This window comes from Coffea arabica, chromosome 4e, assembly GCF_036785885.1.
Source record: "Coffea arabica cultivar ET-39 chromosome 4e, Coffea Arabica ET-39 HiFi, whole genome shotgun sequence".
Classification (NCBI taxonomy): Eukaryota; Viridiplantae; Streptophyta; class Magnoliopsida; order Gentianales; family Rubiaceae; genus Coffea; species Coffea arabica.
Window position 1 is genome coordinate 5,281,143 of NC_092317.1, and position 64,510 is coordinate 5,345,652.

Sequence of the window (64,510 nt, forward strand, 5' to 3'; positions counted from 1 at the left end):
ATGAGAGAAAATAGCCTCACTTAGAACGAGAGAGTCAAAGTGTGTTGTTCAATTATTATGTAGCTTAACATTTTCGATTATTGTGACAGAAGACCCCATATCAAAGTGTTGAAATTAGTCATGCGTTACGTACAAATTCGTGAGCATATATGTATGCGTCAAAATGTCATTATTATGAATGACAATTGAGATTAATACTAGTGTATGTTGAAAGAAACTCACATGTGGTAACTGGAATCTGAAGCTCATTTTATGTGTCTATTTCAAAGAACTAACTTGTTATACATTCTCTCTGGTAAATGTCTATTGCTTGGAGGTAAGTGATTTTTTTAAAAATATTAAAGATGTTAAGTGAAATTGTTAGAAACCTTAAGGGAGGTTTTTGAAATTACCAAAAAAAAAAAAAAAAGGCGACAAGGGTCCTTGCACACCATATCCTCGACTCTTGCAGAAAAATCTCACACTTAACTCTCTGGTTGGATATTATTGTTATTCATCAATTAGGTACGTAAACATTGCTGTTGTATAAAGTAACTTGTAAAAATCCTTGGTGCACTCAAATTCAATAATGAAAGGTGAATGGAATTCAGCAGCATGTAATTAACAAGAACAAATCCAATAGACTCCAAAATTCTAGGAGTCTCCAAAATCAATATACAGGAAAAGAACATAATTCCCTAATCTAATTGCACAAAGGAATTGTTATCTTTCACAGATGAAGAAGATCTGAGATTTGGTTCCAACCGACAATCCATGGCCTCTTATCAGATGGAAGCACGAAATTGAGCTCAAACATCTCTTTTGACATATTTCCACTTTCGCATAACCCTACAAGCTTGGCAACTATGTCGGCACTCTCTTTAACGTGCTTTTCATCATGTGGATTCCTCCAGAGCTTATTGATGAACTGGATCCTCCTTTGCTGTCCTTCCAGTGGAACATCCCATTTTATGTACAGTGCATCTCTTTCTTCCTCTGGCAAACGCTTCAACCTCTTCGCAAGAAACTCCCTTTCCCGCTTCAATGCTCGGATGCTGAACAAAGAACAATGTTTGCAATAAACAACAAAGCAACGTGTGATCTATGTTGCAATCGTCAAAGGTAAAAACACCACATTCCATGTCTAGAAATGAGAAAGAACCTGGATGACAAAGAGATTGTGGGCTCATTTCCCGTGTGAGCCGGGCTTGCATTTCCAAGCTCTGCTAGATGCTGTTGCAGCCAAGTCAAACGCCTCAGTTCTACTTCCAAGTATATCTGGTCAGCAGGGTCACCTTTAAACAATAAGTAAAACTGTGTCCTATGAATTATGGAAACATTACAAACATCCCATAATTCAATAATCTGCTGTCTTTGCTCTCTAAAAATTGCTTGCCAAGATGCTGGAGATTCCTCTTGGATTGGAGGGATGCCTTCATCATTCTCCAAATCATATCCAGCTGCTTCATTTGCTTCAAGCTCAAGTACCTGAATACATATGTAGATCAAAATCAAACTAATCTTTGTATTTGTGGATAGATGACAAGGAAAAGAACTCTCCTCAGTTAACCAGTCATGCATTTCTTCACTTAGAAACAGATTTCAAGAAGAATGTATCTTGAAAATGGAAATACCTGGCATACAAGAAGTTGCTTTTGGTACTGGAGCTTGGCAACACGCTCTTTAAGTTCAGTAACATATGCTTTGATGCTTCTAACATTCTCTTCTGCTGCATGTTGAAACATCTTCTGCATTTTCCTCATGTTAACAGAACTTGAACGTCTGTATGGAGTCCCTTCCTTTGAAGAAGTATCTTCACTCTTTGAGGGAGTCTCTTTCTCAGCCACTGGTTGAGCTTCATCATATTGTGGAGCATGATTTTCTATATCATTATCCAATACATCTTGAGTAGCCGACAGTGGAGAGCATGGTGATCTTATGAAGTTCTGCCTGTTTATACTGTTGCTTGAAGCAAGTGGAAGCAACTTTTTCCTTTTCAATTGATTCTTGGACTTCAGAGGCGAGTTCTCAGAGTTTGGTTCCTGTTCTGTGTTGGCAGGAAGAGACATAACCAATTTGTCAATTGATCTCTGAACATTTTCCAGCTGCTCTTCGAGATCAGCAATGGTGCTTCCTTGCGAGTGAAGTCTAGTTATCTCTTCCTTGAGGTTTGCTCCGACACTCTTATTGACAGCAACAACATTATTGACTTCAACTTCCTTGGGAGCTGGCTTGACAGAACGCATCTCCCTTATCTCTGCTTGCAGTTTAGCAATAGTCTCTGCAGCATCTTGGTTACCTAGCCTGTGGCATGCTACCTCCTTCTGCAGTATTTCCAGTGCTCGATTTGCTTCTTCTCCAAGTTGCTCTTGGAGATGCTCAAGTTTCCTAATTTCATGCATAAGTGTGAAAGGAGCAGTTGATGATTGTCTCATTGTCTGCCTTCCCATGGTATTTCTAGTTCTATCAAGACGACCTGGCTCCTGTCCGTCAAGGTTCGAAGACAGTACTGCAGAAAATGAAAGACACTTCTTTGCAACTGGGCTTGATGACTCAGAGGGCTTCAGCTGCTGAAAAAGTAAAGACCAGATACACAAATGAAAAACATATTCTGATTTAAGAATGATAAGTAAAGGAACTAATAGAAATTGTAAAAACACAGACAGTTAACACCAACAGACCAATATACACTTAACACAGACCTGTTCATCCTGCAGTTTTCGACGCAGGTCATCTACTTCTGATTGTGCAAGATCCCTTTGGCGCTTCAGTTCCTCCATCTCCATCTCCATCTAAATGCAACATGCATAAGCCATGTTCAAGTATGACAGGATAAACATTTAAGATCAAAATAAATGCACACATACTAAGCTAGATGTAGTCAATGATGAACCTGACGAATTTTAAAATCTTTCTCATTAGATGGATCAGGTGTGCGTAGTTCTGCTTCTAATCTGGCTACTTCCTTTTGCAAATGCTTAACCAGCTGTTTTTCTGAAACCACCTGATAGAAAGTTCGAAGAAACTTAAGATCGTATTTCCAGAAAAGAAAAGAACAAAGCAAAAACAGTTAATTTTCTGAATTTATCTGAATAGGTAAACAGATTCTCGAGTTACCATGTTAACTTGTGCACTATTTGTCACTTCCTTTGCACGTGTAGCAAACAGGAGAGTGTTGCGGGTTTGCTCTACGTGACTAGATGCTGGACTGAGAGTACATATGATGGCAGTACGGGCATTTCCACCAAGTGAGTGTTGCAATATGCGAGTCAACTTTGAATCTCTATAGGGTATGTGACCACTTCTTTTTCCCACACTGCAAATAAGATCATGGAAAGACCAGAAGTTTTTCACTTCACATTTAGTGAGAACTCAAAAACATGCATGATAACCAATTTAAAACAGCAAAAGATACAAAAAGAGGAGTGAAGGCCCTTTACAACGTAGAAACTCCATCAGACCCTTTACACTTAAGGAACTGTATAAGAAACTCCCAATTGGCCCTTTATTGGTCAAGGTCTGAAGAAGGTAAGCCAAGTGAATTTTATATCATAAATGCAATTGCAAACTGGAGCAATCACAAGAGTAGTAGTGATTTCAATTGTCCCACATGAAAAGTAAAAAGCAAAACTGTATTGCTTCTATTTACACTGTGACTTAGATATAATAATAATTATTCACATTATCTTTTAGCATTATTTATTGTTTGTGCAATTATCCTACAAATTTCACAGGGATGGAAAATATAATCTTATGTGAGTTTGTGTAGGTCCAGTCCTGCTAACAGATTGTATTGGGTTTGTGTAGGCCCAGTCATGCTTAGAGATTGTATCAAACTGAATATGAAACTTACAATACTTTATTACTTCTGCCAGAGATTTGGCATAAGAAAGAACGTGGCTTTAGGAATACTAGACACACAATCATATCATCTATCTTCTAGGATAGTGTATGGAGATCTTTACCTCAACTTCCTGATCACGGTGGTAAGAGTCATCAAACTAAGGTTTATATGGCAGCCTTCCCTAAGTCTAGCACCATCTGCATTTGTCTGCGAGGCTCTTTCACTTCCAGCCAAGTCAACAAAGTTCTGCAGAGACAAATAAAAGATTCGTATGAAGGCTTTGCAATAAATCATATTTTATATATAAAAGCCAAAGCAAGGATTTTTACCAAACTAGCAACATAGGATCGGACACAATCTGCACTTTCACGAAGTGTACTTTCTATTGTCTGCATACCATCAAAAGGAATTTTAGTGAGTGACAGAAAAGGAGTTTGTCTAACTATATTGATGCCCAAAAACTGGAAAAGACTTTAAGCCACTACATACCAGCCTGATTATCTGGTGTGATCTTGAACTGGTATCGTTTAAGGCAGTCTCACCAACTTGTCTTTGCGCTGCAAATTGTTTACAAATATGAACTCCACACCTTTAATTTGATAGGTAGAAGGACTCCAACTAATTTGTGCCAAAAGCCTTAGATGCACTTACCTTCACAAATACTGATTAAGCTTCTTAGATGTTGATCATCATTCACTGTTTCTTCTACCAATTTCTCAACCATGGTTCCTTTCTGTAGGAGGATAAAATGGAATGCATCAGGGAAGATTCCGAAAGCAACCAAGTACAAGAAAAGAAAAGTTAGCCAATGTTTCTCATCAAATTACCTCAGGATCATCTAAAAGTTTGAGATTACGGCCAGATTCTGAATTCAAAAGGTCTCTTACGTTCTCATTGTAAATTTCTAATCCGGATATCTTTATCCTGAACTCTCTTTCTGGAGTCTGTGAAAAAGTCAAAATTTACAATTACATCAGCATAAGGTATGTGGCTGAGAAAAGTATAAATAATATCAATCTACTTGTCCAGACAAAAAATGCAATCTCAAAGGATAAATACGCCAAAGCGACAGACTTTTGGCACAGCTTACATTCAAAATATGCATATAGATATCATTGACTGCTTTTTCCGTGATCCCTCTCATTGTATAAGTCTTCCCACTGCTCGTTTGTCCATAGGCAAATATTGTTGCTGCAGTACACATGATAGGTAATCGCTCAACATTGAGTGACGAAATATGGATGGAGGAAAGAATATGAAGATGAGAATTACCATTGATACCCATTAAAGCAGACAAAGCCACATCCTTTACTCCGTCATATGCCGTTTCAGTTGAACACTCAGGACTGAATACTTTATCTGAAAGTTTATCAAAAGGCATTAGTCCGTACTTAATGTTACATAATATACAACAGAAGGAGTAAAAAAAAGATATACAGCAGAAGAGTCCGACTCAACTTACAAAACGCCATGAATAGGTGCTGAACAAAATGACAGGCTATGACTTACCAAATGTAAATGAGGCTGGTTGAGCTGCACGCTCCTGGGGTGCTGGTTTATAGACAATGGTGAGATCATCAACACAGTGCCATGCTACATGGTCTTTTGCTGATTGTTCCCTTTTATTCAGTGGTCTCAACCTCACTGTCACAACAATTTTCTCCTCCTTTCCTTTGTGACCACCAGGGGTGGTTGCTGGGGTCCTGTCTATCTTTGAAGCAGGTGTGCCAGGAGTTTTAACTGTCATCTTGAATAGAAATTATAGTAGTCCTTGAAGAGGTCAAGGCCTCACCTCAAGAGGTAAAGGTCTCTTCCCAAGGAGCTTAAGCAGTAAAACTGGCTTCTGAGTGAAGTGGACCAATGGACAACTGGTACAGTGCACAATCCAATGACCTTAATCATAGTGAATATAAGATTAAAAATTGAACAGCCCATTAATGAAGACATTATGCATTAATCAATTTTTCAAATCTTTAATCTTTAGGGACAGTGTCATTAGCTTTGATTTCTGAAGCATAGGAGCTCTGTTAATCCATGTAGACTAAGCAATTTCAACCAATTTGAACCAGCAAATTCAGATACCTCGTGAACACCCAAATTGAGGACCTCATTATCTTATAACATACCCTAGAAAAGCATCCACCAAATCTTGAAAAAGATTTCATCTCCACTTCTCCAAGTCCTTCACCCCCTCCCCCCCCCCCCCCAAACCAAAAAAAAAATCCCCCCTCCTCCAGAATTTTTAGCAGAATTTCCCAATTTATTAATCTCTACCCGATTATCTGAATATGTAACGTTCTAGTTTGAATATGATCCAATCTGAAATTAATTTAGTATAAAGAAGTAGATAAAGTCCTGATTTTAATCTCCTTAAAATAAATTTAAAAATTTCTTTACAAATATGCAATTTTTACGAAATATTCCTAATTTTGAGATCATTTTATCTCCATACTTAGTTCTAATTGTTTCTAACTGCTACCAAGTGATTAAAATTGCACACATTTCTCAAAGTATTTATTTGCAGCGCCAAAACCCTAAATTCTAACCCCCGATCGGTAAACCAGAAGAAAAATTGGAAACTATTACACTTTCCAATTATACAACCGGATTTGGGAGGAAATTATCAAACATGTTCCAAAGCAAATTTTAGCCTGATAAATTAAGGAATCTGAGGAAATGCAATACTAAAAAGAATCCCGAAACTTACCTGAAAATTAGAGCTGATTGCTTTGGTAATCTGGATCCAATTAAGCAGAGCAAATCTCGGAGGAAGCGAGAAACTGAGAATGGAGAGAAAGGAAGAGAAAGGAAAGCTAAATCTGATTTGTGAGACTGAGAGTGAGAGTGACTGATTATTAGATTTTTGAATTTTGAGACTGCTAACGGCTAGTTCAATTTCTCGAAGTATTTAATTACGTGTCGTCAAAATATCGTCGGCTCCAGCGGCGCTTTCTTAACGGGTTTTGTGGGTAATCGCTATTAATTTCGTTCCCGGACAAAAGGAGTAAAGTAGCATGAGATTTGCCACCTTAATCCCCAAATTCTATAGGAATTACGGTTCAGTTCACTTATTTTCTATTTCTTTTCCATATGGTGTGAGATGTTATGGTGAAATAGCAAGTAAGAGGAGAAAATTTTCTTGTTTGAATTTTATATTTTGTGAGTGATTTACTTAATGCAAGTGACTGAAGACAATAAGGATAGGTATGTAAACTTATTATTTTGTTTGTTTACTGCACAGAGTTTTAATTTAGAGATAATTATATTGTAAAATTTAGCACTATCAATTAAGAAGTGAGATTACTTCTTGTTGCAATATTCTTGAACAACATTGGCCATCAAAAAACCATGAATGCTAAAGGGCATAAAACATAACTTTTTTGGCTATTGAAATGTGCAAAATTGCTATTAAAAAGTTCTTGTCACTTTATCTAAAAACATCAATTAATTCCTTTTTTCTTTCTATCCTTGTATGAGAAATTTTGTAAACCAAAAGATCATTTATTAATTAAGACATTTACATGTGTTTAACCTAATGGTAACAAGCTGGGGATTTCACAAGAAAATCTCAAGCTCCATTGTTTGAGCATTTCTCTGAATTATTAGTATAGTCTTTTCTTTTTTTTAAAATAAAAAAAATACTTATCATAATGTTGGCACCTACATGCTAACTACCTTCGTGGTTCTTTTATAGAGAAGTGTTTTTTTTTTTAATGGATTAATATGCCAGAATAAACACTATTATAGAGGGTAAAAAGATAATAGAGAATAGCTAATTTTGCAGTTTAGGTTCTTTTTCCCTTTGGAAATTTCAATGGCGGATACAAGGAGATCCATCAATTGCTGTTACAGCTAGCCATGCTAAAGTTGTCATGATGCTTTGCATGCATAATTTCACCACTCATTGTCAACATCCAGAAGTATGATTGTCAAATGTAAATGTGCATCATGACACTATTGTTGTTCTAAAATTTCTCCACTAAAGCTGTCATTCATACGTTATTGATCCATTTTAACAGCCAAATTATCAATCACTGACCAACTCGAAAATGAATGTCTACTAAACTTTATTTAGTAGCACCAAATAAAAGTACTTTTATCAAAATGTGAACGCCTTTTTTTTCGTTGTCTTTTCGAAATACTTTATCTGTTCACGAGATAAAAATCTCTAGCCGTTCACTTTGAAATGAGATATAACAATTTTCATTGTTTCTTATTCTTTTTTTGGAAACCCAAATTTCATCTTAACCCTAACTCACAAAATTTATTACAAAAATGTTAGAATAGGACTGCTAGAATTTACTTTTTGATTTTCATAAGTCCTCATCTAAATAAATATTGGATTTATTTTGATATGATTTTATTTGCATAAAATTATTTGATTGCATCAAAAGCACATTTTTTAATTATCTTTTCAATTACTTTTTTGTTTTACATACGTCACGTCATAAAAAGTGCTGCATTATTTTTTCAAAATATTATTTCCTATAATATCCTATCCAAACACACTCATTTATTAATAACTTTCAATCTTTAAGACAAATTCTTAAATGTCAAAAAGTTTAATTTTGATAGCGTTCGGAAGTCAAAAAATAAGTGCCAAAAACTAAACATGAGTGTTTAAGAGGATAAAATCAATACTCTTTAATAGTAAATTACTAATTAACAAGACTATAATAGGACTCCTTTATACATAACATACATTTTGACAAATTTGATGTTCGAAAACTTTGACACTATCAAGAATTAAAAAATGCTCATCAAACAAATGACAACTGCATAGGTTTCTAGTATGGGTTACAAAAGTTAAAAAAATTTCCTTAACTAAAGATGAGCCTAGTTGGTCATGGTGAATGTGAATTGGCAAAGATTTGTTCATTTTCCCCCTGTCTAAAACAAGGCCAAAAATGAAAACAACCAAGGAAAAAGAACAACCCCCACCCCCCCCCCCCCCCCCCCCCCCAAAAAAAAAAAAAAGAAGAAGATGAATAAGCCGGCATTCTTGCGAGTTACCCCATTAGAATAATCTGTTGAATATTTCCTTCCAATTCCAATTGTGATGGGGAAGGTACGTGAGCGTTAGAGGGTGGGCCGTTGTACTAAAAAAGTAGCACTTTCATCTCTCTTTGTTTGTGTATTGTGTTTGTTGAAATTCGTGTCATAAGTCAAAATCTCAAAAAACAAGACCAGAAAAGATCGATCATTAAACAAGAAAATTAAAAAAAAAAGAAATAGAACAGTACCCTTTTCTGATTTCATTCTTCTGAATCTCTGATGCTGAATCCAGAATTCTTCCTTCCATCCCTTTCTCCTCCTCTAATGTAATCCTCTTTTTCCTCATTCTTTCCGTATATTTGCCAATAGACAACAAGAAGGACATTGCTTGGCTGCTGCTCCAAAATCAGAGGTAAAAAGCACGGCGAAAAAAGATCTCTCTCTCTCTCTCTCTCTCTCTCTCTCTCTCTCTCTCTCTCTCTCTCTTTTCGCATTTGAACGTTCTAATGTTTGTCAATTTTCTCGTTTTCTGCAACCTGGAATATTTTTGCTTGATAATAATGATATTATTATCTCCAATCCAGTGTCCAGGTTAGCGTTTTTCAAATCTCTATTGTTAGAGAGATTTTTTCTACCACCATTTTGTCTGTAGATTCATAAACACAAATTTAATTGTGCTATATCAAGTTCTAATGTTTCATTGTAACGAACTAATGCTTTTGTTTTTGCAGGAAACAAAAAAAAAAAGCTCTCTTTTTTGGATAAATTAGTCCAAAATGAAAAGGGTTCTATTAAATTGATGTCCCACAACTATGACACCCCCATAATCTTTTGGAATCTATAGGAATACACGTGCAATTGTGTATTTTTGAGTTATATGAGTATACATGTACCAAGCAAGCAGCTTCTTTATTTGTTTATTTATTTTTTGTTATCCTCGTAAAAACTTGATGCGTAATTGGAGTTATAATTGATGAGGGTTTTTATATGTGATCATGGGGTGGTTGTTTGAAGGGACTAAAAGATGATGGGACGCTGCTGTTTTTGTTTGTTATAGTGAGCATAGGGAGAAGTCAGAAATGTCTGAAGGGGAATCCGAAGAATTTGGTCAGCTTGAGATTGATCCATCTGTCCGCCAAGTATGTGCAAATGGGATTTGTATGCAGACAACTGTAGTAGAAGCCAAGCTCGATGAGGGCAATATTCAGGAGGCTGAATCTGCCTTACGTGAAGGCTTATCACTCAATTTTGAGGTTGGAATCCTAACTTTGAAGTCGTCTGTTCAGTTGAATGTTCATGGTGTGGCTTGTGATATGTTGTCTGGTTTATGTGTATATGATGCGACGAATGAAACTTGAGGTGGTTGTTGTGTAGATCAAACAATTTAAGTCATATACATGAAGAATTATTTATGCATTTGTTTGGCCTTACAATCGGTTGGTTGTGTAACCAATGTGGTCCTTGCAAATCAAGAAGTTACTAATGATGCAGTAGTTGTTGGTACTAGCAATCTAGTGTTTGCAGTATATAGCTTATGCCTTCTAAAGTGGCTTTTACAGTACAGATGCTTTTTACTAAACCTAGTATGCATCTAAATACTCTGCATTTTTAGCCAATGGTTTAATGTGGAGCTGTGATGAGCAGTTCACAGAAAGCCTTTTATTCTCCTAACACCCTTTAAGCATGTGTGGAAGGTCTGCATATTAGCTGAATAGTAATGGTATGGAACCTTTTGTGGTTTCTGTAGTTTGACATTTATGCAGTAAAAGAAACAGATCCCATAGCATTTTGGTTTGTCCATGCATTTCCAAAATATATGTCATCATTGCATTAATATTAGTATGTCTTGGATTGTCATTACTCATGTCACTGTGCAGCTTTTTCTAGATTAATTTATCTACAATGCATCAGGATAATGGATCGGTCATTTTGTTATAGGAAGCAAGAGCTCTTCTTGGAAGGTTAGAATATCAAAGAGGAAATGTTGAAGGTGCGCTACGGGTTTTTGATGGTATTGATCTTCAGGCTGCTATACAGAGGATGCAACCTCAGGCTGAGAAGCCGCCTTCGAAGAAGGGCCGATCTCGCTCTGATTCTGTTCATGCTGGCTCACAGCATGCTGCAAGCCTTGTCCTTGAGGCTGTGTACTTAAAAGCAAAATCTCTTCAAAAGCTTGGCAGAGTAAATGGTACATAAATTAAACCAAAATTTATTTCAGACTTCTGTGGAAATGTACCTGCCATTTTCATCTCTCCACTTGCTAATCATATAGTGATTCCCAGTTGTATAAAGAATTAGATGTAGAGTTCTGTTCATTTATAATTCCTTGATTTGTTATTTACAGAACTTCGTTTTGCTGGGATTTTGTAGAAGCTGCTCAGGAGTGTAAAAGTGTACTTGATGCAGTAGAGAAGATATTCTGTGATGGCATACCTGATGTATTAGTTGACAGTAAGTTGCAAGAAACAGTTAGCCATGCAGTTGAGCTCCTTCCAGAGCTTTGGAAGCAAGCTGGATGCAACTCTGAAGCAATGTCTGCTTATAGACGTGCTCTTCTCAGCCAGTGGAATCTCGACAATGACTGCTGTGCAAGGATTCAGAAAGCATTTGCTGTGTTTTTGCTATATAGCGGTGTAGAGTTTGGCCCACCCAGTTTAGCTGTACAAATTGATGGTTCCTACGTCCCGAGAAACAATCTTGAAGAAGCAATTTTGCTTTTCATGATTCTTATGAGAAAGTTTTACATTGGCAAGATCAAATGGGATCCATCAATTATAGAGCACCTTACTTTTGCACTATCTTTATGTGGCCAAACTTCTGTTTTAGCAAAGCAACTAGAAGAGGTCATGCCAGGAGTAATTCATCGTACTGACCGCTGGAAAACATTGGCACTCTGCCATAGTGGAGCAGGACAAAATGATACTGCCTTAAATCTCCTGAGAAAGTCTCTACACAAACATGAAGATCCAGATGATATTTTTTCCTTGTTGTTGGCTGCAAAAATTTGTAGTGAAGACACCTTTCTTGCAGCTGAGGGCGTGGAATATGCACAGAGGGCAATTGCCAACTCTTCTGGACTGAATGAACATTTGAAAGGTGTAGGTTTCCGCGTGTTAGGTCTTTGTTTAGGAAAGCAAGCAAAAGTTTCTTCTTCAGATTTTGAAAGATCCCGTCTTCAATCAGAAGCACTAAGATCATTAGCTAGCGCAACAGCTTTAGAGAAAGAAAACACTGATCTGATTCTTGAACTAGGAGTTCAATATGCAGAGCATCGAAATCTCAATGCAGCTTTGCGATATGCGAGGCGTTATATTGATGCAACAGGAGGATCTGTACTAAGAGGCTGGAGGCTGCTTGCTTTAGTTTTGTCTGCTCAACAGCGTTATTCAGAGGCCGTGGTTGTTATTGATGCTGCTTTAGATGAGACAGCAAAATGGGATCAAGGACCGCTGCTCAGGATGAAAGCAAAGCTGCAAATTTCCCAGTCCCTACATACGGATGCCATTGAAACTTATCGTTACCTGCTTGCATTAGTCCAAGCTCAGAGGAAATCTTATGGACCTCTTAGAGTTTTTCCTCAGGTGCCGTTGAAAACTTCCCCTTTTGATGTTTTACTTTCCTGTTTGCTTCTTACAGATTTAAATGTTTTCTTGTGTACCCTGGAGACTGCTACCTCTCTTGGTTTCACAAATTCTATTTCATGCTGCATAGTGCATCCCTCTCTTTTGGTATTAAGCTTCATTTTGTCCAGAAGTTTGAAGCAATGCATGGCATCTAAGCTATGCTAATTGTTAAATATTGGGGGAGTTAATCATTTTGGGATTATTCAGGTTTTCTCTTTTGTTAATTGTAGGTTGAGGATGATAAAGTAAACGAATATGATGTTTGGCATGGCCTGGCAAACTTATACTCTAGTCTTTCACATTGGAAGGATGCAGAGATTTGCTTGGGGAAAGCTAGAGCTCTTGTAGAGTTTTCAGCAGATACGTTGCACGCTGAAGGCAAGACACAAAACTTTGAGAATTTTTACATATAGTCTTCTATTCATTATCAGTTATTCAAGGCCATTTCCTGGTACTTTTTGTGAGTAAAATCCATATGATTCTGATTATCCAAGACCAGGATTGGCTAGTTATCACAAGGCTGGTATCTGCTCAAAATTGATTCTTGAGCAGAAGGCCACTATAATTTTGCTAGCACATTAGACAATAGATTGAGAGATAGTATTGCTAAGGTGCAGTTTTAGAAGCATGACTAATACTGAAATTTCTACTTCATCTGTATTTTAAATTGCCAAATATGTTAATATTGGTTGATCACACATTTATCTGACAAATTTGTTGAAAATGATTGGACGTGACCCTCAGCTATGATAGCATATGCATATACTACAGGATGTGAGTTTTCATTGCTTCTTACCTATTGCTAAAGAAGTGGAATTTTCATTTCGCATTCTTTTGGAAGACATATGAGTGGAGAAGCTAGATGGATGTATTGAGAATCGAACAACCTTTCCAAGAGGTGGAAGCAAGGCCATTGAGCGCTAGTATTTTCAAAGATTTAGAATATCAGTTGGCTTTTAGTTTGATGAAGGCCTGTGTAATAAGTAGTCATTCAGTTGTTTTGTTATTCGTACTTCTTTTCTTAGATGACTAACATCTCTGTCTGTTCAAGGTAGAAATGTGAAAATCTTGGTGTCAAAAATCATCAGTGGCTAGGGTTGAAATAGGAACCAAACTACTTGAAACTCAACTTGCTACAGGCAGTGTTAGATTGATTTGTTTAACTTAGCAAAAGCTACTTCACGATAAGCAAATCCCAGAGACCACATACAAAAGAATGAAGTTAGGTACAAGCTTGAATAGTTAACACGCAAAGCTTGACATAGTTTTCAAGCTATCTGCAACTTGCAATACCAAAAAAGGCTTGCATAATAGTGTTGGCTTGGTTGGTTTCTATTAATGGTGTTGGCTCAGTCCATTTATGGCCTTAAGAGTAATTTCTCTTTCCTTTCTTTTGTAACTGTGTCAGGTCTGATGCTCGAAAGACGTGGAGAACTTCATGAAGCTTTGAGTGCTTACACTAATGCCCTTTTATTGGAACCGAGTTATGTACCTTGCAAGATTCTGCTTGGATCTTTGTTATGTAAGATGGGTCTTAAGATGTTGCCATTGGCTAGAACTCTACTCTCTGATGCACTACGGATTGAACCTACCAATCGCACAGCCTGGTACCACTTGGGTTTGGTTCATAGGGATGATGGTCGGATGGCTGATGCTGTAGACTGCTTCCAGGCAGCTTCCATGCTTGAAGAATCTGATCCAGTTGAGAGCTTCACTTCCATTCTATGATGAACCTTTCATCAACAAAAGGTTCAGATGTTCATTCTTTCATTCTTTTCCCCTAGCCCTGTGTATAAGTTGTTGCACTACTGAGCATTACTACTATATAGACCAATGCTTAGGGAGATTTTTTTGGGAATATTTTTTATTCCACCTTTATTATTCCAGATCTTGCTATCTGTGTTGTCTAAAGAAGGATAATAAGAGGAGATGTTTCCATTTAAGTAAAAAAGAGAAACTTTTGTATCAAATATGGAGGTTCAGAATATGCGCAATATGTCCTCAGCCAAAGGCTGAAACCTTAGAAGGCTTCAAGGGCATCTTATCCGAGCATACCTTCTTCATTGCTAATGAAAGTGGGTGGAGAAGAATGCATTAACGAAGTGCAAGAATAAGTAGAATTTCATGTTAGTTAACATTTATTTGCCACTCTTTTACTTAGTATTTTGCCTCCAAGGTCGGATAGAAGAGCTCTTGTTTGTATTGAATTCGGAAAAGTCTGATGTCTGTAGCCATGGTGGCATGATTGAAATGATGGAAGAAGAAAAAAAGATGTCAATCAATCTTATCTTGGAGTAAGCCGTACAAGTGAGGTATTTGTTGTTCCAGGTGGGGTTTCTTGATCAAGAAGACCTGGAACTACAAAGCAAGCGAATGAAGTTTGGAGGGGCCGAAGACGAAGACGACGACTTCTTATTTTTGTACGAGGACATTTTGCCCCTTTTTACCGATTCAACTAATAATAGAGAGGATTCCTCGTTCTCTCATGAACAAATATCGGCTTCAAGGAAATAACGAAGAAGTTGGGCACTTTTGTTTGTTCTTGGACGCTAAGATGGAATTGATCAATGAAATTTGCCAAATTGGTAATGAAATTTCATTCTTCACTCATCGGATCAAGTCTCAATTCATTCACCGGAGAAAAGTAAAATGGTTCAATCACATAGACCGGACTTTTATTTAATATATGGCAGAAGATGCAAAACAGATTTTCATATGAACACTATAATAATGTTCCAAGGAGTACTTCGAATGGAGTTGCGTTGTAAAATGAATCTTAATGATTCGCCGGTCGGGATGGCGGAACAAACCGGAAACCAATTCATCTATTCTGAGAAGTAACGAGATAATCCTAAAATTGAAATGAAAGAGTAAATATTCGCCGGCGAAAACTTTCTTTTTTAAATTCCTAAATTTGAACGATAAAAAAAATAATTTATAAAAAAATAATAATATGATTTCTGAAATAAAAAATCTACTAAAAAAAGATACACAAATTACTTATATATTATATGAAATCTCAAAGAATCCCACGATTCAATATATTAAATTTAAAATTACATGTCTATTTTATTAATTAATGAAAATTGTGTATTTTTGGATTCAAGTGGCCGCGTGGATTGTTGACATGCATTCCTTTCATCTCCGGAGTTGACTCCATTCACGCCATCATTTATGATATATTTGAAGGCACCACCTTTTTATTTTTTATTTTTTATTTTTTTGACTTTTATTGATCTTTAAACCTTGAAACCCCAATTCATTGATCCCCTGTAGGGGCAAAAATCGGAAAAGGAAAATGAAAAATTGAAAATTTCCAACTGGCCTCAACAAACAGTAGTATTAGTTATTTTGTCTCCCCCCTTTTTGGGTTATTGAAGATTTTTCGTGTAAAAACTTTTGCATTCTAGAGGTCGATTTTTTCATATACGGACTTTGTAGCATATATTGGATAGAGTATTATTTGAAATATTATTTAGAATAAATACTGTCGCACTTTTTGTGATGCGATGTATGTAAACTTAAAAGGCGATCGATAATATAAAAGATGAATTGAAAAATATGTTTATAATACAAGTAAAATATTATTTAAAAAAAATTTGATATCCAAACAAACCATTAGTCTGGCAACATTTCAAATGAAAGTTCCAAACACTTTCTCTCGATTCTTGGCTATGCTAGGCAGCATCTTGGGTGCCAAAATGGACAGAAATTAATTTTAGTAGCATGCATTTCCTATATTTGACTACTTGATAAACATCTACTCTTTTTCTTTTTCCTTCCCTTTCTTTTGCCAAAGGTTCACCAATTAGTGGTAGACAATTTATAAATTAGTACTGTAACTTTCACCATCCAAGTTGCACTAAAATCCCAAACACCTATTCAGCCATCTACCATTTCTACCCCTATTTGGACAAAGTTACAATTTGTCAAACTTCAAAGGCAGCAAGTCAAAGAGAATTTGCTGTCAATATGATACACGAACCCCACCCCTACTCCCCCACGGATCCCACCAAATTTATATTTTATAAGCAGCCATAGACAAAATAACATCCCAATCCTTGTCCAAAATCTTCATTCAAACATTTCAACATGCCTCATCAACCTCTCCTCTTCCTCCATCTTCTCCCTTTCTTCATCTCCTTCGTTTTCATGAAATCATGCGCCGGCAATAATAACTCCTCCATTTGGCCACACTGTCCGGCGTCCAAATGCGGTAACATTGAAGTCAAGTATCCATTTTGGATTAAATCCAACGATACGGCCATCCAATACTGTGGCTATGAAGGCTTCGGCCTAAACTGCACGCCATCTTCAGTTCCCGGCAATTATAACCTCACTCTTCACCTTCCCCCCGTTGATTTCCACGTACAAAATATAAACTACACAGATTACAAGCTAACCCTTGTCGATGCCGACGTCACAACAAATTTATCGTGCCCAAGACCACGCCACAACCTTACTCTTGAGGACTTGCCATTAAACTATTCCACACAAGATTTGAACCTCACTTTTTACTTCAACTGTACTGTTCCTCGCCTTCCTTTTTCTGCTTATCCTGTGGATTGTCTGAAGTCTGGTGGGAACATGTCCTTTGTTTCATTAGAAACTGGTACTACTTCTGATCCTGATTGGTTTAAGTTCTGTGAGGAAAAAGTAGTAGTAACAGTGATTGAAGGGGTGATTAATCGGAATGATAATGGTATTCCGGAAAGTATGTTCGCTGGATTTGTGCTTGATTGGTATCGGGGATTTGAGTGTGCCGGGTGCGAGAATTCTGGCGGGCGCTGCGGCCACAACAACACCACCACCGAGGAGTTCTTGTGTTTTTGCAATGACGGCACAATTACGCATGATCACTGCAAAGGTACGCTGCACTTTCTCGAGTCTATTGAAAGGTTCTTTACAGTGACAATATTGTAAGAAATATCAATCCTTTGCCATAGTGTTATACGCTTTTCCTTTACCATCGCGTTATTACCTTTGCTTAGAATTACAAGACTTCATTAATTTTAATGTATGGTCCCCCTGCGAGTGACCGAAAAAGTACAAAAGAGAAGGTTGACAAGAAATTTGCAGGTGGGAGTTTTGCAGAATTAGATAGTTCCAGCTGTGAGATTAAAAATCAGCCTCACACGCAAATATCCAAAGTGCATAATCATTTGGATAAAAGCATTGAAAATATGCAAAGTGCTATCACTTTGGATATGCATCCGGTTGAGGCTGTGCTAAGCCTAGTACTTACCTATATGACCAAGCCCACAAAAGGGGTAGTACATGGACAAATTCAGAGTCAATGGCGTTTTTTGGCTTGTCATCAAAATGGTTGGCAGAGAAAATTGAATCTTCCAATACAGTAATTTTGATCTCCACCTGATTTTCACCTCCTTAGTACTAGTAGCATGAACTGTGAAGTCAAAACACAGCCTTGCATTGACTTTTCTTTTTTTCCCCCTTGTTTTGAACTTTGACAACTTTTAGTTCAGTTGATTTGGTTCTTTGAAAGTTTCAAGTACCCTGTATCCTATAGGCGGCTGACAAGGTATATATAGAAGGGCAGAAACAAATTTGTTGGTAACGGGAAAGCATAGCTAGGTAAGGAGGTGATGGTGTTTCCGGGGAGAAACCGAAGTTAAGGTGGGCAAATTCTTTGACCAGTTGTTTAAAAGCGGACAATGCATGCCGCCAAGTTGATTAGTCTGAGCTGTCAGCATCGGAAGTCGTAGAATTTCAGAAGTCTTTGCTTTCGATTTATGTTTTATAGTTAATCTTCTTTTTTTATTCGGCTGATTTTGCTATGTTCGGATTGAATATTAATTAATTAATTAATCAAAGAGAAAACCCTTCAACTTACAGCTGTTTTTTCTACTCTTATTTATGCATTTATACCCTTCAACTTTTCCAAATTGTTAAATTTTCTCGGTCAAAGTCCAAAAACCTTGTGTGGAATGGAATTGGTCCTATCCCCAAGAAACACCTGCTAAAAGTATTAAAATAAAACAAAATAAATTCTCAATCTCGAAAAGGTTATACTTTTTTTTTTTTCTTTTTGCTGATTTTAAAGAGAATCCAATTAGCATGAAGCAGTCCGCCTTCTGGTTTCCTTATTCTCATGTACATCCTGACTCCTTTCTTTGTCAAATTCAATTGCCTAGTCAACCTTTGTACATTTGAAAAATAGGAGTTGTTACTTAGTACAGGCAACCTTACCATTCCCTCTCTTCCTTTGAATGGTGTTCGACTTTCTCCAACTGTTGTTTTCTGGCCACATCAAAATCAACATCCTTCTTCATACATGATCGTACCAAGTCCGATTTCATATTTTCCGTCAAATCCAACAAATTTATCAAATGCATAATCAAAACCGTCCTTCCCTACTGCTCCACTCAATCTCAACCATCATATTCATCTTGATCATTTCCTCAACATCCTTTGGCGATGAAGATGAACTATTCTTGAATTGTAATGCCCTCTTCAGCTGTGGCGAGAATTTACCCAACATCACCTATCCTTTCTGGGGAGGCAATAAGTCTCAAGAATGCTGCCTACCAGGAATTGAGGTCGAGTGAAACCAAGACGATCATCATCTTAGTACAGCTATCAGTAGTCAAACTTTTCAGGTTCTTAGCATTTAATGAACCAAATCAAAGCCTCAGGATTGCCCGCGATGATCTTTGGGATGATGTTTGTCCTGAAAACTACCAGAGAACGTCCATTAATCCATCCCTTTTTCGCTCTGGACCTGATGTCCAAGATATTACCTTGTACTATGCTTGTGATGGCAATGTTGAAACTTTCTTGCACCGGTAATGGTCATACGAAGAATGGGTTAGCTCTATTTATTGAGGCTTCAATTGAGAGATTCGAACCGGACGTTAGTGTCCCTGTTATGGTAAGGGGATTAGAGCAATTGATAAGCAATGCATCACTGAGCTTACAGGAGCTACTGAGTCAGGGGTTCAAATATCAATTTGAAGTACACTATAAATAGCACAGCTTGTTAGTTTGTGAGAGATCAAGCGGGTAGTGTTGGTCTCGGACAAATACCTACCTGCCTTTGCCCCGATGGAACTCCTCAATTCATATGCTCTAGTGATGGAGTTGTGTGTGTCTTTAATTCTTTCTATCTGCCATCATGTTCCAATACTTGCTGGTTTCTAGTTAATAGAACTGTCCCCTCAGGAACAAGGTTTTCTCAGTTTGAAGGAACCTCAAACGAGATAGCTGGTTTTGTGACTTCTAGGCCTTGGATAAAATGATTAATGGCAAATCTAGATAGCTGGTTTTGTGTCTTCTGGTTAATTAATTACTCCGCTTTCTTTACAATCATAAGCTAACTAAATCTCCAGGGGCCAAAGTCCAAATCAGCCAATCTGGACTGCGGAGGAGCTGAACAAACCGTATATACGAGATACTGACTGATACACTTCTGCCGTTGCACATTCATAAGATTGGCACAACACTAATAGGATAGGATGCAAAACTTTTTGCACTCGTGGCTTTAGTACTTTAGTGTTTGTTGGCTCTGTACCAGGTTGATATAGGTGGACTGAAAATTGCAGTTAATAATTTTCAAAAGAATTAAAACATATGGAAGCTCTAACTCATCAGTGAAAGTTTATGATTTAAATAAGGTAAGAAGCGATATGTTGTTGTGTTTTGTGAAATTTAGGCTCAATTGGCTTAGTTCCATTCAATGTGGTATGTTTCAAATAGTCAAGTGCATGCTTGGGGGTTCTTGGGGACGGTATCAATACAATCTTTATAAGCTTCCTCCTCCGAATGAAATTAAAGGGGATCCAGAGAGGCCATGTCTTCGTCCATAGGATCCAAAGTATCAAAATCGATCGAAAGTTCGATTCTTTCTGAACTATTCATTTTCAAATGATATCCACATTTATATTTATATGATTTTCTTGAATCTCTTATTGAATCTTTCTTGTTCTATTGCTTCTAAACCTTAGTTGGCTCTGAAGTCTGAAAATGTCCACCGTCCGTGGATGAGATCTTCTGGGATTTCCTTAATTCCTTTATCTTCCTTTCTCCAAGAATTTTGGGGTGATAGTTGTATGGGCCTAATTGTATAGCTGTGGAGCTAAGGTGGGCTTGATCTCCAATTTAAGTAGTGGGTTTTCAGCAGCCCAACAAGGGTAATGGGTAACACCAGGCTCAAAGGCTTTGCCAATAGGCTAGCATTCGTTAATCTTCTTATGCAAATTCCCTTAGACTTGAGATGATGGACGAAAAGTTTTAGGCCCAGATCAAACTGGGAATGGATCTTTTTGATGGCCTTGTCCCTGGAACCAAGTAGACGAGCTTGACATATCATTGACCCCAAAAAAAAAAAGTTGTAATTTTCTGTCCATATTTCATCATTATCACTTCTCCATGTTGACTTACAACTCTTTTATATTTCTCCACTTTCTAACAATCTTTAAAATTACACATACCAGCGGCTATCTTTTTCTCTTTCCTTTATTTATGTTTTCTTGTTTTCAAAAATTACTTCAACCCATAGAAATTTTCTCTTTTTAATACTCTAATTTTGAAGAAAAATAAAATTTGCAAATATTTTTTAATTTTATTCGTTGCAATGTGCCTTAAGATATTGCCTCAATAAAACTAGGGCAGTAGACTTTGCATTTTAAATCTACTTATCATAATGCGTCATAAAATGATTCTCATGGAAAGATACTTAGGACAATAATATCATTCTTGAGTTCACATACTATGCATCATATTTATATCACAATCTTTGTCATCATAATGTGATCATTAATGTGTTTGGATTGGCATTTTTTCTTAAATAATTTTTACAGTCACATCTTTTAATCATCTTTTTTATTTTAAATATATTAAATTTCTATAATTTTTTTTTTTTACAAAAATTTCTAAAAATAACAATTTGAATGGGCTCTTAATTGTTGAAGATGTCCATGGTAGACACTAGACACGCTTTAGAAGTTCACAAGTCACCTGTAGCGAGCACGTAGGCACAGCCGAATAGCTATCAAATCATTATGATACCCTCCGTGGGAAGAAAACAAATACTGCTATTACATCTTTCCCGGGATCGGAACTTACCGGAAAAGCAAGAAAAAGCCAGGACAGAGAAGAGTTGCGTAAGCGCGTGGTCGTCTTTGTCCAAGTAAACGGTCATTTTCCAGTTCCATGATTAAGCCCCATGTGAAAAGGTTGACCAGGGGAGCTTCCTCCATCCTCATTTCGTCCCTTTCGGTTCACCAACCCAATCCCTGAAGCGAACTTCATGCAAAGTCGTGCATATGAAAGAAACTTTTTGACGTTTTATATTTATTAGTTTGTTCGTATCTCCATTTGCAATTGGTTTCCCATCATTAGTTTGGACTTTTTATAGGATATAGTAGTGTTTGTAAACGTCATTGGCCTGAATTGTTCTCCACTTGGTCACGCTTCAACCTTTGCTCATGGACCATATCTGCATTGGCTTTTTAATTTTTGTTATTATTAGGGAAAAGCAATGAGCATTTGTCACTGTAAAAAAATCCGAGGTTTCATCATGCTACTCAATGCATAAAAGATTTTTTACTGCTTAAACTTAGGCCTTGTTGTTTTGGGGGGGGGGGGGGGGGGGGGGGTGATAATAGAGAGTAATAAAGAGTGAGATCAAGGTTAGGAATAGAGCCTTTCCAAAAAAAAAAAAAAGTTAGGAATAGGGGTGCAAGGATTAAGTATTCCTTATTTATGCTGGGATAATATTCCAAAATTTTTAACCAACAAGAAGAAGTCTTGTACTAGGGTATTCATGAAGTCAAACATCGTGTCATCTTGGTGGTCTATCATTCACCTACACCCCGGTTGAATGATAGACCATTTGCTTTTGAATAATTATTCTCTTGGTGACTAATTATTCAAAAACAAGAGGTGGTCTATCATTCACCTACACCTCATTCACCAAGAGTGAGATAATTATTCTTTTGTTTTTGCTTAAAGTCTTGAAGAAAAATTTGTCCTTCTTCTGAAGAATGTCAAACCTCAGTTCGTAAGGTACAACAAACCAAAGGTGAAGCTAACACTTCCTTTTGAAATTTGATCAAGGCAGCTACTTTTTGAATTTTGATGCCAATGCTTCCTTGCACTCCAGTGCCTAACTTCATACATCCCTTGGCTCTCTTCTGCTATTTTCTTTCTTTTCCATACTAATGGATCATAGAACTTCCCACAAATGTCATTGTATTCAAATTATAGCCATTCTCTTCATTATTTTGATGGATAGAATTGCATGCTTTTACACAAATTCAAGTGCTTGCGAGCCTCAAAACTGTGGGAATGGATTGAACATAGAATATCCCTTCTGGATCCCAGGCAGGCAAGAGTCATATTGTGGCTCACCAATGTTCAATGTCACCTGCAGGGACAGAAACCCCATCCTGAAAATCTCTGATGATGATTATATCATCAGGGACATATTTTACACGAATGATTCAATTTTGCTATCTCAAGCTGAGTTGTATAATGTTAGTGACCAGTGTCCAGCCCCACAACATAATTTTAGCACCGGAGGAACTCCATTCAGCTATGGCCCTGAAACTGTGGATCTTTTCTTCTTCTACAATTGCACTGAGCCGTATCAGGAAGAGAAATACCCCTTGGATTGTGCATGTAATGCTAGTCATCATGCTTTTGCTGTTTTCCATACTGAACTCCTTGATCAACGAAACTATTCGGAACAGTCATGTCAGCCTCCAGTGAATGCGCCAGTAACTACTGACAGCCTGAAAAGATTGTTAGCAATGAATTATACTGATGTTTTGAAGAAAGGATTTGTTCTGCAGTGGGATGGAGATAGCTGCAGCAAATGCAGGAGGAGTGGAGGGGAATGCGGTTCTTATTACGATGATTTTGTGTGTTACTGTGATGACCATATCCATCCAAAAACCTGTGATGATGGTAACAACAGTAGAGCTTACTAGGATAAACAAAACTTTTTGGAAATTCAATACAAGTATTATTGGTTGAATGCTGTCTATTTCAATACTTTGATCTATTTAGTGTGTTGCTTGAAAAACAATCCTTTTCTTGCTGTACCTAAAGTTATGGAATTGATTGTGCCCATCAACCGCTATTCAGCATGATTTACCATGTTACCAACAATTGTAATCTTTCCAAATGGTACTTACATATTGTTCCGTTTGATTGAATACTGCAGGTGGAGGGTTAAATTTGGGACTGAAGATTGGAATTGGTAAATCCCCTTCCTCCTTGGACTGAGTTTTTGTCCCTTTCTTTAACTATTTTGTTTATTTAAGAGTCAATAACTATAGATAATTCCTTTTAAATCCTACAATTTCTTTGCAGGCTTTGGTGCTGCTGCAGGGAGTGCCCTTATTCTTTGCGTTATATTCTTTGTCTATCAACGTAGGCACAAAAACCACGATTCTGGTTCAATGTTGATATCTCGAGACATTTCTTCCTATTCCTCTTCAGTGATAGATCCTGAAAGGGCTAGCGGCTACCTTGGAGTACACATCTTTGCTTACACCGAACTAGAAGAAGCCACTAATTGTTTTGATCCGAATAAAGAGCTTGGAGATGGCGGCTTTGGCACTGTCTACAAAGGTGAGCAGACATGAATATTACTGTATGCCTGATCTTTATGGGCATCACAATTTGATTGACATATATACCAATGCACATTTTGGCTAGGCAAACTGAGAGATGGGCGTGAAGTTGCTGTGAAACGATTATATGAAAGCAACTTCAAAAGAGTTGAGCACTTCAGGAATGAAGTTGAAATCTTGACACGCTTGCGCCATAGGAATCTGGTTTCTTTATATGGATGCACTTCTCGCCACTGCCGTGAACTCTTGCTTGTGTATGAATACATTCCTAATGGCACCATTGCTGATCACCTTCACGGTCCCTTAGCAAGGCCCGGATCCCTTCCATGGAGTACTAGAATGAACATTGCCATAGAAACTGCAAGTGCATTGTCCTACCTACATGCCTCTGATGTTATCCACCGAGATGTTAAGACCAACAATATCCTCCTGGACGACAATTTCTGTGTTAAAGTAGCAGATTTTGGTCTATCTCGCCTCTTCCCAATTAATGCTACACATGTTTCAACTGCTCCACAAGGAACTCCAGGTTATGTAGACCCTGAGTATCATCAATGCTATCACCTTACAGATAAGAGTGATGTCTTCAGTTTTGGAGTTGTGTTGATTGAGCTCATATCATCAATGCCAGCAGTAGACATCACCAGGCATCGGCATGAAATAAATTTGTCAAACATAGCTGTTCACAGGATCCAAAACCACTTGTTGCATGAACTTGTGGATGATAATCTTGGATATGGTTCAGATTACAAGCTGACAGCAATGATTGAGGATGTAGCAGAGTTAGCATTTCAATGTCTACAATATGAGAGGGACATGAGACCGACTATGCAGGAGGTTCTACAAGCACTGCTGGAAATCCAAAACAAGGATTACAATGCAGAAAAGAAAGAAGAAATGGATAATCAAGCAGATGACGTTGTATTGTTGAAAATTAATCAGTTAACTAGCTCGCCAGATTCAATCCTTACAAATTCGGTGAGCAGTTCAACAACCACTAGTACCAGTACCTGAATATCTGCCTGGCTTCCCCTAACTAGTCGCATGTATGTCATATCCCTTTTGTGATTTTTGAATTTTGCTTGCTTCGATCTGCCAGATATTTGCACCTTAAAGGAGCTGTACATATAAGGATGTAGCAGCATTAGTTAAATTGATTCCACTCATTCATTTTTGTCCTACAAATTAACATGTATCCAATGCACCCATTTTCATCTCTTATGTTGATGCTATCCACTGTGGAACTGCAAACTATGTCAGTTAGCTATATATATACCCAAGAGCAAAACAAAATTCTGTCAACTGTTTCATCAAGTGAGAACAACTGTTCCAGAACCGTTACATCTACCAAAGTTCAAGTTAAATGAAAAGGAAAGTCATTATTATTGTAATTGCAGAGCTGTAATTTTACATTTTAAAGGCTGCCAGAGTTTGTGTTTTTCCATGGTTGAGGCTACTAATTTAGGAGACTTAAATCTGATTGAAAGAGTCCGGTTCTACTTAAAATCATTTCAAGATGTGTACTATGTAGCAAAAATGTAAATCATGTGATTGACTAAAATGATTATTACAAGGTTTGACATATCAAAATCATGACCTGCATCTATTGAAGACTCTGCAAAATTTTCTTTTTATTTTTTAAGGACTGTTTTTATCCCATCTGCCCCACAAAGATGGATATGTTAGAAGCAAATTTTACTAACAATTTCAACTGTTCCTAATATTAGAGGAGTTTTCTCCAGAGACGCACTAATTTTGCACACAGAAAGTAGGAAACCACGAGAGGATTAAAGGAAAAAATCACATTATCAACTGAACCAAGGAAATAGTACTTTTCTCATATTAAACCCACAGATCTCGGCATACTGCCCCAAATTATGGGCTGCAGCGCTACGAAATCTTCTTCTTTGCTATAAAAGAGTTACAAAGTAAAGGAATTTTTTTTTTGTCATTCTCCTACTATCTTGAATTTAAATGCCAGAAGTCCATAAAAATCAGAGTCTTTGTCATCCAGCCAATTTTCTTGTGCTTACCAGTGATCAACAGAGACAATTATTGCAGACTTAACTAGTGAAGTTTGGGTTGATTGACGAACTTTTTCAAGTCTGCATCCACGTATTGCACAACTTCTCCTTGATGCATTAAAGATCGCAACTATGCAAAAATGTCTACTTTAAGCTTAAGCCTTACAGTTCTGTTATGCTTATCTGGTGCCAGAATCAGCAGGTGAACTGGAAGAAGTAGAAAAAACTTTTTGTGGCAGCATTGTAATCTCCAAAGATACTACTCCTGATCTTGAAGGTGAAGATAAGAATGGTTTTGGGGGAACTTCCAAGGACTCCAAGCTACCTTCCAACATATCAATAACCTTGCTCATTGTCGGCCTATGTGCTGGATTAGTCTGTATACACCATAGTCCTACCAATATCATCTTCCTTGCAATATCATTTTCTTCTTTTGTCATGGTATGACCATGCAGTTTTAGGTCTTCATCAGTCAGAACAAGATTGTATACCCAATGTGGAAAATATATGTCACTAGAATTGCTTACTTGAACATTTATTGCATTTTTCCTTCCTCCAACCATTTCCAGAATCATCATACCATAACTGTAGACATCAGATTTATAGGAGACACCACCAAAGTTCCTGCTGAACACTTCAGGAGCAATATATCCAATTGTTCCTCTAGCTCCTAACATCGACACAATACTCTCTTTTCGGGCGCATAACTTTGCCAGCCCAAAATCAGATATCTTAGGACAAAATTCTTCATCAAGAAGAATATTATGAGGTTTGATGTCAAAATGTAAAATGCGTGTGTTGCAACCTCCATGCAAGTAATCAAGTCCCTGAGCTATTCGAATTGCAATTTCATGCATTCTCTCGAATCCCAAGTGGGGCTCAGACTCATGATGGATATATTTATCAAGCGATCCATTTGGCATGAATTCATATATGAGAGCTCTTTTGGTACTATCAAGGCAAAATCCTAGCAGAGTGACAACGTTAACATGGGAAGTTCTGCTGATGCTTGCAACCTCATTAATGAATTCCTCGCCATTGCCTTTGTTGGTTCTCAGGACTTTTACTGCAACAGGACGTTTGTCAAAAAGATTTCCCCTGTAGACCTCACCATACCCTCCTTGACCAAGTTTCTCTTTGAAGTACTTCGTCATTTTCTTGATATCAGAGTAGCTGTATCTTCTTGGTGTGAGGGATCCAAATTCCTTGATCAAGGCCTCGAGTTGTTTATCAGTTTTTCTTTTCTTATAATAACAGTAGCATATTATTGAGGACAGTATTCCCACTCCAGCCATCATTGCTCCTGCAACCACAGAAGGGATACTGCTTAATATTCTTTAATCACTGATATCGGCAATTCCTTTGAAACAATGATGGAAAGATAACATACCAATGAGCACCTTCAACAAATGACCCTTTCCTGCAAGACTAATACAATGTCAGTAAGGAAGAGCTAAGACAAGTGACAATTGGTCTCATTTAAGGTTATTTGGCTGTTCTTCTTTGTACTTGGTACTTTAACCATTTCGAATCCATTTGCTAAGTCATGAAGTAGCTACAGAAAATTCAGATATCTCAACCAAAAGTGAAAAAGAGGCACGAGTTGCTGGTCAATTCTATATTAGGATAACAGGACCGACAGCAAAACACCTTTTTGAATTTTAACAGCAGATTCTGATACATATGCATAGCATGTTTCGTAAACCTCTCTCTCTCGGTTGCTGCAATAGCCACAAGTTTTCTTTATCTTACTATCGCTTATCGCCACTTTCTTTAGGTTATTGTGGTCATCACGTTATTCTTTATTTACTGACCTTCCTGACTAAAACAATGACAATTAGCTTGAGCATTGAGGTAACTTTTCAAGCTCCTAGCATCACCTACTGCAGTGCACATTCATGTTGTTTCGTATTCTACCATGTTTTCACAAGCAAAGACTGCCTTTTGAAAGGTATTTCTCAGTAATCTTTTATTTTCTGAACATCAGGTACTTGAAGTACAAAACTAAAAGGGATACAAATTCTTTCTGGAACTTTCAACATAGGTTCATTTTTTTTTTGGTCTAGTTTAGAAGAAGTTTTGGGTTTGGTCGAGGTGCAAAAGGCACAATTCCAAGCACCTGCAATCGTTTGCGTACGATCTCCAACGTTTGCGTTTGCTTCAAACTTTTCAGAATCCTATTTGCACTAAATTTCAACATTTTCCGAGTGATGTTGTCTACGGTGAAGGTTCATATCATTGCATGCCCAAAAATGATTACTAGGACAAAAGAAAGCAATATGAAATTAAAGATTTAAATAAAAACATGAGTAAGAAAAACACACCATACCATGTTTAGGACAAAGCATCGGATAGGACTGATCTTGACAAATGCAAATAAATTCATATGTTGAATTAGATCCACATTTTCCCCCAGAAGCCTCACATGAAGAGCAGGCCGCAAGGGCAGCATTATACTCGACATCGAACCCCTGAGTCAAAGCTTCTTCAAGTGTGATTTTCCTGTCCCAGAGGTCATTGTAAGCTGCCAACTGGATCGAAACAACCAAGCTGACCTTGCATCCCTCAACACCAGATACAAATTCATCTGCAAAAAAAAACTCCACCCTTTTCTCCGTCTATTGAACAAGTAACATTACTTTGAACTTGTACTTTGGCTATAACCTCAGCAGTACAACCATAGAATATGTGGAGATTCCTTGCAGTTCTAGCTGAGTTGAGGTTAAAGTTTGACAAGGTGGCATTGTTATGGAATGAATATTGGTCTGGACAAATGTTATTCCAAAGATCATCGCGAGCAATGGTCATCTTGGGAATTGATGCATCAATTGCCAATACACGATAACTCACATAAGACAGATCATCAAGCAGCATGGTTGTGTATTGACCATCTACACAGTCCAGGCCAAAGTCTTGGCGACCACAATAGTCCGGCCTATCACCTCCCCAGAAAGGATATCCTATTCCCCGTAAGCTTCCACAGTTGTAAAGAAGGCTACAGTTTCTAAATTCATCACCATCGGCAGACGAACAAAATGAAATGATGAATAAGATATAGAAGATGATCATGATCATGGATGAGGTAAAAAGTTGGAACGCTAATTACCCAAACCAATTGAAATGCAAATTTGATCAGATCATAAACTAGCTGTACTGATACTATAACCAAGTCCTTTGACATTTTTCATGAGCTACTCCTCACGACTTGACTTTTGCAATTAATAATTTTTTTTACAAAAAAAAGGATTTGAGTGTCGAGTTGATCATGGTCCCGTGTGTTTTGTCCTGGCTCCATGAGCAATTACTATAAGATGGGCGGCGCAAACGGGCCCAGGATGCTATCACAAATTTCAAAAACCAAGTGGGAAAAAAAGAGAGGATGAGTTTCTTGGTGATTGTGTTGATTCCATTTCACCGAATTCAAATAGTATCTCTAACTACATAAAGCGCCGAAGGGTTGGCAACAGTGATTTTCACTGGTTATTTTGTAATTTGAGGGTTGATTTTGTCCTCATTTGTCTTTGTAGGTGTGATGGAACTCATTGTGGGGTCATCTCTGTTTCATGCTTGTCGGCCACAGGTTCTAAATTTTGGTCGCATTATTCCAATTTTACCCTTTTACACTGGTTTCGTTGTTGTTTCTTTAGAGATTTTGGCCTTTTTCGTCTTTTTATTGCAAATAATATTTTTTAGTGGTTGGCCCGTTGCAAATAACTAATATTTTGTTCATGTAACGCATTATTCCAATTTTACCCTTTTACACTGGTTTCGTTGTTGTTTCTTTAGAGATTTTGGCCTTTTTCGTCTTTTTATTGCAAATAATATTTTTTAGTGGTTGGCCCGTTGCAAATAACTAATATTTTGTTCATGTAATGCAAAAAATCCATAAAGAGTTGGTATGTTATAGGCAATATCTTTTTTACTTTCACACATTTAATTTATGTTAAATATATAAATATTTATAACTAAAATTCTAAATTTTGGTCGCCTTATTCCAATTTTACCCTTTTACACTGGTTTCGTTGTTGTTTCTCTAGAGATTTTGGCCTTTTTCGTCTTTTTATTGCAAATAATATTTTTTAGTGGTTGGCCCGTTGCAAATAACTAATATTTTGTTCATGTAATGCAAAAAACCCATAAAGAGCTGGTATGTTATAGGCAATATCTTTTTTACTTTCACACATTTAATTTATGTTAAATACATAAATGTTTATAACGAAAATTGAAAAAGTGTTACACTCGTATTTTTCAGAAAAGGAAACTGATAGATTTTGTATTTAACATAAATTAAATGTGTGAAAGTAAAAAAGATATTGCCTATAACATACCAGCTCTTTATGGGTATTTTGCATTACATGAACAAAATATTAGTTATTTATGGGCATTTTACTCTGAATTATTTAATTTGTGTAAAATACATAAATGTTTGTAACTAAAATTGGAAAAGTGTTACACTAATATTTTTACAAAAGGGAAACTCATAGGTTTTGTATTGAACATAAATTAAATATGTAAAAAAAAAAAAAAAAAAAGAAATTGCCCATAGCATACCGGCTCTTTACTGGTTTTTTTCATTACATGAACAAAGTACTAGCTATTTATGGACATTTTACTTTAAATCATTTAATTTATGTTAAAAACATAAATATTTGTAAGTAAAATTCAAAAAATATTACACTAAAATAGTCAATTATTAAATTAAAGCTTTTGCGTTTTAAGATTGAGTAGATAAGATTGATAAAATTTGTTAGCTATTGTTAGCTAAAAGATTGAATGTCATAACATATATGTGCTCAATACAAAATGATAATTAGTTGTCTACCCTATTAAATCCATTAAATTAAACTCTCTCGATTATTAAATTAAAGCTACTCATCAGATCTTACGTGGTTCTTCTCTGTTACTTTCACATTACGTGGCGCAATTCTCCTTTGACTCTGTCAAATTTTGCCTTACGTGTTGCATGCTTACAAATTACACAGTCAAATTTTGCCTTACGTGTTGCATGTTTACAGATTACACCTTGCAGATTGCACTGGGTCAAATTTCATCTTACGTGCTTACAGCTTACGCATTACAGCTATATTTGGTTCGTTCGGTGATTATAGATATGCTTGCTTCGTTTGGTTCTTTTATCATAGTGGACTTGCAATCATTACATGGATTTAATGCATGCATGTGCTTGCTTTTACCAAAGCACAGGCTCTTTGTATAGTTAAGCACTCTGTGTGCTATATCTACATTAGCTTTTCCACCCACAGTTTCTTTGCTTTGACTTTCTCTACGTGCATAACAGCAACTATTATAATGTTTTAGAGATGTTTCTCTTTTGTCCTGCGTCTTTCTGTTAAGCCTCCATCTTGTGCCAGCTTTTGGTGTTTTTTGTTTCCAGTTTCCTCGTTCTCGCTCGCTTCAATCAGGTGCTGCCTGTTTTCCTTTACTGTATTTCTTCACTTTTGCGCCTAATATAGCTGTTTATTACGTTGTTCCTTCGGTGAACTTTTTGCTCTTTCATTGTGTTTGCTTATTTTTGTTTCGTATGCTTCAAGTTATGCTTTTATCATTTTCTTTTCCCCATCATTTCCATTTCTTTGTTGCAAGTTTTTAGTTTGCATGGACTCTGACTTTTCTTATGTAAGCTACTTCCATGTTATATTTATCTTTTCTGTGATCTTATCGGTTTATTCCATGCAGCTCAGCTCAACCATCCTATTCGAAGCTTATTGTTCAGGTAAAGCAATCTCCCCTTTACTTATTTGTTCCTCATCTGCTTAGTGCTTAGTCTATTCTACTTCGTTGTGTTTTATTTTCTATGTTTGTTATCGTTTTGCTTATTAAATGGTAATCATCTCTTTCATTCACGTTTGTTTTGTCTGCTTCGAGAAACTTTAGATGATTTGATTGTTATTGTTGGATGTCATGGATAACAGAATTTTCTTAATTTTAACTACAATTGCATATGGGTCGGAAACGTAAATTTTCCTCAGAAAATGAATATCGTTTTAGAAAAAAGCCGTCGTGATCGTACAAGATATATTAGAAAAATAGTTCGACATAAAAAGGCAGCTCTTTTGCCTATTGAACCCCAGAGTAACGCAGGTTTTACCTATGACCACTGCTCCTCAGACAACTGAGCACAATCTTTTTGATGTTCCTGTTCATCATGATTTGCCAGCTAAACATGCAGTCGGCTGTTTCTGTTTGGATTTGCCTGTGTTTTCACTTCCAGATAACATAGATATTCCATCAACTTCAACTGTGTCTAGCATTGATCCATGTATTATTCTTCCCTTATTCTTATGTGCTCTTTTTTTTTGTGTCGTTTTTTTGCTGACCTATAGCATTGATCCATGATCGTTTTTTTATTCATATAGTTTGTCCAGCTATAAACGATGATTCAATTTCACAGAGTTTGTTTAATTCAGCTTCGTCACATGTTCATGTACACCAATTTCCTCTTCCTCCTCATTCAGGTAGTAATGATATCGTTCTTTAAATCATCCACTGACTATCAATATGAAATCAGAGAAACATGCTAGCTCACTCAATCACTTAATTTCTCCATAAAATATTCAACTTGCATTTGAAACTGTGAATTTTCAGCCTCAAACTCATCCATAAACGAAGGATCTAATATAGCAACATCTTCAAACCTTCGACCGGGTATCTTATCAATTTTCAATCTTGCTCCTATATCCTATATCCTATTTATACTGGTCAATACACTTTTATTTCTTGCATAACCAGAAATTGGCCATGCTGTATACTTTTAGGTAATCATCGACGTCGAACAAATATACCGCTCATAGAGCATATACAATCAGAGCCAAGTATATTGCCATTTGTTCCAGATTGTATTCACTGCCATGCTAAACGGTATTACATGGAGCCGCCTCGATTCTGCTGCGCTTCTGGAGAGATTAAATTAGCACCAACCAAAATGCCTGATAGATTAGTACAGCTTTATAAAGCAAACACTCTTGAATCAAAAGAATTCAGACAATGTGTTAGGAGTTATAATAACATGTTTGTTTTCACATCTCTGGGGGTTCATTATGATAAAGATCTCAGCAAGAGGAATGATGGTATCTATACTTTTAGGGTGCAAGGACAGATATACCATTTTATGAACTCATTATTTCCTTCTGATGATGACAAGGCATCAAACTTGCAACTGTATTTTTATGATACAGAACATGAGTTGGCAAATAGAATGGCTATCTCAGGCAAATTCAAAGAGTCTATTCTACAACAGCTGAGGTCTATACTTGATGAAAATCCAATCTTGAGGCAGATTTCTCTGAAAGCACAAAGCATCAAAAACTAAACTAGACAGTTTACATTCCAGTTGGATGTAAAACAAAAAATTGTACTTTTTGTTTACGAATCACTGCAGCTTTCTAGAATTTTGTTCTGTACAAATAACAACTAACTTTTGTATTAAGCTGCAATTCCCAGTGATCATGTATATATAAAAAATGCATGGTTTCTACTTTCCTGTTTATAATCCATCTCTAACACAAACATCTTCTTGACAAAAAAACCATCAGTTAACACTCAACAACAAGATAATATGGGCACCCCGCGACACCCGCGGGGTCCAACACCTAGTTTAACCTCATTCATTCATCAAGATCCAGATTTCCGTCAGCAATATCTTGTTTAATAATCCAATTCAGTATCATCTGTATTACTTAAATAATACTACTGAATTTTCTAATTAAAACTTACTTTAAAAAAAAAAGTGATAAATTGCTGACTACACTAACAAGGATAAGATGCCGTTTACTTTGACTGAAAGCGCAGAGACAAAAGTCCCAGTACGTCGCTGAAGCCAATGACCAATTCCAATTTACAGATCATGACAGGGAAAAAAGAGACACCGACACTAGAAGTGTAACGCTCGATCAAATTATCGTGCCGAGTCTTTACGATTTTTTCCGACTACCATCCTAACTAGTGAAGGATTTGGACTAAAGTTCAGGCATTTAACATTTTGGTACCAGATTTTATTTTTTTATTTTTTTACAAAATGGAGGCCTAAGCCATTCAAACCATAAAACAGGGAGGATAGAGGTCAAGAGCGTGACTGGCAACTGAAGATTGAGGACGCACAACTTACTTTCATGATTTATTTGTCAAATTTCTGGGTATCATGAACCGGGAAAAAAATTGCAATGCCTAATTGAACAATAGAGAAATGGAATTGGAGCAAGGATTGAAGAGGTTGTTTTTAACGTTAGGAGGCTCAAGAGTATCGAGAGAGAATCGGGATGTTTCCGTTTTGTTTCTTCAAGAGTCAAGACACATTATTATTGGTCTTTGCAGCAAGTGCCTGTGGAAATGTGTGTTCCCTTATCTGTCATGAGTTTCTTCATCTTATCTGTCATTAGTTTTGTTCTTTGGTTTGGAATAGAATAAGTAGCTTTAATACACTTGAAAATGAAAACAAAAGAGTGCGTAGCTTAATAAGACTACAAAACAACTCCTACTGCAGTCCATTTCCGGTTCATATGGAGAACCAAAAAATTCCTATTTCATCTTCTTGAAACGTTTATGATATCCATGATGAAAGTAACAAGACATATGGGATATCTAAACTGAATCACTACGAAATTATTAAGCAGCTAACATTAATTAGCAACTTAAATCACCATGAAATTATTGACATGACGGGCTATACGAAATTATTATTCAATCGGTCTTTTGTTTTACTTTCTATTCAGTTTCTGTTCCACCTTGCATTATATTGCCTTTTTTTTCTTCACAAACATTTTATTTTAATTTATTTTTTATTTGTTTAAGTTTCAATAACCAAAATACAAGAGGTTAAAATGACAAATAAAACAAAAATGTATTAAAAAATTAATAAAAATTCCATTTTTGTCTGATACTTTGTTTTTGTAGTCTGCCATACTTTTTATTTTTGCCCTGTTATAATTCCTCAACTTGAGCATAGCTTTCAAGTACAGATTGAATGGTCGCAGTCCGAACTTGACTAGCAATTGCTTGCCGTCGAACCGATTGTATCAGCTGGATTCATTGGCGGAATTGCATTCAGGTGAGCCAGTTATCGGTTTACCGCTGAACAAAAAATCGCACTCAATAAAAACCATTCATGAAAAATTACAAAATGACCCAGAGTTGATGTTATTTTGCAAATTGCTTTATGTTTGCACTCTCTAAAATTTGAGAATACCACTTCCCTCCCCACAATTTCCCCCATAGTGGGACAAAAAAAAATTGTACACCTTTCTGGAACACTCATCAACAATTTGAAAGATTTTTTTGGAGATTTTTTTAAAATAATCTTATGCTGAATAAAGTTAAATATTTGTAGTGTCTAAGTTTGACCTTCATAAGAAAATAAAACTTTATAGGATCATTTTCTAACCAACCCCAAGAAATTTATAAAAAAAAGTGATTAATTGCAACCTTCCCAATTGTCTTGACTCTGCCAGTGGCTCGATTTACTGCGTTAATTAGTTGAGTAGTATTCATCATAGTTATTATATCCGACTCGACCCAATAGTTGAACCGATCAAATCGGTGAATCGGCCATGAAACTGGGCTAGTTTAGCAATTAGATCGAACTTGCAGATAATTCGCTTGGAACCGTTTGACTTGAGTGATCGAATCAGTGACCTGTCAAATCCGGTGGTTATTGATGAACCCATCGGGTTTTAAAAATTTTCCTGAAATTACCTTTTTACCCAATTTTTTAATTTGACTAGTTACACTAGCATGAGCATTGCCGTCTTTTCGACATTATGCAGCCAATTAGATGAGAAAAATCTAAAAAAGATTTGGAAATTAGGGTTTCTTTCTTTCTTTTACACATAGATTTATCATTTATGTTTGTGTATAATATCAATATGAATTTATGAACTTAGAACCACGTATGAGTATGGCTTGTGTGTATGAACAAGGTTATAGCTTGCTAATATTTAAGAATTTATGTACTTATATCATAATTTATATATTTATTTTATTATATAGTGTGATCCAACGGTTCAACTACTTGAACCGCGATTGAACCGCCAACCCAGTCCTCCTGCCGTGTTGGTTTTAATAAGTACCCATCGCTTTACTGCTCAAGCACAAGTATAATTTGTGAACGAAATCGAAGTTTTTGCAAATGGCAAGTTAATAGTATTTAAATATACAAGTCTGACCCAAATTATGGGCTGCAGACTTACGAAATCTTCCTCGTTGCTATAATAGAGTTACAAATTATAGGAATTTTCTCCTATCTGATTTGAATGTTAAATCCCAGAAGCCCGGAAAAACCAGAGACATATTTGTCATCCAGTCAATTTTCTTGTGCTTACCAGTGCTCAGCAGATACAATCATTGCAGACTGAATTTGTGAAGTTCTCATCGACTGATGAACTTTCCAAGTCTGCATCCATGTGTTGCATAAATTTTTTTGATGCTTCAAAGACTAGCATATATACTGAAGTGTCTACTTTAGGCTTAAAAATACATTAAAAGTGTGATTTATGCTTATCTGGTGCCAGAATCAGCTGGTGAACTAGAAGAGGTAGGTAAAATTGTTTGTGGCAGCAATGTCATCTCCAAAGATCCTCCTTCTGATCTTGAAGGTGAAGAGAAGAATGGTTTTGGGGGAACTTCCAACGACATTAAGCTACCTTCCAGCATATCAATAACCTTGCTCATTTTCGGCCTATGCGATGGATTAGTCTGTATACACCATAGGCCTACCAATATCATCTTCCTTGCAATGTCATTTTCTTCTTTTGTCATAGTATGACCATGCAGTTTTAGGTCTTCATCAATCAGAACTCGATCATATAGCCAATCTGGAAAATATGCCTCACTTGAATTGCTTAATTGAACGTTTATTGCATTTTTCCTTCCTCCAGCCATTTCAAGGATCATCATTCCATAGCTATAGACATCAGATTTATAGGAGACTCCACCAAAGTTCCTACTGAACACTTCAGGAGCAATATAGCCAATGGTTCCTCTAGCTCCTGACATCGATAGAACACTCTCATTTCGAGCACATAGTTTCGCCAGCCCAAAATCAGATATCTTAGGACAATATTCTTCATCAAGCAGAATATTATGAGGTTTTATGTCCAAGTGTAAAATGCGCGTGTTGCATCCTCCATGCAAGTACTCTAGCCCTCGACCTATTCCAATAGCAATTTCATGCAGCCTTTCCAATCCCAAATAGGACTTGCTGTCATGATGGATATACTTTTCAAGTGATCCATTTGGCATGAATTCATACACTAGAGCTCTTTTACGACCATCAAGGCAAAATCCAACAAGATTGACCACATTAACATGGGAAGTTTTGCTAATGCTTACAACCTCATTAATAAATTCCTCTCCATTTCCTTTGGTCATACTTAAAACTTTTATTGCCACTGGACGCTTGTCAAAAAGATTTCCTCGGTAGACCTCACCATATCCTCCATGACCAAGTTTCTCTTTGAAGTAATGTGTCATTTTCTTGATATCAGTGTAGCTGTATCTTTTAGGTACGAGAGATCCATGTTCTTCAAGAAAGGCTTCGAGTTCTTTATCATCTGTTTTTCTTGAAAACAAGAAAAGCGCAGTTTTCTTTGAATATTTTTTGTAATAACAATAGCAGATTACTGAACAGGATAGTATTCCTATTCCAGCCATTATAGCTCCTGCACGCAGAGAAAGGGACACCGCTTGAGATTCTTTTAATGTCGGTGGCAATTAAGAGAAAAAATTGTTGAGGTACCTACCAATCATCCGCTTCAACCAACGCCCCTTTCCTGCAAGGCAAATAAAACATGCATAAGGAAGAGCGAAGACTGCAAAGATTGGTTTCTTTCTATTTATTGGTTTTCTTCATGTCCCTCCATGTGTATTAACTAAATCACCATGTAGCAAAACAGATTCTCGCTTGCTCAACAAAAAGTGGCAAAAGAGACACGAACCATCTTAGTCATGCTGACCAAGTTGCTATAAATACCAGGAACTCAACATTGTGATAAACAGGACAAAGCAACAATTTTCTAGATTACTCATTTTGACAGATTCTGATGCTTAAACATATCATTTTTTCTGAACTTTAGAGCAATTCTTGATATTATGCTTACGTAGTCAGATTTTTATTCATTTCATTTGGATAATTTCCTAGCGAGCACAATAGCAATTAGCTTGAAGGACATGTTTAGTGCTCGTAGCATCACTGAGTGGGACACACCTGTATCTACAATCCAAGACCACTCTTTGCACCAGATTAGTCTCCTTTCATAAGTTACTAGAAGTCCAGACTGAAAGGAATTCGATTTCTTTGTAGAATATCAGTCTACTGCTGCTGTGTCTTCAATTTGGAATGCCTTTTAGATTTTTCTAATATATATCTGGAAAGGCATAAAGTTGAGTACTAGCAATCTCTACGGTAGAGGAGGTGCTAATTTGTCTCTAACGTTTTGTGTTTACTTGAATCTTCTCAGTTCTCAGTATCTCATTTGCACTTAAAATTTAAGTTTTTCAAGTAATGTTGTGTAAGGTCAAAATCATACTGCCATTCCCAACGATAGTTTATAACAGAGGTCAGTAAAGACAGCAACACAAGAACGCAAAACCAAAATGAACGCATGAAAAAAAAAAGATAAAAGAAAGGAACCCTTACATACCATGTTTAGGGCAAACCTTTGGATGGGATTGATCTTGACAGATACAAATAAATTCGTAAGTTGAATCAGATCCACATTTACCACCCGAAGCCTCGCATGATGAGCAAGCTTCCAAGGTATCATACTCCACATCAACTCCCTGTTTAAGAGCTTGTTGAAGTGTTATTTTTCTGTCCCAGAGATCAATATAAGCTGCAAACTGAATGGAAACAACCATGCTGGTCGTACATCCAGGAGCACTAGATACAAATTCACCTGCAAAAAAGACACCACTGTTCTCTCCAAATATTGAGCACGACACATTACTCTGAATTTGTACTTTGGCAATAACCTCAGAAGTGCAACCATAGAAAATGTGGATATTCCTAAACCTTCTGTCTGAACCGGGATTTAATTTTGACAAGGTGGAATCTTTAATTCGATTAACTGATACCGGACAAATATCTTCCCAAAGATCAAGCCGAGCAACTGTCATCTTTCGAACTAGTGGATCAATTCCTAATACACGGTAGGCTACAAGATCAAACCAAATATGTGTGTACTGGTCATTCGCACAGGACAGTTCGAAGCCTCTGCGACCACAATAGTTTGGCCGATCACCTCCCGAGAAAGGATATCCTATGCCCATTAAGGTTCCACAATTGTAAAGAAGACTACAGTTTTTGAATTGGTCACCCTTGGCAGAATAACAAAATGAAATGACGGACAAGATAAAGAAAATCAATTGTGAATTCGTCATAGATGAATGAAAATGGTCAATGCTCATAACTGAAACAGGAAAGGCTGATAGATAAAGCTGAACTTAAACCCAAATAGCAATAATCCTTTCCTCCTATGACTCTTTGGAATTCAATCTTGATTATTTCATGATTTGTTGTACTAATAGTCTAATACTGTAACCAGATCTTACAGTTCCTAACTCATTTTTGATGACCCACACGGTCACGACTTGACTTTGCATTAAATTAGCAAGAAATTGAGCGTCAACTTGCCTTTTGGTTCTCTAATATAATACTCCTACTTGTTTGACTCCAAATACTGCTGGTGATCGTCTTTGAGATTGGCTCCGAAGGTAGACCGCAAAGGGAATAATACATGGTGTGCCCGCAACTAGCCCAGGACAGTAGCGCAAAAATTTTTTTCCCCTAAAGGAAGAAAGATGCTTTGTTTTAGGTTACTCTTTTGATTATGTCCTTCAAAATCCACATGCATTTGTCCATTTCATTCATCAAGATATACCATCTCTGGTACTATAAAATCTAATCCCTTTTTAAGATGTCGAAGATGCTAGCAGATGACTTTTCTTAACTACTAACTTGTTCGGATAGGATGCTGTTTTCTTCGACTTGCAAATACAAAGATGACGTGCAAGTCGGTGCCAGCTACTGAGCCAATGTTCGCTATGCCAATCTACTGATCATGACACTGATAAGAAGGGCCACTGACATATATGTGAAATAACGGATCAAATTATTCTGATATGTATAACAATATAAAACGTAGGCACTTTAACCTTTCGTGCGATCGAAATTTTGATGTACAAACTAATGTCAAGAGTTTGTCAGATATTAACTTCCCCTATAGTTTTGAACTTTGGAGGAGCAGACGTTATACAACTTTGATGAGTCCTTGCCGCATAATCATGGTTCAAAGTCACGGTCGCGGTCACGGCCCGGAACGTTCCATATCGGTCTCGGCATATCGGTCGTGGTCTTGGTGAGACGCAAATTTTAAAGTATTTAATATTCTAAAAATTGTTAATAATATAAAAAAGTATGCTAAATAAAAATAATTAAAAAAATAGTAAAAGAAACGGCCAAGTCAATCCGTCGCGGTGTGACTCGGCTGATTTCTCGTCTTGACTCGGGATAACTCGGAGTGACTCGGTGTGACTCGGCCGAGTCAATCCGTCGCGGTGACGACTCGGCCGATTTCTCGGCGAGTCAAGTATTTCGGTATCGTTTCGTCACGGTATCATATCGGTAGGGGCCGAGACTTCGAACCATGCTTGCCGGTGAATTTATGTGATCAGTACATTATATAACTAATGGAGGAGACGTTGAACAAAAATGTAAAAGAAATTTGATGGGTTTAAACAATTCTGTTAGTCTATTGCAGAACTGGAGAAGAAATACCACCATCAAAAGATTTTGGAGGTTTCTCTAAGGCCTGCAAACTACCTTCGAGCATTTCGATCACTTTGCAGTTTGCTCATTTCTGGCCTTTTAGACGGATCTTTTTGTATACACCACAAACCTACCTAGCAACATTTTCCTTGCCATTTCGTCTTCTTCTCGAGTCTTGATGCCCTGTAGTTCCAAGTCAATTCATCAAGCACCACGCGCTGGTAAACCCAAGAGGGATAATCGATTCGACTTATACGACTTACATCCACCTCAATGTTCCTTCTTCCTCCAACCATTTCCATAAGCATCATTCCATAGCTATAAACATCAGACTCTCGGAAGCTCCTCCAGAGTCCCTGCTGCCAAATTCTGGGGCAGTATAACCTGGAGTTCCTCTAGCTCTTATGTTTGATACGATACCTCCTTTTTTAGTACATAGCTGTGCTAACCCAAAGTCAGATATCTTAGGATAGTAATCTTCATCCAGAAGAATGTTATGAGGTTTTATGTCAAAATGCAAAATTCGAGTGTTGCTCCCCTTATGCAAGTAGTCTAGTCCTCGAGCTATTCCAACTGCAATCCGATGAAGCGTTTCCCATCCCAGGTGATTTTCAGTCTTAGTTGCAGTTTCTCCATGGATATATTTGTCTAGAGATCCATTTGGCATGTATTCATAGACAAGAGCTCTTTTTTGCCTGTCCAGGCAAAATCTCAGAAGGGTGACGATGTTGACATGGGAAGTCTTACTAATGCTTAAGACCTCATTGAAGAACGCTTCTCCATCTTTTTTGGATTCTCGTAGGATCTTTACTGCAATATCCCGACCATTGGAAAGATTTCCCTTGTAGACTTCGCCGAATCCTCCTTCTCCAAGTTTATCCTTAAATGAGCTTGTCATTTTTTTAATATCTGAATAATTGTATCTTCTTAGGGCCAGAGGTCCATGTTGCTCCATCAATTGGTCAAGATTTTGGAAACCTTTCGAAATTCTTTTAAATGGTAACAAAATGGCTCGGCCATGTTGCCCTCTCTTGATTTTACAGCACCAGATAGCTATACAGATGCCAACTACTAGTATTATTCCTGCTATTACTATTCCATCTGCAAAAGGAATCAAAGAAATGCGGTATTCTCAGCTTGTGAGTCAGAAGGCTAGAACGTTAGCAAAACAAATTAACGACAATACGAAGGAGAGTAATTTCATACCTACTACTGGCTTCTTCACTAGAAGATCATTGTTTCCATGGTTGCTAGGAGGGGAGCCAGAAGACTGATTTCCTGTGACGGGAGGAAAAATTGATAATTACACTTTCATTAATAACATGTTGATTGGACAGTTGGGTAATCTTGATTTGTTCCTATATTAAATATCCTATTGAAATCTAAAAAGAATTCCAAAAGAATAAAAGATTTTACTAGTATGCAACAGAACAGAAAGCACGATTGACCGTAAAGAAGGTAGAAAAACCATAATATACAGGTGAATTTGGACATATTGTTGGGTGGATTTGATCTTGACAGTAGCAATTAACTTGTCGATCTTTGTTAGATCCACAGTTTCCTCCAGAAGCCACACAACCTAAGCAGGCAGTTACTAATTCCCTGTACTCAACATCAAAACCTTGATTGATAGTTTCTTGCAATAGAGCTTCTGCAGCTGACAGTAGGTCTTTCGAGGCCCAGAGTTCGTCAGAAGCTTCCTTAAGAACTGGAACTACGGCAAGAGAACTACACCCTTGGCTATGTGGATGAAAATCGGCAAAACAAACTCTGCTTGCTATCGAGTTCGTGATCTGCTGATAGCAGCAACTGTGAAAGTTGTCAGTTGTGTTGTACTGCGCTGATTCGAACTGCTATCCCAGCCAAGTGATGTAAGATCCAAGCTGCAACCGTAGTAAATTGTGAGATTGCTAACAGTTTGCTCCTTGTACTTGAGAAAACCGTCTGTTGGCAAAGAAATGTTTGTGTATCCCTGTGGACATGCATTGTCGCAGATATCGGTGCGTGCAAGAGTCATACTTCCAGCAGGCTGATCGATGTTTAGGAGCCTGAACTTTTGTATATCATCAAAAAGAATCAGGGTTTGCTGTTCTTCTACACATTGCAGCTGAAAATGACGGATCCCACATGATTCAGGTCGATTTCCCCCCCAGAAAGGATGAGCTATGCCCTGTAGGTTTCCACAGTTATAGAACAATCCGTCACAGGAGGATTCATTGCTAATGCAATAAGAGGATTGAATCATGGTTGAGATCATGAGACTGCTGATAATTGGAAACATCATTTGCAAATTGTAAGAAGCAAAGAGTTGAACGGTACTCATCTTAGATTTTAGGAAACGAACTGAAGCAGCACTCATTTTTCTTCAAGAATTATAGATGGGCACTTTAACAGGAGAAGACCGACACTAGTCTTCTCTTGTCAACGAGTAAATGAAATGCGCAACAGTAAGGATTCTGGTATAAGGGGCAGAATTTCTGACCGACAGCCACCTGGTCTGGTAGTGAATATGGACTTACTTTTCAGCAGAAATTTGTGTTTCATTTAACCTTCGATATCAAATGGAAAACTATGTTGTTATAATGAATGAGCTTAGCTTCATACTCTGTCGCCAATGTTTTGAAACTTCCGTATGCAGCACTTCCTCTCCCCACATGGACTAGCAGGGGGGTAAACAAATTGAATCGAGCTTGAGTAGATCATTAGTCAAGTTCGATAATAGTTTTAATTTACTCAATCTTGAGTTTGGACTCGATCGAACCTACCTCAATCGAGTTTGTGTAATATAATTTAGAGCAAATTACCTAGGTAGCCTTCAAACTTTTTGATTAAAATTTTTTTATCATTGAACTTTTAAAAGTACGTATTTATCCACTGAAATACCAAAAATATAAATTTTGGGTCATTCCATCTATTTTTATTGTTAAATCTGCAAATATAATTATGTCTCGTGACTCGTGCGATCCTTAAATATGGTAGATTTAATGATGAAAATAGATGAAATGACTCAAAATATATACTTTTGATATTTTAGTGGGTAAATACATGATCTTAAAAGTTGAATGATCAAAACTCTAGAGAGTGTGTTTGGATTGTAAGTTATTTGAGATATTTTTACTGTAGCACTTTTTGTGATGTGATGTATGTGAGATAAAAAGGTAATTGGGAAGATAAAAAGGTGTATTGGAAATTGTAATAGTGATGTCAGCAAATATATTTGGGCAAATAACTTGCAATCCAAGGAAATTGTAAAGTTTAGTATCTTGTCGGATAATTTGCTTTATAATTTACTGTGTTATGTAATTTAACAAAGAATAAGGTAGAAATTTCACACCAACAAATATGAAAAATAAAAACGTGTTTGTTGAGAATTTATTAAGTTTGACAAACTTTCAAGTCTACTGGAACACGATTTCATTCAATACGAACTTTGACCATGCAAATTTGCAAATAAGCACCCCTAGCAAAGAGAAGAAAATGAGAAGAAAAAAAAAAAAAAGAGAAGAAAATGAACCATTTAAACCACTAAATAAACCCGAAACGGTTTACTTAGGACAGATCAAATTGGGAACAAATAAACCCTCTAAAACTTTAACCATGATAATATCCTAAAAAAAAAAAGAAAGAAAGAAATTACCTCTTTCGTGTTGTAGGTCCAAAATAGCTAGAGGAAATTTGGGTTGGATTGAGTTAAGTAGTTTATCCGTTCAAAGGAGAAGAAAAAAAATGTTGAGCACTTGCTCACTGACCTTTTTTTTTTTTTTTTTTTTTTTAGAGTTTGTGTTTGGATTGCATTTTTCATGATTTTTCATGGAAAAAATACTGTAGCGATTTGATGTATGTGAGGGAAAAAGGTAATAGGGAAATGTGATCACGGAAAACGATGTAATTTTCCGACGAAAAACCGCAATCCAAACAAAGCCTTGTGCTTGGGTGGTGAATATTAGCATCTCTTTTGTATTTAAATAATAAATTTTAGTACTCATTATTCATTATATTAAGTTGTGACTTGTGACGTTCGATGACCCTCCGCATTAATTATCCGAAAAAACAAGAATGGGGAAAATCTCGGACCACGGTTCGAGTTCCAATTAAACTTGCTGGAAAGAGCGTAGAAAGCAGAGACTCTTCGTACGATCCAATGACAGGGAGGGCTAGTTCTTTTTTTTTTTTTTAACTCAAACAAGCATTCTCCTAACCCTTGCCTTATGTTCGAAAATGCAGATTTTTTTGAAAATTTCGCCAACAATTTCGTAGGCACTCGTCTGGGCCGACAGTAGCTTATCGAGTTTCTCTTTGATGTCTTTAGATCCTCCTCCTCCTGATGTAAAATAGTAGTAAGTATAGAATAGAATCTATTATGTCATAAGAGAAAAAAGTATTATCCTGATCAATTTACTAGGCTCCAAAAAGGAAAAGCGAAATTAATTTGTCTGTAAACATCTGAGAAAAAGGCTGGAAGACAAGGAATTGACTAAAGCAAAAGTTGCCAGCGAAACTTGTTTGAATTTTCTTGATGGGGTAACCAAAAGCCCGGATATGTGTTCTCTTTTACTTGACCAACTTTATTTCTTGCTTTACATTGAGTCCCTTACTTCTTTATGCCACTTTATTTAACTTTTGCTTGGTTTATTTCTGGCCCCCCTAATATTACAACTTTGTGCATCGAAAAATTTACAGGATTAAACCTCACCACCTTTTTTGCATATGAAGTTAGTCCAAAATTGGATTGCCAGGTGTTAAAGGTGTTATTGGACATTCTCACTCTACAAGATTAATTTATATGGGACAGTGGATAATTTTTTAAGATTATCAACCGGATTACCCAATAATTTGTTAGGTAAAATTGTTTTAATCGGACTCTGATACCAATGCTCGATGTTGTTGGGAATTTCTACCCCAACAGTTACCTTGAGATATCGATGATGTTTTTTCCTAGCAGTCACAATTAGTTAGCCCAAGAGAAAAATTCCCCCCCCCCCCCCCTCTCTTTAAAACTCATTAATTGTTGTAGGATAACACCCCAACCTAAGTCTTCAAAAACATCTTCTAATACTTTATTTGCAATAAATTGCAATCGAATTCGAGAAATTGCAATAAAGAGACACTCATCAGTTAAGGTTGGTGTATTAGATCAATTTTCAACATGTACAAAGGGACAAATATCTGATTTATTTGCTTGCTTCGTACAAATTATTGATTTAACTATTTGATCTTCTCCTTTGTACAAGAAGAAAAAAGATCAATGACAGTTGACTACATCGCATTACTAGGACCTTTCCGTCAGAAAAAAAAAAACAACAATCCTAATGCCAAACCACAACATTTTACAAAGGGGTGGCATAAATTAAAAGTTTCTACTTGCTCAGAAAAAAAAAAAAAAAAAGACTTGATAATTATGTACAACTGCTGCATCTTGAGCCTCGGCACAAATGGTATAACCAGCCATTTTAATGCAAGTCACCCTCGGAGGAGGACTCGGGGAAATAGCGGCCACTGTTCTGCGCGGGAGTCCACAGGTAGCTGCAATTGAGACCCCAGTCATTATAGGTCACTTGTTCATTGTTTGCAATTGATGCCATCTGATTTGTGGATCCATCAAGCAAAAGTGCTTGTCCACCCTGATAAGAACTGCCCATTTTTGGCTGTTGATGATTTGGAACTTGGTCCCCAATTTCACCTGTTTTTGCATCACGAGATTCAATTGTCAACAAATTCTTTCCTTTCAAAATAACTCACTATCATCATATATAAGACCATGGTGAGTTACGTACCCATGGTTAATAATGCAGTCTCGTTAACTTGACCTTCGATTTCTTCCAAAGATTTCCAATTTGCATAAGCATCTTGGGCCAACTTCTCGACATAGCCCTGATGATGATAGCGAGCAACTTAATTAGTGCCAAATTATGGATGCACTAATCGTAATAGCTTTCCGACGAGAAAAGAAAAGAAAAAAAAAAAACAGCTATGAATGAATACATGTGATTAAGAATATAATCAATCTTTGTCATACCTTATTCATCATCTTTAAATCACGAAGAACATAATGTTGTCCATTGATGACAGCCTTAACAACTTGACAAACTGGATTAAGGATGATTATGTAATTGGATCCCCGGGACATGTAGAGCTTTGTCCCCATGTTACAAGTCCACGCATGTTTCAACGTCACCTCCCACATCTTCTCCGACATCCCAAGTCCAAGTATCTGTTGAATCCAAAGAAATGATTCCACTTTATATATGTTGATGAAACACTAATTTTCTGTACAAAAAAAAACTTGCGTATTTGTTGTATGTTTCTTGTGTTTTGGACTGATAAAGAAGTGAATAAATTAGTAACGAGTTAGGTATGCATAACATATGAATAAAAACACTTTCAAGTCAATCAAGTCCCATCAGTAATATAGTATGGTATAACACATTAATATAGTTTGGCGCATACAAGAAAGATCCAAGTTAGCAAATGTGCAGGTTTTTTCTTTTCTGTTTTTTTTTTTAACATAAGACAAATCCCATAGTTATAATAATGTCTGCATAAATATAAAATGCTTTTGCAGTACCTTTTTAAGCTTTTGGGGGTCAATGACATTGAGCTTCAAGAAATCTTGCACAGTGTTTACACCTTCTGCAGATAGTTTCTTGTGGAAAGCTCCATCTTTTCCTATCTTTTCCAGACGCCATACATCATCATCTAGTGATGGTGGATAATGTTTCTTGTACACTGCGTGACAACAAAACCATTTTTAAGTTCTAAATCTGAGTCTAATTAAAGGCAGAGGGAGCAGCAACAAGGACCATACATGTAACCCCTAGTTAGAACTTAGAACAAGATTTGTTGAACAAAGTCGAATGTTAGATGCATCATTCATATTTCTGTTCTTTTTCAGAAGCTGCATGCTCTCGGGTGTTAAGGTTTGGTTACAGTTTATAATTTTGTCCCTTCAATAAATGTAACGCGGCTAAACAAATGCAGGCTGCGAATTGGAAAATGAAACAAGGTAGGACAATGCAGCAACCTACTTAAGACTCTTCACAATAATGATTTTACTTTCTTGGAAAGGAAATTTTAATGTAATACCATTTAAGTCCTAGGGTTTTCAAAACCAATAAAGATTAAGTATTGCATTAAGAATTATCTTCATGCACGAACGGTGTAAGTACCTACCCCATCAATCCAAATTAAAGAAAAAAAATACATAAATTAAAGCAGGAAATGGGAATTTGGAATAAAAGAATGTGTAATTAGAGAAGGGGAAAATAAACTTACATTCACCACGGTGATCTTTGACAACAAAGGATTCAGACATGGCAGGTCGAACTCTGGCAACTTGACCGGCAGCACTGGTCCCTTGAACCACTTTTGCACCAAGCCTGAATCTTCTACTCCGAATCCAGCTCGAATTGTCAGTAAATTCAATATCACCAAACGAGCACAATCCATCCCTCATGATGGCATTCAATTCTCCAGCAAGCAAAGGCCTCTTCCCAGTTCTTTCTTTCACAATATGCTTGTCGAATTCTTCGTTAGTCCAATTTTCACTGTCCCCAGCGGGGAAGTCGCCATCCAGAACCACGATTTCAATCTTAAGGGAGCAGGGAAGAAATGCTGGGACCTTTCCGTCACCTCTAGTGTCAACGAGGACGACTTGAAGATGGTTGCTTTCGGTGTCTGTAATTTTGCTTCCAGTGAATATTGGGAGTAAAAGCTTTTTGTTGAATATCAGTTGTAGGGTCGGTAGCTCATCAATGGCTTGGATTCGAAGTGATGGAGCCTTTGTTAGAGATCGAAGATTGCGTCTTAGCCCGTTTTCCACCTCTTCATGCACCTGATACAATTGTCATATGAAGCTCCGTTATTCATGAGGAATAAAAACGGTAAACCAATGCCTAAATTATATTGGCCTCCCTTGATGTTTAATTGTTTATCTGTGCCTTTTAATTTTGAAAACTATAGTAACATTTCTTCGGTCTTTTTGTATTGCTACGTCCAAATTATCCCTTATCAAACCATAGAGATGTTGGTGGTTTTTGCTTAATGTAATTAACTTGAAGAAACTTTCTAAGAGAAGTCATAGAACTAAGAAAAACAAAAAAAGATCGATCAAGATGAATTTCAAGGAAATATTATTGATTCGAAGAACTTAGAATGGTAAACTAGATCAGGTAGTTGATGAAAAATGAGAGCTAACAACCATACCACTCTTCTGAGCATTGGCTCTAAAGATGAGCAGAAGTTCTCCAAGAAATTAAGTGTAACCACCTCTTTAATCACACTGTTAGATCAAAACAAAAGGAGAAGAAAAAGTTATTTCAAACTTTAGATCAAATAACAATACCAAAACAAGATGGGATCATTTTTAAACTCAAGATATTAGACCTTCTTGTGATTGAAATGAAGAATAAAATGTGATAAATCAAGAATAAAACGTAGAACATACGAAGCAAAAGTTGGTTTGGTAGTTTTGATGCGCTTGGGGTTAGATTGGTCGGAATGATCATTGTCGGAATCATCAAACAACCGTTTGGCAGCCATTCTTCAGGAAATGATTCCAATGATTTCTGGTGCAGCGTAGGTGTGTAACTGACAACTGCTGAGAGAAAGAGATAAGAACAAAGGGGAGAAGAGGGCAGAAGATTTTGAGGAAGGATTTGGAATACTTAAAGGCAAGTACCTCTCTCTCTCTCTCACATCCTGATGAAGGGCAAAAAGGGTATAATACTCGCGATTTACTATTACAAAATATTGTAAAAAGAAATTTCCAGGAACGATGGAAGAACCAGCGAGGTAGGATCGTAGCTATGAAATGAGCTAAGTTTACTAGTTTTGATGATGTAACGACTTTGACGTCAACTGATGTCTGAGTCAACCCTCGCTCCCAAAAACCACACTCTATACACACATTGATACACACACAAATAGGGACAAGGGCACTGATCAGGGGCAATTGTTTTAAGCTTTAAATGGTGAATTAATACTTCAGGCCCCGAGATCCAAAACATTGATAGACCAAATTTGTAAGTGTTTTTCTAACGGGTGTTTCATTAATACATCTAAAATTTATTAAAATTATTATATATATATATACTAATAATTATTATTTTTTCTTGTATTTACATACCATTCCTAATTAATTTTACCTACTCTTATTTGTTTTATTTACTTTTTCTAATTAATCTTACTTTTTAAAAAATAGGATACCTTCAAATACTGTCGCTATTTAATCTTACATACTCTTGCTTGTATTTATTTATTTATTTTAATTAATCTTATATTTTAAAAAATATGACACTTAATATATATCTTAACGACTGTCCATTAGACAGACCCAATTTTGTAATAGCTCTATCAAAATTATACACAGTATATGTTGCAATTAGCACCTACGTATTTCATGCTTGTACAAGTTAGGATAGAAGTAGACAATAATTCAAGAGAAAAGGGAAGTGAATGGAAATTATGAGGAAGATACTTGACATACTAGGAAAGTGGTGGTTTCTAATAAGATGAGAGGAAATTCTTGGTAGTTCGTAAAAGTCATTTGGTTGGATCACACTCGTATCCTATAATTAATTTAGGTGATTACTATCTATCCTACAATAACAAACACTAGCAAACATGAAGTCTTGGTCTTCAACTGTTTGGCTTTCATTAATCATTATTAGATCGTAAGAATTTTCATCCTAATTTGTAGCGATTCCCTAAGTTAATTAACTTCTGCTATCTCTACAGCCCTAAATTTCAGGATTGAAAGAACATTTTTTGTTACAGTTTCTTGCCAATGGTTTACAACTGCTCCGAATAAGTCCCTTGAACAAAGCAACGCATATAATTAATTTCCTCTCTTTCTCTGACAAAAGTAATTAAATTAATTGAGTCCAACATACGTAATACATATAGGTACAGTCACAAATAAGCAAAGTGTCTCCTACAAAACACACGAAAACTCGATACTTGTTGGATTTCTTCAATTGGTTGGAGTCTAAAATAGCAAAGCAAGAGTTGAAAAATGATGCTCAATCCAGCATATAGAGATTTGGAAGACTGCGTGTCACTCATAATTAAGACAGGTATGGCCCAATATTTAAACCATAAATTGTTCGTCATAGAGGTACAAGGAAAACGGACAGAATATGTATACGCGGATGCGCGTTACTTTAATTTTCTTTTGCGTTGAGTCTAAATCAAACTATGAAACATCAGTACAGTACACTATTCATCGTACTTGATTCTGATTATCAAATGCTACATTGAAGTGATGTGGGACGTGTTTTTCCTCTTTTGACTCAATCATTCAACTTGTCCCTTCCCTCTTTTTAAGCATACTCTGTTTCTTTGCTAACCTAACCCATCTTAATTCTCGACATCACATGGGGTTTTTGCTAAATTTTGGTTTAGTCTCATTATTCTCTGGAAAACATTTTTGCATTTGATATAAAATGACAAGCGCATGGTAAGTATTTGCAAACACATATAACGGTGATATAACGGTGCAGATCTGTTAACCCATTATTTGTTGGCAAAGTGCGAGTCTTCTTAAGAACTTCTCATTCTCTGAAGCAAGAATTAGTTTAGAGCAAGACAAGAGAAAAGGTAGTCTAGGGAAATTATGAGGAAGATGCTTGGGAGGCAAGGAAATTGTGTAGTTTCCAACAAAATGAGAGGAGATTGTATGTGGTTATGAAAAGCGATTTGACCAGATATATGAATCTGTGTGTTGATTTTGTAGTCTAGGTTATTACAATTTATAACAAACATTAGCAAACTTGAAGTCTTGGTCGTCAGCACTTAGGCCCGTTTAGCAAGTGAGGTTTTTGGGTGTTTGTCTAAAACTTTGGACCTATTTGGAACCTGAGTTTTTTGGGAGTTTGTCTAAAACTTTACTGTAGTGCACTGTAAAAGTTTTTGAAAAAATTTTGTAGAAGTTTTTTGTAAGGTGAAAAACTTTTTTTTCCTTTTCTTTTTTTTTTCTTTTTCTCTTTCTCTTTCTTTTTCTTTTTCTTTCTTTCCTTTTTATTTTCTTTCCTCTCTTCTTCTTCTTCTTCTTCCTTCCCCCTCCCCCTTCCCCGTGACCTCTGCCTCCTAGTAGCAACGCAGCCTACTCCACCCCCTACTCCGCCACCGGCCCCACCTCCAGCACCTTCGCCAAGGCCTCCTCCAGCCCCTCCTCCCACGCCTCCACCTGCTCCACCTCCGGCACCACCACCAATGCCTCCACCAGCCCCTCCTCCTACTCTCCCGCCTGTTCCACCTCCAACTCCACTACCAGCCCCACCTCCTGCACCACCACCTGCTCCTTCAGCAACACCTCCACATGTTCCTCCACCAGCACCTCCTCCAACGCCACCACCAGCACCACCACCACTACCTGCACCTCCTCCAACTCCAGCACCACCATCGGCTCCTCCATTAGCACCTCCTCCAATGCCACCCTTCTCCTCCCCTCTACCCTTCCCCCTCCCTCTTCCCTCGCTTGGCAGTCAACGCACACCTCCTTCACGAGCCAGTAAAATTTTTTTTTTTTTTTTGCAATTTTCAGCCTTCCCCTCTCCTCTCCCTCCCCGCAATCTGGTGCGTGGAAAAATCCCCCTCCCCGGTGCGATCTAGCCTCGCTACTAGATCGGCCAGAGGGGAAGGGGAAGGGTGATGGGGGAGGAGTGGGGAAGGGAATTTTTTTTAAAAAAAAAGGGGTCATACCAAACTAGGTAAAAAGAGATGATGGCAGGGGAAGATGGCGGGGAGAGGAAGAAAGGCAGAAAAAAAAAAAAGGAAATGGCGCCGGAGGTGGTGGTCGGCGACGGAGGTGATGGTGGGTTGGGATAGGGGAAGAAGAAGAAAAAAAAAAGAAAGAAATTTTTTTGTGTGTGTTTTGTGTATTTTGAAGTGTGTAGGTAAAAAACTTAGAAAAGTTTTTTGGGGTCCTTAAAAACCTGGCTTCCAAACAGGCCCTTTACTATAACGTACTGTAGAAGCTTTTTAAAAAATTTTTGAAATATGTTTTTTTTAAATATTTTGAAGTGTATAGTTAAAATTTTTAAAAAGTTTTTTGAGGTTACTGTACCTAACGTTTTTAACAGGGACGGATTTAAGGTGGGGGCACGGCCCCCACTGCTCCCTTTAAATTCCTATAATACTTATATAATTTTAAGTGTGCCCCCAGAGTTTTTTTAGAAAGGATGTGAAAGAATTACGTAATTTTTTAAGTTAATTCATAAACTAAAATTCTAAAAAGATACGTTGAGCACAAATTCCATTTAAATAAGCTAAAAAAAAGCCTTTTCATTTTAACTAGCAAATACCAATCATATCATTCACTTTCTTTGGGCCCCACTCCCCAATTTTCCTTCCCTCCTTTAGTCCCCCATTTTTCCCCCACAATCGAGAGCCACTACCTTCCACAACCAAGCAGTTAGCTACTCTTTCTCTTGATCAATTCATCCAATCATATCATTCACTTCCTTTGTCCTCACTTCCCAATTTCCCTTCCCTCCACTGGTCCCTCATCTTCCCTCCACAACCGAGAGCCATTCTTACTTCCACAACCAAATTAGTTATCAAAATATAAAAACTCGCAGTGAGCAATTGTAAATAGTTTAGTTTGTTTTTGAAATAAAATTATTATTACATTAATAATTTTGAATTTGTCTTTTTATGTTTTTCATGGAATATATGCATCATTTGTACTTGTTGGTGAATTTTTTTTTTTGCTTAAAAAACTAGAAAAAAGGTAGGTAAAAAATTTTAGTATAGTTTTGCCCCCACTAAGAATTTTTTCTGGCTCCGCCCCTAGTTTTTAAAAAACTTGTAGCAGACAAGTTTGACAAAAAATTTGTCTACCAAACAAGGCCTTAGTTTTTATCATCATTCGGTTGTACATAGTTAACTGCCACTCTAGAATTTTATAGTGTGATTTTCATGTTCATTAGTTTTTAGTACCATGTAAATCATACAGAATTAAATGAAGATCTTTTATGAGAGATTCCTATAATTCATTTTGTTCTTTTTTTAAATTTCTAGTAGGAGAAAGGTGGAATTTAAGAAGTTGGACAGAGAAAAAGGATTTGAGCCTAAGAACTCTCAAGTTTTTAGACGAAAGAACAAAGCAGTGGATGAAATCCCTAATCCAACCAATGAAGAAAACTGTTTTATTTTTGTTCCCTCTTAAAAATCCAACGGTGATAAAATTTACTCTATCAAAAGGATTAATCTTTTATACACTGTCAGTTTTAAATAAATGACAACTACGCAAAATTTGAAATCCAACTTTTGTACATGTGTCATGGATCCAACTGTGATAATGTATATACTATCAGTGTATATAAGATTTACTCTATCGAGAGGATTAATTTTTCCAACACTGACAATATATGCACTGTCAGTCTTGGATGAATGACACCAGCTTTTACACATCTATCATGGATCCAACGGTGATATTGTATATATTGTCAATGTAAATAAGATTTACTCATATCAAAACCATTAGTCATATATTTAATAATCTTCGGCGATATGAAATACATTATAAATTAAACATAAACTTATAAAGTGTTTGGTATTAGAGATACAAAAGTTAGATACTTTTTGGATTTGATTAGACAATGAACAATCCTAATCAACTAACAACCAAGAATAAAAAAAAAATGCATTTTCGCTCTGCATGGAGTAGTCCCACTCAATCGATTACAGTAAAGTTGAAAGTTGATTATTACATACTATTATAGAACGGCACGTCTCAATATTTAAACCATTTTTGATATATATAGAGAGAGAGAGAGAGAGTTCAAATGTACACGTATGAAAGTAGAAAAACTTATTATGACGCGGATCCGCGTTACTTTCATTTTCATGAGGTCTTTATAATTTTATAAAGCCATCAATCAATTCGTGTACTTGATTCTTGTTTCCAAAACACCTAATCGAATTTTTTTATGTCAAATTTTGAGTCTTTCCCCCTTTACGTAAAATTCAACTTGTAGTATATCTTTTCTATTTTTAGCACACATTTATTTTCCTATGTTCGACTGGACATGGGTATATCCCTTTACATTAAATTTCTCACCGTTTGGGCCATGTTTTGGCATTTTTCCAGTGAAGTCGTACAACTTTTTTTTAACAAAAAAAGATATTCATGTTTCTTCTTTTGGCTGTTTAGAAATTGAAAAGTGAGTGCAATTTTTGTTTGAGAGAGAAAAAAAATAATTCAGAAAGAAGCTAAGGGGTGTCTCATTAGTATAAAGGGACATTGGTATAGAGACAGACAAGAAGGGTTTGTTCGTTTGTCAACGGCGCGTACCAGGAATTCCTCATATTTCAAACCATGAACTAATAATAGTAGTAAAGACGAAACTGAAACTCCATAGTTTGTGGCAAATAATTAATAGATTTGTTGGTTTCTGTTTGAGTTGGTGAATATTCTGCGCTTAGGATATTTTCTCTGTTTGTTCTTTTCTCCCGCAAATTGCCCATTATCAAGAAGGTGAAGTCCACAATCCCGAATGAATTTGTCCTTATTTGTTCAACACGTTTGCTAATTTTCGAAAATCGTGTAGGACATGAAATGTGCTAAAGTTGGTAATCTTATAATATTCTTACACAACCACCAGCTCTTGGGCTGGTGGCCACCATCAAGCCCTTAAGGCTTTGATGGAGTGGGAGGCAATCACCAAAATACCACTCTTGTGGCTCTGCTGCAAATCCAGACGGGTGCGTAGTGCACCCGTCTGGTCCGGTGGTGATTCTGTCCCCATCGGTCCCCATAGGCTCAGTTGAGCCTCCCCCGTAGATAGAGTAGGAGTAGGAGTAGGGATGACAATTGACAAAAAAAAAAATTATAATATTCTTACACAATCAAAATGAAAAAAAAAAAAGAATTTAAAACAACAATCTTTCACATATATTTTTAATTTACTTTAGAGCTTAGAGAATTTAAACATGAGTTGCTGAGTTTCCAATTGAACATAAAAGATATAATAATCTACAGCATGTACATGTCATGATCCTTGAACAAGAACTTCTTCAATTTCGAAGGAGACATATCACACATCTAACGACATAATTTGTGATAGGGCAGATGGGAATGGTCGTTATCATTTGAACTCTATTGAGATTTTTCCAAGTAGACCCACTAAAAATCAACACCCCTTTTACACTTTTGGGCAACTTAGTTATTGTCCGACCCTTTACACGGTTTCTGTGAGAAGACGTGTGACATTTTCTAAAGCATAACGCGATTGTGTGTGTGTGTGTGGGCGCGCGCTTGTGTGTGTTTTTGAAAGCATAACGCGATTTGTTTTCTCTATGTGACGCTTTTGCTCTGATTGTGGTAAATATAGTGGGAAACTTAATTAATAACATGATTATAGAAAGGTGATAAGATTCATCAAGACAAGACATGGTAAAAATTTGGTGTTATTCTTGATGTTTAACGTTGAGGGCAACAGATCGATAATGTTCCGTTTCAGCTTTAATTAGGGTTTGTTCATGTTCTTTATATATATTGCTACGATGTTAACGATGTCCTACTGAAGATTATAACTAGATTATATTCATATTTTGACTAGATTAGAAAAAGGAAAGAAATGCATAAGAAAGGCATAGGAATCTAGTCATTACTACTTGATTGCTACATCAACGATGCATTGGACTGCAAGAATTTACGTGGTGTTCTGCCTCTGTCAGTGCAATCAAAAGTAGCCTTGGTGGTCTTGCCAAAGTTACCACGAAATTTCGTGAACTGGACGGACAACTTCATCGTATATTCTATCAAGCGCATTTATGGAAAGTTGGAAACCTATTTGAGATTTAAAAAGTCAGGAGAGGATATTTGAATCCAAAATTTCTGAATTTTGAAATTTCAATTTTAACTACTAGACTAAAAACATCCAACAATTAGTTTTCAAGTTTTTTTTCCCATTACTTTCATACGAATGCTCTAGTAGCAGCATCACAAAGGTTGAAGAGATTGAGGACTTGGTAGAATGATTTGCGTTTGTGAATTTTAACTCCCATGATTAGGTAAACTGCACGGGATCTTCAGTGCCACTTTTTCAGTGACAACTCAGTACCACTTTTATATTTATGTCAAGTGTCCTGTTTATTTAATTTGTCATGTGTTATTTATTTAAATTTCTTCTACCATCACGTGATAAGTAAAATTGACACTGAATTTGGCACCGAATAGTGGCATAGAGGATCCCAACTGTAGGTAAACATACATAAGAATAAGCATAGACATAATAATAAATACCCCCAAAATACTAAATAACATTGCTTCCTTTATCATTTAATTGGATCAATTGGCCACCTCAGGTTTGCAGTTTTTCACAATATTATAAGATCAATCAAGCAGTCTCAATTTAAATCCGATTTCATCATATGACCTACGTATTTTGCACGAAAGTACAAATAAAAACTTCATAAATTTAATTATTTGGTGAATGTGGGGTTAAGCTATCTGCACATGATGGCACATTTGCTCGCAAATAGTTATTTTCAATGGGAACTTATTTTGATTTTTTTTATTTTCCTACATGTGACTCATTTCTAACCAAATCATTGCATTTATTTTCTGTTCAACATATACATTTTACACAACAAAATCCAATGGATTGTTTTCTTTTTTCTTTTCTCGTCAAATATCCAATGGATTTGTTGCTAGGTTGATTACATTAAATTAGGAAAATTTGATCTAATTAAATCATGTGGGGGTAAAATGAAAAAGTTATTAAAACTTTCTGTGAGGGTTAATGAGAAAAGGTTCAATTGCTACTCGATTTGAATTGGTTTACAAGAATCATCCTGCAATCTTTTTTTTTTTCTGGATAAAATAGAAGCCAATATTATTAATAAAGTAGTTGAAAATCGTTCAATACGATTTGCTTAATAAAGAAAACTACACTAATAGTAAAAAATACATAGAACATATCACATGTATATCTAATTTAAAAAATTATTAGATGTAACAGAATTATAAAATAAGAAAGATTACATTGTGAATCACAAACCATGAAATCTAATCAATTAGCGTCATCAATTTGACGACAATATACCTATGCACGTACAGTCAGACACTAACCCTCTCAAAACTATGAATTGCTGTGTGTACAAATTAAAAATCGTCCCCCAAAGAATCTTACAAACACAAAAATGAACCTTTATTTTTATACCTATGTTGTCAGTTGAACTCCATAACCTTTGGAGCATACATGAGTAGCCTATCCAAAGCCGTCCACGAAAACTTCCTTGCAAATAAGTGGCAAATATTGGTCTTCCGCCCATTATACTCGCAAGTTTGTCCATTCCTCATCCGATTCAAGAAATCAGGGGTAATCTCATATCTACTGAATCTATGGGGGTGGGCTCCACCCTTTGACCAGTCAACCCAAGTCAACGTCCTATCAGAATTTTTCCTCCCATATTTCATCCCAACAAAAGTTGGCAAATAATGTTCATCTGCATAACAACTAGACTTGCAATGTCTTTTGAACAATGGGAAATAAATCCGGTCTGAAACCACCTGGATTGCGAGTTCCCGGTCCATTTCGAACCACTGGGCACCTTTTCTCCAGTCTGATTTGTTGATAACCGGTTTCATCTTCTTGTTGTATCGGCCTTGGCCGGTTGGGCCGGGTAGATCGTAGGAGTCCACAAAGGTTTCGGTCGAGTTAATGAGGTAATTATAAATTGTAGAGAAATTGAACAAGGGTATGCATGATTCTGAGAGAAGAACAAATCTTTGGTTAGAGAAATCAAGCAAAGCATTGGCTAGCAAACGCCTTTCTGCTTCGATCATGTTCACTTTTCCCCACTCAACGTCCTGCATGAACGTGGGCACGAATAGTTTGAGATTCTAAGACTCCGTTTTGGTCCCGGATCCAGCAAAAGGAAAGTTCAAGAAAAAGAAATGTGATCCAAATAAAAAATCATATTCTCTCTAGTAGTTTCGTACGCTAATGAAATAGATGAAGGTAACCATGTACTGATAAAACAGTTTGCCCTTCCAAATAGTAACCTATGCAGTAAAAGTAAGGGATAATTTTAGAAACCTCCCCTGATGTTTCCGACAATTTCACTTAATATTTTTGACATTTTAAAAATTACACTCACCTCTCTTACCCATTTAAAATGACAATACAAACATTAACATTCTAATGATACTCCTTTGTTTACTATATACTTTGCTATGCTTGTACAAAGGATGGATTTTATACTTTTTTATTTTTCAATTTCCCTTCTTGTTCATTACTCTTATATTTTGTTACCAAAATCACAATACTATCAGTCCCCAGTCTCCATCGTGATTAAATGTCAAACTACTAATACATTTTTGATAGCTTTGAATATCAATTAATTTTTTAGCAGCTCTTGTTTGTTTATTTATTTATTTTGATATCAAAATCAACAATAAATCAATAATAACTAAAAAATAAATAGCCCTCAGGGGAGGTTTCTGAAATTATCTCCAAAAGTAATCAGCAAGACGCCAACGTTGGCAGGCCTGCACCTAAGGCCTTCTCAAACTAGGCCTTTTAAACTTAGGAAGATTGGCCGGCCCTGGCCAACAAATACAGAAATCGGGTTGAACACTAGGAGAAGGCCTTAAAGTACTTAATGTCATTAACCAACTGAAAAGTGCGAGATTTGTAGTTTGACTGTCGACTCTTAATCTCACAATTAAAGTTTCATTTGAATCAAGAAAAAAAAAAAAAAAAAAGCACTGTGTATCTCCAAAAGTAATTAGTTCCACAAAGGATTAATCTTTCATACACTGACAGTGTATACACTATCAGCGTTGGATGAATGACAACTATGCAAAATTTGAATTTGAAATTCAACTTTTGCACACATGTCATGAATCAAACGGTGATAGTTTATACACTGTCAGTGTATATAAGATTTACTCTTAAAATAATAGTAATCAAGTTGTTGAACATGACTTTGACTAAAATGACTTCCAATTGGTGAACGATTAACAACTCTTTTGGCTCATGATTTCGAACTTCATAGAATATGCTATGTTTAGCAGCTCACACTTGGGTAAATCTGGTCTTCATAGATCCACTGGTCCAGATTGTATCACACCCCTTGATGAGATGGTGTGGTATAATATGAGCCATTGGATATATAAAAATCAGGTTTACTCAAGTTTTTTGTCATGTTTACCGCATCTAAATCTTCTCTGATATCACATGAATAAAAGGCTTATGTACAAATAAGAAAGGGTTTTATCAGCTACTTGCGTGCTCTTACTTCCTAGGGCCAACCAATTTGTCAATACAAGAATTTATGCCGGGATAAAGTGAAACAACACATAATAAGATAGGGCCGTATAACATTCCCCTAGTGAGTTTTCCTTTGCTTTCTCTTTTGCTGTGACTTTTCTTAATCTCTTTCTTGCATGAAGAAAGGAATTTTGGAAACTTTTATAGAAAATTGAAATGAAAGAATTTAATTTCCTTTGGTTTCAAAAGAGCGGAACCTAAGTAACATGAACTTTGCCCATTCCTGAAATCACTACTGTACTTTTCCTGTGTGTTTTTTATTCTTGCCAGCTACTATATAATATAGTGACTGAAGCAAAACAAAAATAAATATATAATTAACCAAAACTAATTCAAATAGGCCATATATATAGATGAAACGTGTCAAAATGAAGAACTTCTCCTATTAGTTGATGAGTTACATGGTTGATTGCCTCAGCTTGCTTTAGGTTCGCGCATGTCGCGAGTATGAACATTTTCTTGAAAGATTCAAGATTGCAGAAAGGCTGTTTGTTTATTGGATGGAACCTATAAGGTTAATTAATATAGACCAAGACTTTCTCTTTTTTTTTTTTTTTTTTCTTTTCTTTACTTTTTTTCGGGTTTTAGTCTAGATTGACTAGGACCTTGAAAGTGAAAATTTTGAAAGTCGTTTTCATCCCTAAAATTCAACTTCTTTCCTGTAAAGGACGAATTTCAACTTCTTTTTATCAGAAAAAAAGAAGTCCACAAAAATGATTTCAGTCAAAAATTCGTAATTGATAGTATTCAACTAACTAAACTAGTGAGTGAATGGTGGGTGATCTTCCGCCGAATCACTAAACAGCAACATTGAACTACGTAAAAGACTATAAAATACAAAAACTCCTGAATTCTCCCCCAATTTTAGCCGCCACCACCTCCCCAGATCATCCTAAGAAGAAGTCTTTCAGACTTTGAGATTGAAACTATGCAATACAAAAAAAAAAAAAAAAAAACCTAGGGGATCAATTGCATGCGACAGCTTATGTGACTGACGTATATGTAATAAACCTTATTAAAATGCTAAGGCACAGAAAAATTATCTAGAAGTCTTGCGTGGGATGCAATTGCTTTTCCAATTTCAATAATTTACAAGTTTGCATCTCAAATCTCAATCCTTGAGTCTCCAAATTTCCTCCAGCAAAGGCAGATTTACCTTCCTTAGAATTTGAAATTTTATGTTCTATTATTTTTTTTTTGTTTTTCTTAAAAGATCATTAAACTGTTAACTTTAAGCTTGTCCGTAAGAAAACTAGGAACTATATATCTCCCAAAATTTCCTAAGACTGAAAATGATAGATACCCAACTTCTTCTTGATTACATCCACTATTTGCAAGAGTTGACCATCCCAAAATTCTATTTAAATTGTCTTGAAAAACAGGTCAATGGTCTGAACTAAACCTATTAGCATGCATGAACCCAATAGTGATTTGGGTTCATCTGGACAGGTTTCCTAGAGTGAAATTTTGCCGTATAGTTAGGCACGTCACACATGTCCCACAGGTTTCGAATATCTAAAACTGTTCAAAAAATCAAGATTAATTGGCGGCCTTTGCTACAATTAGATCGATTACTGGATTTAACTAATCAATATATATATATATATATATATATATATATATATATATATATATATATATATATATATGTTGGTGCCAATAATTTGCCCCCCAAGAAAAAAAAAGAGAAAAAAGTCCACTTGTTAATCAGCTTTTTAAAAACTAAACTTCAAGCCTAAGTGCACTGACTTCACATCTTATGTTAGTGCTTTTTTATCGGAAAATTTTACGCGCTTAGCCCTGTTAATGGCCGTAAGCTTTGACTAGCTACTTCCTATAATTTCTACGAGACCATTGAAAACTTATAACACCAGATGTTTTGCTGTCTTTACTTTCTTCTTTTAACTTTGAAGGAGGACAGACATATCAGATCAGTTAAGAAGGACAAGAAGATGATCAGTCAAAAAAACGAAATGGTGCTATGATTTATTTTCATTGCTGGCAGCTGGAGATTGTAATTTTGGTAAATTATGAAAACACTCCTTTAAGTTCAAATATTCTAGTAATTTAGCTCTTTCAGGATTCAAATTATTGAATTATAGAAGCATTTGCTATTACAATTGTTTTTTTTTTTTTTTACTTGTCACGTTTGTCTAAATTTAAAAAACTATAAGCAAACACCCAGTGACACGCAATGTAATTGAGAAGGAACATTCTTTGCAATCTAATCTCAAAATTCTAATCATATTAAGAGGTCGATAAAACAATGTCATGAATGTAAATGTTCCTACTATTAGACATGATTTTTAACTACTTGTATTTCGTGTCCTCTCTCGTTGGATCTCAATGCATCCTTTTTTGAATACCTTGATCTATGAGTTATGAGTAGATTTAAAAAAAATAAATAAATAAGGGATCACGAAGAACACCAAATTCGCATAACATAAAACAATTAATAATGCCAGATATTAACTACACAAAAATGCATAATCCCTAATGATTAACGTACAACATGATGAAGATGATATAGAAAATGAATGTGTGTGGAGAATTGCTTGAGACGTACCTTACTAGGGATGTTCCGGCCATGAAACACTGAACCTTCAGGCATTGTACCGTTGTAAGATGGGGAGGAATGAATATAAATGGAGTAAAGCCCTTCATGCCCTTTGAAAAATCGTTCCCAAAGACGTGCCAGTGGCAATTCTCCTCTAACAAGAAACATGAATGCAACCTTAGGGGTGCGCTTGAATGGATATTCATTGATCCGGGCCACCATTGAAGCCCTCCAAAGCAACTGCTCATCGGTCATCTGGTGCGTCAAATTTTTTGGGGTCGTGAAATCTTTTAGTGTGATCAATCTTGGAGGTTGTGGTGGTGGAAACACTATCGGCGGCGGATAGGAACCGGGTACCGGTGCAGGTGCAGGACATAATACAGGTGGCGGAGGAGGTGGAGGGGATGGCGAAGGTGGTGGCAGTGGTAGAGTTGATTGGCTGGTAGAGAATAACTTGAATTGCAAGTTGAAGGGATTCTCGGCTAGATAAAAACTTAGACTTACTCCAATAACTAATCCAGAGCCAAAGAACATAAAATAGAGAACAAGGTTATGGAAATATCTTTGAAAGCTGAACAAATTTGATATTTGCAATTGTTGTTGCTGCTGCTGCTGCTGTTGCTGATGACCCTGTTTCATCTTCTCGGGTGTGTCTTATTTCTGCCGTGTTCGATGGGAGGGAATAATTGTGAGGACTAAGGGGAGGTGGGAAGGTTCACAATAGAGGTTTTCTCTGTTCTGTTGAAAGATATATGTTGAAGAACATATATATATATATATACTTAGTAGACCCGATCTATATACGGGTCTACTTGTGAAACCTGATGTAGTCAATAGTTACTTGACATTTCCTTCCTGCTGATTTTCATTTCCGTCATATCATCATACAACTATGTGGCTATTGAATACACCACATAGTTTATCAATAAATTCGCGCATCAAACCAACCTAAGTTGTTTGCCCCTGACGAAAGGCATATACTATTACTATATAGTACGTAGTGCCTTTTTACAGGGATGTGGAACAGCTTTGTTTTGGGCGTCACACACACACACACACACGCACTAACACAGAGAGCGAGAGATGGGGAGGAAAAGAAGATTGTTGAAGTTGGGTACAATGAGTTTAACCTCTTCTCTTGAGGGTGGTGCTGGAACTGTGGTCAAAGAACTTCACGGGCTATAGAGTAGATACAAAAAGATCATGTATGTATGTAAAAGTTGTAAATCACCTTGACAGACATGTAAAATTAATTGGAGAGAAGCCACTTCTTTTTAGCTAGGCGGATAAAAAGGTTAATCTCTTCCTTCTTGTCTTATTCCAACATGCTTCTCAAACAGTCAAAGGTGAATATTATCACGCAATTCTTGAGATTCCCTAGAACAATCAAGACGATCAATCTTTGCTGTGATGAAAAAAAGAAAGAAAGATAAAAAGGAATCTAACTGCCTTTTGACTTGATAATTTTACCTGTTGCAATAAGCTGCCTGTTCTTTAAATGGAAAGGCCTTTCCAATTGCAAATGAATAACTCAAAAAAGTACCTATTTCTCCAAATCAAGTAATCTGAAAAATGCAATTGGCCGTGCCTCTTGGAACAAGACAGAAGGAACAAGAAACTGGGGGTCGCTCGTGAACGTGTTTTTGCCTGTGTATAAGTGTGTGTGCTTTTGTCTGTGTGGAGAGAGCGAATTGATGTCTTGTCATGAAAGCGAGATGAATGTAATATTCCAAGTGGAATGCAAATGTCTAAGCCACTATACAAGCTCCTGAACTTGGGGAGTTCAAAGGTCAATATACCTCATCTTTCTCTTCAATTTTCCTAGTAAA

At 36.6% G+C, this 64,510-nt stretch overlaps 8 protein-coding genes and 1 pseudogene across 11 annotated transcripts; 3 read left to right on the forward strand and 6 right to left on the reverse strand.

Annotated features, from left to right (window-relative positions):
* Positions 1-561: 561 nt before the first annotated feature.
* On the reverse strand, positions 562-6,802 carry LOC113741485 (kinesin-like protein NACK1). Its single transcript, XM_027269018.2, has 15 exons — positions 6,531-6,802; positions 5,333-5,716; positions 5,096-5,182; positions 4,914-5,014; positions 4,651-4,767; positions 4,475-4,556; positions 4,313-4,380; positions 4,153-4,212; positions 3,945-4,069; positions 3,097-3,295; positions 2,873-2,983; positions 2,682-2,771; positions 1,614-2,549; positions 1,142-1,467; positions 562-1,034 (listed from the first exon to the last, which is right to left on the reverse strand). Exons 2-15 carry the CDS (start codon positions 5,568-5,570, stop codon positions 710-712), a joined length of 2,865 nt encoding a protein of 954 aa, XP_027124819.1. The 5' UTR covers positions 5,571-5,716; positions 6,531-6,802; the 3' UTR covers positions 562-709.
* Positions 6,803-8,850: 2,048 nt separating this feature from the next.
* Positions 8,851-14,411, forward strand: LOC113740582 (protein NPG1-like). 2 transcript variants are annotated; one of them, XM_027268127.2, is made up of 6 exons: positions 8,851-9,230; positions 9,833-10,071; positions 10,757-11,006; positions 11,189-12,399; positions 12,672-12,819; positions 13,850-14,411. In XM_027268127.2, the coding sequence occupies exons 2-6, from the start codon at positions 9,898-9,900 to the stop codon at positions 14,167-14,169; spliced, it is 2,103 nt and encodes a 700-aa protein (XP_027123928.1). In that variant the 5' UTR covers positions 8,851-9,230; positions 9,833-9,897; the 3' UTR covers positions 14,170-14,411. The 2 variants fall into 2 exon arrangements, with proteins under 2 accessions (XP_027123928.1, XP_027123929.1); XM_027268128.2 differs by having other exon boundaries at positions 8,852-9,230; positions 9,876-10,071.
* A 1,993-nt stretch (positions 14,412-16,404) lies between these two features.
* On the forward strand, positions 16,405-26,624 carry LOC113742854 (LEAF RUST 10 DISEASE-RESISTANCE LOCUS RECEPTOR-LIKE PROTEIN KINASE-like 1.2). Of its 3 annotated transcripts, none has more exons than XM_027270864.2 (5): positions 16,405-17,308; positions 23,630-23,665; positions 23,779-24,039; positions 24,127-25,019; positions 26,259-26,624. In XM_027270864.2, exons 1-5 carry the CDS (start codon positions 16,534-16,536, stop codon positions 26,283-26,285), a joined length of 1,992 nt encoding a protein of 663 aa, XP_027126665.1. In that variant the 5' UTR covers positions 16,405-16,533; the 3' UTR covers positions 26,286-26,624. The 3 variants fall into 3 exon arrangements, with proteins under 3 accessions (XP_027126665.1, XP_027126663.1, XP_027126662.1); XM_027270862.2 differs by having other exon boundaries at positions 16,410-17,308; positions 24,127-25,087; XM_027270861.2 differs by lacking the exon at positions 26,259-26,624 and having other exon boundaries at positions 16,411-17,308; positions 24,127-25,255.
* Positions 24,029-29,478, reverse strand: LOC113742858 (PR5-like receptor kinase). The gene is made up of 4 exons (XM_027270869.2): positions 28,395-29,478; positions 27,456-27,485; positions 26,232-27,368; positions 24,029-25,160 (listed from the first exon to the last, which is right to left on the reverse strand). Exons 1-3 carry the CDS (start codon positions 28,411-28,413, stop codon positions 26,245-26,247), a joined length of 1,173 nt encoding a protein of 390 aa, XP_027126670.2. The 5' UTR covers positions 28,414-29,478; the 3' UTR covers positions 24,029-25,160; positions 26,232-26,244.
* A 1,938-nt stretch (positions 29,479-31,416) lies between these two features.
* LOC113742859 (uncharacterized) lies at positions 31,417-33,557 on the forward strand. The gene is made up of 5 exons (XM_027270870.2): positions 31,417-31,485; positions 31,760-31,796; positions 32,440-32,538; positions 32,669-32,728; positions 32,839-33,557. Exon 5 carries the CDS (start codon positions 32,949-32,951, stop codon positions 33,390-33,392), a length of 444 nt encoding a protein of 147 aa, XP_027126671.1. The 5' UTR covers positions 31,417-31,485; positions 31,760-31,796; positions 32,440-32,538; positions 32,669-32,728; positions 32,839-32,948; the 3' UTR covers positions 33,393-33,557.
* Positions 33,558-36,203: 2,646 nt separating this feature from the next.
* Positions 36,204-39,567, reverse strand: LOC113742856 (LEAF RUST 10 DISEASE-RESISTANCE LOCUS RECEPTOR-LIKE PROTEIN KINASE-like 2.1). The gene is made up of 3 exons (XM_027270866.2): positions 38,716-39,567; positions 37,816-37,845; positions 36,204-37,734 (listed from the first exon to the last, which is right to left on the reverse strand). Exons 1-3 carry the CDS (start codon positions 39,479-39,481, stop codon positions 36,572-36,574), a joined length of 1,959 nt encoding a protein of 652 aa, XP_027126667.1. The 5' UTR covers positions 39,482-39,567; the 3' UTR covers positions 36,204-36,571.
* Positions 39,568-40,785: 1,218 nt separating this feature from the next.
* Positions 40,786-43,200, reverse strand: LOC113741621 (LEAF RUST 10 DISEASE-RESISTANCE LOCUS RECEPTOR-LIKE PROTEIN KINASE-like 2.4; annotated as a pseudogene).
* Positions 43,201-45,952: 2,752 nt separating this feature from the next.
* Positions 45,953-49,461, reverse strand: LOC113742090 (protein SAR DEFICIENT 1-like). The gene is made up of 7 exons (XM_027269794.2): positions 49,285-49,461; positions 49,044-49,119; positions 48,114-48,672; positions 47,407-47,567; positions 46,858-47,052; positions 46,616-46,712; positions 45,953-46,521 (listed from the first exon to the last, which is right to left on the reverse strand). The coding sequence occupies exons 1-7, from the start codon at positions 49,377-49,379 to the stop codon at positions 46,292-46,294; spliced, it is 1,413 nt and encodes a 470-aa protein (XP_027125595.1). The 5' UTR covers positions 49,380-49,461; the 3' UTR covers positions 45,953-46,291.
* An 8,322-nt stretch (positions 49,462-57,783) lies between these two features.
* On the reverse strand, positions 57,784-63,761 carry LOC113742094 (glycosyltransferase BC10-like). The gene is made up of 2 exons (XM_027269799.2): positions 62,691-63,761; positions 57,784-58,659 (listed from the first exon to the last, which is right to left on the reverse strand). The coding sequence occupies exons 1-2, from the start codon at positions 63,318-63,320 to the stop codon at positions 58,018-58,020; spliced, it is 1,272 nt and encodes a 423-aa protein (XP_027125600.1). The 5' UTR covers positions 63,321-63,761; the 3' UTR covers positions 57,784-58,017.
* Positions 63,762-64,510: the final 749 nt, after the last annotated feature.

What these genes read in the sequence shown, in the direction of transcription:
- LOC113742856 (XM_027270866.2), bottom strand. Translation starts at nt 39,481, where the DNA reads ATGAGCATTGACCATTTTCATTCATCTATGACGAATTCACAATTGATT. An exon ending in AAAGGTTTGCCCTAAACATG is followed by an intron (nt 37,846 to 38,715) that starts GTATGTAAGGGT and finishes TTTGCCTTGCAG; the next exon opens with GAAAGGGGCGTTGGTTGAAG. An exon ending in TTGGTTGAAGCGGATGATTG is followed by an intron (nt 37,735 to 37,815) that starts GTAGGTACCTCA and finishes CTCTGCGTGCAG; the next exon opens with GAGCTATAATGGCTGGAATA.
- LOC113742090 (XM_027269794.2), bottom strand. Translation starts at nt 49,379, where the DNA reads ATGGCTGCCAAACGGTTGTTTGATGATTCCGACAATGATCATTCCGAC. An exon ending in CAAAGATCACCGTGGTGAAT is followed by an intron (nt 47,568 to 48,113) that starts GTAAGTTTATTT and finishes GTTGTCACGCAG; the next exon opens with TGTACAAGAAACATTATCCA. An exon ending in ATTTAAAGATGATGAATAAG is followed by an intron (nt 46,713 to 46,857) that starts GTATGACAAAGA and finishes TATCATCATCAG; the next exon opens with GGCTATGTCGAGAAGTTGGC.
- LOC113741485 (XM_027269018.2), bottom strand. Translation starts at nt 5,570, where the DNA reads ATGACAGTTAAAACTCCTGGCACACCTGCTTCAAAGATAGACAGGACC. An exon ending in TGCTTTAATGGGTATCAATG is followed by an intron (nt 5,015 to 5,095) that starts GTAATTCTCATC and finishes TGTGTACTGCAG; the next exon opens with CAACAATATTTGCCTATGGA. An exon ending in ACAATCTCTTTGTCATCCAG is followed by an intron (nt 1,035 to 1,141) that starts GTTCTTTCTCAT and finishes TTCTTTGTTCAG; the next exon opens with CATCCGAGCATTGAAGCGGG.
- LOC113740582 (XM_027268127.2), top strand. Translation starts at nt 9,898, where the DNA reads ATGTCTGAAGGGGAATCCGAAGAATTTGGTCAGCTTGAGATTGATCCA. An exon ending in GCTTATCACTCAATTTTGAG is followed by an intron (nt 10,072 to 10,756) that starts GTTGGAATCCTA and finishes ATTTTGTTATAG; the next exon opens with GAAGCAAGAGCTCTTCTTGG. An exon ending in AAAGCTTGGCAGAGTAAATG is followed by an intron (nt 11,007 to 11,188) that starts GTACATAAATTA and finishes GGGATTTTGTAG; the next exon opens with AAGCTGCTCAGGAGTGTAAA.
- LOC113742094 (XM_027269799.2), bottom strand. Translation starts at nt 63,320, where the DNA reads ATGAAACAGGGTCATCAGCAACAGCAGCAGCAGCAGCAACAACAATTG. An exon ending in GCCGGAACATCCCTAGTAAG is followed by an intron (nt 58,660 to 62,690) that starts GTACGTCTCAAG and finishes ACGTTCATGCAG; the next exon opens with GACGTTGAGTGGGGAAAAGT.
- LOC113742858 (XM_027270869.2), bottom strand. An exon ending in TTTGTTGAAGGTGCTCATTG is followed by an intron (nt 27,369 to 27,455) that starts GTATGTTATCTT and finishes CTGTGGTTGCAG; the next exon opens with GAGCAATGATGGCTGGAGTG.
- LOC113742854 (XM_027270862.2), top strand. Translation starts at nt 16,534, where the DNA reads ATGCCTCATCAACCTCTCCTCTTCCTCCATCTTCTCCCTTTCTTCATC. An exon ending in TACGCATGATCACTGCAAAG is followed by an intron (nt 17,309 to 23,629) that starts GTACGCTGCACT and finishes TGAATACTGCAG; the next exon opens with GTGGAGGGTTAAATTTGGGA. An exon ending in CTTTGGCACTGTCTACAAAG is followed by an intron (nt 24,040 to 24,126) that starts GTGAGCAGACAT and finishes CATTTTGGCTAG; the next exon opens with GCAAACTGAGAGATGGGCGT.
- LOC113742859 (XM_027270870.2), top strand. Translation starts at nt 32,949, where the DNA reads ATGGAGCCGCCTCGATTCTGCTGCGCTTCTGGAGAGATTAAATTAGCA.